Source organism: Marmota monax, unplaced genomic scaffold, assembly GCF_021218885.2.
Source record: "Marmota monax isolate L192 unplaced genomic scaffold, Marmota_monax_Labrador192_F-V1.1 WCK01_AAM20220418_F8-fsc00029, whole genome shotgun sequence".
Taxonomy (NCBI): domain Eukaryota; kingdom Metazoa; phylum Chordata; class Mammalia; order Rodentia; family Sciuridae; genus Marmota; species Marmota monax.
In genome coordinates this window covers 5,502,654-5,574,742 of record NW_026693024.1, presented here as the reverse complement: position 1 = coordinate 5,574,742, position 72,089 = coordinate 5,502,654, and the positions used below count along the sequence as shown (strand labels likewise).

At 43.7% G+C, this 72,089-nt stretch overlaps 1 long non-coding RNA gene across 3 annotated transcripts; it reads left to right on the top strand.

Moving 5' to 3' along the window:
- Positions 1 to 34,583: 34,583 nt before the first annotated feature.
- Positions 34,584 to 61,003, top strand: LOC124098498 (uncharacterized). Of its 3 annotated transcripts, none has more exons than XR_006853582.2 (5): positions 34,584 to 35,066; positions 38,854 to 39,021; positions 47,083 to 47,174; positions 47,581 to 47,693; positions 59,295 to 61,003. It is a non-coding gene; the product is annotated as an uncharacterized LOC124098498 (long non-coding RNA). The 3 variants fall into 3 exon arrangements; XR_006853581.2 differs by lacking the exon at positions 59,295 to 61,003 and adding an exon at positions 54,901 to 55,341; XR_009227634.1 differs by lacking the exon at positions 59,295 to 61,003 and adding an exon at positions 54,901 to 55,341 and having other exon boundaries at positions 47,520 to 47,693.
- The last annotated feature ends 11,086 nt before the right edge of the window (positions 61,004 to 72,089 follow it).

The window sequence follows — 72,089 nt, the reverse complement described above, 5'->3', positions numbered from 1 at the left end:
CTCCTCCTCAGAGTTTTGTTGACCGATGTTAACTCCCTTCCCCTTCTTACAGTAGGCCTGCGTGCCCTGTGTCTCCTTTTTCTTCTTTTTCATTTTTATCTTATGTAGTTGTTGTAACAATATATCAAGGTCCTCAGAACTCTCTGAGTCGCTTGTGTTCTCAGGCGTTTTTAATTCGGTCAAGTCTGGGTAGAGCCTTCTCCTATTTTTATCTTCAGGCTCTTTTGCCTTCTCACTACTGTTACTTTTAATACTCTCTGCCACTTCACTACATGATCCTTCAGATTTTTCCTCATGCAGTTGCTCAAGAATAGCTTGACCCTCACTCACAGCTTCCTGGCATTTACCATCTGTTATACATCCTCTAACTAACTTCCAAAGTGGTATAACGCCACCCTCTAAGGTGCCTTGCTCACGAGCGAAATCTAGATCTTTCCCTAATTTGTCCCAGCTGGGAATCGTAAGATTCCCTGAAAAAGCAAACCAAGGAGCCGCTATATCAGCTTCTCTTAAAAACATCTGCAAAGTACTCTGCTTTATCTTAAGTCCTTTTGAATGTAACAACCCATCTAGGGCCAACAAAACTGGGCTTGAAGAGGTAGCGCCCATAATGTTTTTAGAGCTATAAAGAAAGTGAAAGTACAAAAGTCCCCGCTCTCTTCCTTTTACAGGGGAGCGTTCCTTTTTCCCGCTCTCTCTCTATTTACAGAGAGAGCGCCCCGCTATTTGCTTGCGGATTCCCACTTTACCTGGGAACTTACTGGTGCACCACCCTGACTGCTGAAAGTTCTGGATCCTGGGTTCGAGGAATATAATTCCCCGTCCGGGCCACCAATTGTCGCGACCCCTCGCCGGCAAGGGAAAACACGACACAGGATTCTTCTTTCAGCAGTTTATTCAGGCCTTGATTCAAGTACCATCTTCTAGTGACCCCCCGCCGAGCGCCCAAGCACAGCCTAATAAAGCCTCCCGCATAGCAATCCCAAGCTGCCACATGGATCTCTCTCATAGGGTGGTAAGGGATTGCGTGCCAATTCTCCATATTAGGAGTTGTTTATCACAGGCCACAGTGGAAGCCGGCGCCATCTTCTAACGGCGGCCACGGTCTATAAGAATGGCTTACCACACATCCCCAGCCCTATTTTGTATTTTATTAAGAGACAGGGTCTCACTGAGTTGCTTAGCACCTCGATTTTGCTGAGTCTGGCTCTGAACTCGTGATCCTCCTGCCTCAGCCTCCTGAGCTGCTGGGATCACAGACGTGTGCCACGGTGCCCAGCCATTTTCTTGTATTATCAGAAGACGGCCTGTCTCTTTCGTCCTTTATCCTCATGGACACCACTTATCAAGTGCCTACAAGGCTGTGAGAAGCAGGCCTGGGCTGTCCCTAGGCTTTTGTATGATCCTCTTTCCTTTCTGGGCATGGCTGTGCTTCTACCATTTCTGTCCTTAACAGCGTGCCCTCCGCAGGCAGCTCCCTAGGGCAGGGCCCTTACCTTGGGTGTGCAGAAGAACCACCTGGGAAAGCTTTGTCTGTCTCCATGTAGGGACTGCAACTGATGGTGACATCAGACTTTGGATATGCAGCTCAGGTTAAAAACATCATTTGGCTGTTGCCTGGAGATAATCAGAAAAATGACTCTTCATTTGTCAGCCAGTGATGTTGTTGTCCTATCCAGAGAGCCCTTTGCTTCAATCCAGGCCCTTCTTCACCATCTCCAACAAGTGTCCCTTGAAAGCCCTGGTGCACCTCCGTCCAGGCTACCCTACCTGCTTCCCCCCTGACAACATTCCTCCCGGGTGATGCTATCCTCATCCTCAGGTGAGAAAGCCGAGGCTCCGTGAGTTCTGCACTGAGTTTAAACTCTAGGTTTAAATGGAAGCCACACACACTTCCTTCCCCAGAGCATGGCAGTGCCTTGGTGACAGATACCTCCACCTCTGCTTTCTGCAGCATAGGAAGGGGGTTGCCTGAGTTGGGCCAGGAGGTGTGACTCCTTCCGCTCCCTGAACATCTTCACATCACTGTAGCCTACTTGGCTTTGCACACTCACAGGAGGAACCTGGCCTGTGCTGACGTGGGTGACACACAGCCCTGCACTCTCCAGTAGCATGCATATCCCCTTGTGGTTTCCTCCGCCTGGGCTCTTCACCTGGGTCGTCCTAGGGGGACTGGAATACCCCCTGCTCAGGGCCCCAGAGGGTACTGTCCTGGGGTTAGACTCTGACTTTCGGAGTCTTAGACAATCAGTACTTTGGTGGGATTGGAGAGGTCTTATAGAAAGGACTCTCCTATTGGGCTTCACCAGTCTTCCCGAATCCATGGAGCTCCCAGCCTTGGAAGGCCATCCTCTTGAATTCTGAAGGATTCTTTCATTTGTCTATTGTCTGAGGTTACTCCCTTAGAGCCAGTGGCTAGAGCCTGATTCTGAGGTCTACAGTCTTAGTTGTAGGCCTTGAGTAAGCTGCTGGCTGTCTTGAGTATCAATGTTCTCATCAATGAAGTGAAGATTGTCATCTTTTGCTCACATATTTCTACAGGACTGTGCTTGGGATCATTGAAGATAATGGACAAGAACTTTCTTTTTGTACAGAAAAGCCCATTTAATAATATGTACGATAATCTTATTACTGTTACTAGGGAAATAACGTATTGGTCTGCTTTCCAGTATGGCGGCTCACTAAGAGCGAGGGATGGAGGGCGTGTGTCAGTTCTGAAGGAGTTTTGAGAAAAAAGATGCTGCCCGTGGATGTCATACTGAGCTTGGATGCTGTGGAGGGAAGCTCTTGGTGTCTTCAGAGTCTGGAAAAGATAGCTGAAGTAGGAAGGAGAGAAAATTACATGGGAAATGAAAGACATCATTTTTTTGCATTTTGTTAGAGGCCAGTTCTGCTCACCTCTGGGACAGGTGATGAAGAAACAGCAAACCTCCTATAATCTACAGGAGGATGGGCCCCTGATGGAGAGTGGTACAGACCAGCAGGTAGGGCAGGTGTCACAGGAGACGCTCCGAAGGAATAAAAGCAGCTGGGATTGGCCTCCTTGAAACTACTGACTGGCTGGCACCAGGCAAGCTAGGGTGGGCCTGGAGTCTGCTAGACAACAAGGTCATTGAGGGCATCCCTCAGGCTGGGTTCTCAGGCCTTGTGCAAGGGGCAAGGCCTCTGCTTTGCAAGCAGGCTGCGTGAGGCAAGCTCTGCCCAAAGCGCTTCCTTCCTTGGGGATCACATGTTCCTTGTGATTGCAGGAATTGGACACCTGCTTCCCCAGATGTATCGTCTATGGGTGGGGGATGTGGTCCGCTGGCCATGGCCCAGGCTGTGTTCCGATTCTGATCCCGACAGACCGTGTGGCCAGAGTAAGGCCACATCGTTTTCTTGGCCCACCACATTCTCTTTGATAAGATGATGAGTTTGACCCAGATTCCCTTCCAGCTTGGTCTCAGACTGATGTATGACCCAAGACCAGCTTCTAAGACAATACTGAGAGACAATAAGGCATCCTGGAGTCTGGGGAGTGGGTTTTATAAACATCCTGAAGCTCTAGTGTCTTCCCATGGAAACAAATCCTGGAGTGTGGCATTCCTTAAAAAAAGCAAAAACAGAATTACTACGTAATCCAGCAATTCCACTTTTGGGTATATACACCAAAAAATTGAAAGCCAGGACTCCAACGGATCCTTGTACACCCATGTTCTTAGTCACGTTACTCCCAGTGGTCATAAGGTGGAAGCGACCCAGGTTTCCATGGATACACAAAATGCAGTATATGTGTCCAACAGGAGAGTACGTGGCCTTCAGAAGGAAGGCGATTCTGACGCCCGTAACATCATGCATCATGGATGAACCTTGAGGACATTATGCTAAGTGAAATGAGCCAGATGGAAGAATCATCAAAAATGATCAAAACATCTAGATGTACACATCCTCAGTCTTTGAGTCTTTTTCTTTCTGCCTCTGTTGGCTGAGTTCAGCATGGTTTCAATGCATAGTGGAAAAGCAGGTGAGACGATATTGGTACATCACTTGATGATACCTGCCTGGGCGCTCACCTGTGGGGGAAAGGGTGAGTTTTCAGTTGGGAGGGGTTTGAGAGGGGCCTCTGGGTACCAGCGATGATCCCTCATGGGAGGGTACAGAATTCACCATCTGATTATTCCTTGAACTCTTTGTTCATGTAAACGTGTGTCAATTCCAATGCACTAATTCCCATTCCAGATGCACAAGGAAGCATGCAGGTGTGCCAATGAGTAGCCTCTCTGCTGGCCGGGTCCACGGGCATCATGGTTTGTGTTCCAGAAGAAATGGTAAGAACGGGTTAATCTGGCAGCACAGTCAGGTGGGGCTGGGTGGACGCGCTGGGTGGGGGTGTCTGAGAAAACATGATAAAAATGAAATATCGATATATTAAGGTTAAGAATGGAGGATCTGAGGAGTTATAATAACAATTCTCTTTTTCCATTTTCCATTGTTGATTTCCTAAACCACAATGTGACAAATCTAATGCATTTTCTTCTTCAGGGTGACAGTTCAGCCAAGTTATTTCTCTGGTCTAGTCTTCGTATTTGGGAGGAAAGAGCATTTTCTGTTTATTTATTTATTTATTTATTTATTTATTTATTTTTAGATCTAATTTGAATAAAGGCAGAGAAAGGAATTGGGTTTGGAAATAATCTTATCACAATATATAAAGCATAATAAAGAAAAGTAATCTCGCAGACTACCCAAGTAGCCTGCCTCTGTTTCCAAAACGGTCTCCTTGAACATGGGCAAGCTCCCACCAGAAACCCGAACTTCTAGCCATGGTGCCTAAAAACACCTGCTCTAAGACCAAAGCCACCAGCACTGGGGTGTGAGAGGGAGAAGGGACACTGATCTCTTTGTAGGGAAGCCAGGTGGCCATTTGGCTGGGTGGTGGGGCGGGCTGGTGGCTTCTTCACACCGTCTAGCCTCGGCAGCCCAAATGCAGAATGTTGGAGACAGAGAGATCCGAGTTAGCTCAACGGCAGACCTGAGAGATGGCTGGAAGGGAGCAGGAGGGTCTTGCTAGCACCCTGCGCTGTAGCAGGGCTGTTGGCCAGCGTATTCAATAACAAGATGAAGACATGGACGTGCCCCCTGGGCCCCTCCCATCTGTCAGCCTAAGGATTTGTGGAGGACTCTGGGTGCCATTTCCAGGTGAAGTCAGTGTGACTGAAGGAAAGGAGCCAGCCCTGGAACAGTAGAATGGGGGCCCTAAGGCTGCGACCTGGGGTGGGGGGCTGGGCATCTGCATCTCCCATGAGCCCCCAGGTGTCACTGGTGTTACAGGTTTGGGGACCACACTGAGAAGCCAGGAACTGGCTGGCTTCCCTTAGTCTCAGGGAGAGGCATCAACAGCCCTGATGCTGTTGGGGCGATTCATGTAGAATCCATGCTCCCTCTGTCTTCCATCCCAGGGCTTCTCAGCATGGAGGAGATGGAGGGGACTAACCCCACTTCTTAGACTGAGTCCCAGGGATCCTTAGTAAAGCTCCCCAGGAACAGAGGTGGATGGTTTCCTCTTCAGAACCCACTTATCCATTTGTTTATCCAATCACCCACTTGCTCATTTAACGAGTGGATACAGAGCCAGGGTCAACACAGAGCCTGGGGGCCAGATCTGGTCCTGTTTTCATAAATAAAGTGTCATTGGCACCCGGACTTGCCTGCTCATTTACATATTGTCTGTCACTGCTTTTAAACCGCAGTGGCAGAGTTGAGTAGTTGTGACAGAGGCTATGGTGTGAAAACCTAAGATATTTGTCTTTGGGCCCTTTACAGAGAAAGTTTCCTGACTTCTGGTCAGGAGCACCAGGTATTATGTTAGTTCCACATAGAGACATATTAATGTATTTATAATTGGATATCTGCTGTCAATCAACAATCTAGCCAGGCAAAACTCATGCATTTGAAAATTTCAACTTGAGGCTGCCGGCTTCCCCACTCCACGTGGCACGATCAGCGTCATCGCTCACAAATAATGAGCATCTTCATCATCGATACCTTAGAAGAGCCGGCATCTTGAATCCTCTATCTGGGCCAGGCACTATTCTAAGAGCTTCACATGTTCTAACTCATTTAGTCTTCATGGAAACCCTACTTTGGAGGAACTATTATCTCTTTTTCCAGATGACGAAATTGGGACACAGAGGTGAAGTGTCCTGTGCACCTAGGATCAGGTGGCTGAGGAATATGTGTGAATCAGGTGCTGAGCTAAGCATTTGATATGCGTGTTTCACGTAATCCTCACAACAGGCTAAGAAAGGTGAAGTGACTGTCCCGTGTTCTTGAAGACAGCAGATGGCAGGATTTCTGCTCTGAATTGCTGACCCCATCAGGAGTCCATTCCTTGCCTCTGCCTTACCCTGGTGACAGATTCTCATCACTCCAGCCTGGCTTGGCTGCATCTCAGAGCTGTTGCCTCACGGGGCTGACGGAGAGGAGAGCAACCATTTCCTTCCCCCAGCATCCAGGGACAGCTACTTCATTTCATGTGTGTCACTATAAGTTGAATTAAATTCTTGAAACTCAATGGAACCCAAAGAGCTTTGGGGATTCAGAGGAGTGTCACTTTCTAAGGGATTTGCTTTAGTTTGATCTGGAATGACCCCAAAGGTCCAAGTGATTGTGGAGCTATTGGGAAGTAGTGGAAACTTTAGAAAATGGGGTCTGATAAAAGGAAGTTGGGTCATTGGGAGCATATCCATGAAGGAGACGTTGGAAACCTGTCCCCTTTTCTTCCTCTTTTTCCCCCCTGGTTGCTGTGAGATGAAGAGGTCTCCTCCACCTTCGGCTTTTGGCATGATGTACTGTGCTGCCACAGGCCCAGAACAATGGGGCTGACCCTGGACTGAAACTTTTGAAACTATGAGCCAAAATAAACCTTTCCACCTTTTAAGTTGATTTATATCAGGCCATCTGTTACAGTGATGGAAAGCTGACTAACAGGATTCTTTCAGACAGAGAAATGATGATTTAGGACAGGGGAAGACTTCCTGACAGGGAAAGAATCTGAATAGACTTGAAGAATAAACAGGTGAGGCTGAATTTAAGAGAGGGGATTGTAAGGGCATGAAGCAACAGAGATGAAGCATGTTTGGAGAATGGGGTAATGCTGTTTTGGCTATGGAAGATAAGAGGCAGAGAGTTAAGATGAGGTGGAATTGAGGAGGTTCCCCCCCCCCACCTGATGTGGGACTTTTGCTTCTTAGGCAATGAGGAAGATGAACGATGTTGAAATAGAGGTGTGCATGGGTCAAACAAAGGTCAGTCTTATGGCAGATGTGGGCTGGATGGGATAAGGATTGGCTGGAGATGGAGGAAGGAGTTAGGGGCTGGTGCAGGAGGTCTAGGCAGAGGTGAGCAGGGTGAGGCGCACACAGCTGGTAAGAAAAGCATGAGAAAAACGATGCTCAAAAAGGAAAAAAACACAACAGGGATTGGCTCCCGAGCAGATGAGGGTTGCAGATGGAGACAGAGATAACCTAGGTTTTCAAGCCAAGGAGAAGGAGGTTGTGCTTGGTGTGTGCCGGTGGGTGATGAGCTGTATCCCACTTGCTGGGTCTGAGGTGCGGGTGGACATCCAGGTGGAGACATCCTGCTGCTCGCTGGGAACTTGGGACTGGAAGCCAGGAGAGAGGTTGGCACTGGAACAATGATTTGGGGAGACAAGGGTCTGGAAGGGAGCCCTGGATCTAGCTTGGCCCCAGAGGGAGAGTGTGGAGCAAGGGACAGAGAAGACAAGCGTTGGCAAAGGTGTGTGTTTAGGAGGAAGGTGAAGAAGACATCTGTCATGACCAGACTCAAAGGATCACATAAAATGTCGTCACTTCGTAGGTGAAGAAATCACTTGGCTTTGGGCCCTGTCCACTCAGCCCTGTGGTTCCCACAGCCAGAGCCTTCTTTGCCTCTCCTTCAGGACTCCTGTATTTTGTAGGGACCCATCATTTCTGGTTTCAAGTGACTTCAGGAGGTTAACTTGCTTGTTCAGAAGGCTCTGTCACACCTTTTGTCTTTGTTGCAGGTTGTAGCTAAAACCCACAGCAGGTGGTGGTCAGGGGCATTGTGGACACCCATCCCTAGAATGCTTCATGAGAAACAATCATTGACAAGCGACACACAGCTCTTGGTATGCCCCCTCGCTCTGCTGAGTATTTCGCAGGCGTTATTGCATTTGATCTTCCATCCACTTGACCAAATACTATTGTTTCCACATTTAACAGAGAGGAAACTGATACCTGGGGTGAGCAGAGCCTCAAAGTTGCTGGGTATCGAAGGTTGGAGTCCAGGCAGGTCAACTCCAAAGCCATAGCTTTTAACTGTTGCATTAACCGCTCAGAGGGACAGAAAAGACGTGGGAGTGAGAGATGAAATCAGAAAGACCAGAGCGAGAGAACGTTCAAGAAGACTAGTTGGAAATGTTAATTTACCAAAGATGACTTGAACTAACAGTGTCAGAGGCCCCCCGTCCATAAAGCCAAGAGAAGGTCTTTGCCTCCTGGGGGTGAAAGAGTTTAGGGTCTCTTAGGCTGATGCGTTCGCCAAGTTCCCCACCTAAAGATACACAGCAGTCTCTTCCAAGAAGAAGAAGTACAAGGTACTTGAGAGTTGGCCATCCAAAATAAATCCTGAATCCACAGGTAGCGGGTGGGGTGGGGTGGGGTGGGGACAGGCTGAGAGCTGGCGGTGGCACATGCTCCACCTCCGTGAGTAAGTTGGCCTCCAAGCCTGGGCTAGTGGCTTTTGATGGATGAGTGGGAAAGGTCCATTCCAAAATCACCAGGAAGTGTCAGCCCTTAGGAATGGGAGGGCAGGGGGAGACTCAGCCTTACCAATAGCAGGCAGCTCCCTCTCAGTGCTGTTTTTATAAATGGATTAATGTTGTGGAAGAAACTCTTATTAATATGGAAGGAGAACCTGTAATTATTTCTTCACCTCCTTATTCTAGTTCTAAGAGAGAAGAAGAGTGTGTGCTTGTGCGTGTGCCTGTGTGTGTGCACACTTGCGTGCATGCACATGGGCATGTGTGTATGCACACATGTGGGTGTGCATATGTGTTTGTGTGCACATGTACATGTGTATACGTGTGTAGAGGGCAGACACAGGGTGAAATCAGTACCCCCAGCATAGAAGACAGCAATGACGGCCATCCTTTGTGTGTACATTTTCACGAAGAAGAAAGAGACAGAACTTTTAGGTTGTGGCTGGAAATCCCTTCTCACCTGGACAGGTCTTCACCTTCAGAGCTGAGCCATGTCTTCACCATTTATGTGGAGTGGTTGGGCACCTGACAGCCCAGCCCAAGGGCTCTGCAGAGAGGGGGAGAAATGCCTGCACCCAGCTCACAGTGGAATGGTGTGTCCCAGGACGAGAGGCTCCTTGATCACATGCTGAGTCCAGCCACCGCAGGGTTCAAGAAGACAGAGTGTGTGAACGGTTTAGCTCAGCGTCCAACATGTCAGCCACAGCCAAGGACAGCTCTGAATGCTGGGCTGAGACAGGGCTGGAACCAGTCACAGCCCTTCCCCACCAGGCACCTCTACTGTGCCTCGGCTGTCATCTCGGGTGCCCTGCATCCTCTGAGCCAGCTTTTACCACAGGTCAGTCACCTGTGCACCATGGAGGGAAGACAAATAACAAGCATGACCACAGGCTGTGACCAATGGGCTTGCTAGCCCAAGTCGGGTCCCCAGGCTTCGTGGGCTCAGGCTTAGCAACGCTGCTTGTTACTACAGCCCAGGTGGGGAGAGTTGGCTCCAAGGGTTGCTCCTCTAGAAGTCAGCAGGCTGCGGAGGGGACCGGGACAGGAAGCAGCTCCTGAGGCCGGCTTTGAACTCCCCATCCTCCTGCCTCAGCCTCTGGAGCCACTGAGATTACAGGCGTGCACCACCATGTCCAGCTAAGGAATGAAGAATATTTGCCCGAAGCAAGGAGGCATGGTATCCGGCAGTGCCTGCCGCACCGAGAGCTGGACAAGGGGCACGTAGGGACGGGGTTATCTTGCCACCTCCACCGTGCGCTGTGAGCACTGGCGCACACATTCCTCTCATGACACAGTGGAACACAGGATGCAGAGTTTGGGAGACATTCTGCATGGAATCCTGCTTTGTGTTCGTTAAGGGCGTTTGTAGGTATGTGGGAATGAGGGTTCCCTCTAGGTTTCACAGATCTAAAAAAAAAAAAATCAAAAGAGAAGATAGGACTTGACCTGGGCTTGGGAGGACAGGTATATTGGGAGAGGAGGGGAAGGAATCATCCGAGAGAGGTATGTTGAGAAAATGCTCAGAGGAAGGAACGTATGGCATTTCAATGGTCAGTAGGGAAACTAGCCATGTGGGTCAGAGGGTTTGCCCCACCAATGAGGGAGAGGATGCCAGCACCCTGTCTTTCCTTCTTGTCACTCCTCTTCAACTTTGCCCAGGTGATCTGCCGACATCTCCATTTTCCTAGACTGTAAGCCCTTTCCTAGCTCAGCCCTCACCTGTATCTACAGGGCCCAGCACAGCATTGGTACTTGATGCACCTGTCAATCAGAATCTACTGGTGATTGGTTCCAGGACACCAAAATCCATGGAATGCTCAAATCACTTGTATAAATGGGTATATTATTTGCATAGAACCAACATACACTCTGCATACTCTAAGTCATTTCTAGGTTACTTCTAATGCCTAACATAGTATAGATACTATGCAAACAGTTGCAATACTATTTTGTAGTGATTGTAGTCACCTAGGGAATAAAGATAAGAAAAAACCGTGTATGTGCTCAGTACAGATGTAGTTCTTTGTGTGTGTGTGTGTGAGTGTTGTGGATTGAATCCAAGGCTCTGTGCATACAAAAAAGCAATTTAATATTGAATTACAGGGCTGCATCCCCAGCCCTACAATTATTTTTTTAAGAATATTTTTTGATTCGTGGTTGGTTGAATCTGTGGAGTGGAACCCGAGGAGAGAAAGGGCCAACTGTATATATGTATTGTATGAATGAGGAATTGAGAAGTAAAGCAGGTTTACTGGGGGAAGGCAGGTTATAGTTAGATTGTAGGTCTTGAGTAGGAACTGGGGACCCATTGAATCATTTACATTGGAATATGTCTCTGTAGGGGGGGCTTTAGGGAAGAGCGACTCGAGGGCCATAGGCAGGCTGGGTTGCAGTGTAGAGGACCTGCAGAGAGAGCAGGCAGGGCGGATGTCCACAGGAGGACCCTGGGGTCATCTAAGAGATGGAGGAAAAGAAGGCACAGTTGGGAGATGAACTAAACCAGCCCTCCAGAAAAAATTCACCCTGCGCCTCTTCTGATAGCTTCTGCAATTCTTCAGATTTAATGTGCTTTTACCCTTTCTGTAAAATACTATAGTAAATGTCCCACGTTTCTGCCCACCACCTGGCTTGGTCGGGGAAAGGTGCTGGAAGGTTGGCTCAAGGAGGAGTGGGGTCAGGGGACGAGGTGGGCCTTGGGTCTGGGAGGAAGGAAGACCTGGTCGGTGGGCATTATTAATGGTCTGGGCACAGTGACCACATCTTCTCTTTTTCAGAAAAGGTGGATTTCCTGGCTTTGCTGCTATAATGGGAGGAATAAAGGAGGAGGAAGGATTAATAATTTTTATTTTCTGCCCAGTTAAAAATCTCGACTGCTCAGGCTCTTTGAAATGGTTAAACACAGTGTTCTAAAGATTTGATAAATGCCTCTCCAGGGACAAGTCTCCAGGGAGAATTTGTCCTGAGGGATATTCTTGCAAGAATAAGGTCAGAGGGGGCAGTTGAAAGGCTCCTCAGAAAAGCACGGAATCCTCTGCAAATAAAAGGCTGTGGCCATGGCTTCTGTTTTGCCCTGTTGGAACTGGAGGCGTTCAAACACCAGTGGTGGATAAGGATCTGCCTCCAAAGATGGACAGAGACCAACCAAAGCCTGAAATTTCCAGTTGTCCTCATAGCAAGCTGGCTCAGAAAGGATGGGGAGAACACAGCATGCATGTCTAACCCCAGAACCTCCAGGTCGGTATTTTTGTTATATTTTATTTGTTTCTGGCCATGATTAGTAGAAAAACCTTGTAGAAAAAATTGGCCTGTCTACCCACCTGTCTTCAGTGTGACAGATGAGGAGGCTGAGCCCTCTCTTCAACTAGACTTGGAAGGACCAAGAGGTCGGACAGCCACAGGGGGAAAGGAAATTTGGGACCATTTTCCTTTTCCTGGTTAATTTTATGTATCAACTTGTCTGGACCATGGTGCTAAGGTATGTGGTCAAATATTATCATGGATGTTTCTGTGAATATCTTCTGGATGAGATTAACATTTAAACACCAGAGGTGCCTGGTGGGTAGGGGCTGTGACTGGTTCCTAGTGGACTTTGAGTAAAGCAGATTGCTCTCCATAATGTAGATGGGCCTTATCCAGTCAGTTGAAGGCCTGAATAGAACAAAAAAATGACCTCCCCCAAGAAATAAGGAATTCTGCCAGCAAACAGACTTTGAACTTGAACTGCACCATCAGCTCCTCCCTGGGCCCCTAGCTTGATAACCTTCAGACTTGAGCTATAGCATGAACTCTCTTGGGTCTCCAGTCTGCAAGCCCTGCAGATTTTGGAGTTGGCAAGCTTCATAACTGAGCCAATTCCTTGTACTTCTCTGCATATACATGTCCTATTGATTCTGTTTCTCTGGAGAACTCTGACTAATTCAAAGGCTTAGTTATGGCAGCTCCACTGATTTCTAGCACCTTCATCCTTGGGGATGCATCCAGGCAGGAGAAACTGACTGCAGCAGGTAGACCCTTCGGTGTTTGTAACCCTTGGTGGAGTTACCCCATCTCTCTTGTTTGTCTTTGGTTATCTATGTTGTTAGCAAAATTTGGGTGGACTTAAGCCACAGACGATTCCAAGCATGCTGAAAATTCAGGGAAAAGGCATTTGCTACATTTGTTAAGGGACGTCGGAATGTTATTTAAAGAAAGTGGAGCATGAAAATTATTTGCTAAAAAGGATTCCCTGGACTCCACATTAGTGAATAGACAGAGGGCACCGTATTAGAACAACATTTTTCTTCGATAATGAATTTTACTCTGAAGTGCAAAGCCAGCCCCGCCAATACTCTAGTTTATCATAGTATTCCAGTCCAACAACTTTTCAGCCAATTGACATTCCTGATTTGGTGCAATGCAATGCAGAGATTTATGGTTTGGACCATGCATGTTGAATAGAGTGCTTTTCCTGAGAGTCCAGGTTGGGCAGGGATCCTGGCGAGACAAATCAAGCAGGGAAGAGATGGTTAAAGGATAAGGATTCAGTGGGGGAAATTAGGTACACGTGATAAGAATCATTTGTGAGAAGCAGAGGGATGTGACCTGACAGTCCAAGAATCATTTCCAAATAGGTGACTGTGAACTTTACAGTGGTGGCAGTTATGATGGCACCTGTGGCCCCCAAGAGGCCAAGAGGTGAGCTGAACCTCAGCAAACAGAAGAGGACATAAAGGACCAGTCTTGGCCACCCTCTTGTAGTGTTGGAAGAAAATGTTGGACTAATTGGTTAGTTTTATATCTCCTGACATTATCTCATGAGAGTGGGGGAAGAGAGAAATTTCTAGCCAAAACATAGAAGATGCTTTCAGACATTTTCATTGTCATTAAAATATAACTCCTCTGGGGACACCGACAGTGTCCTCTCTGAGGCATCACTTCTTCTAGGAGCCTTTCTGGCTTTTTCTGTCCACAGTCCTCAGCTCTTCTCATATGTCAAAATACAGGCAGTCCCTGACTCACGATGGTCTGACTTACGATTTTTCTTATTCGACTTTACAATGGTGTGAAAGCAATACACACTCAGTAGAAATCACACTTTGAGTTTTGAATTTGTATCTTTTCCCAGGTTAGTGCTATGCCATGCAACCTTCTCTCAGGGTGCTGGGCGGGAGCAGTGAGCCACAGTTCCCAGCCATGAGATCAGGGGAAACTTGACATTCTATAGTGTGTGGTGTTGCTGGGCTAGAGGTGTGTTCTGTAGGCTGTTCTGTAGGTGAGGGTGTCCTGGAGGGTAAGTGCTCCAAATATATTTTGACAAATGGAATTTTTGACTTCCTAAGGGTCTATCGGGATGAAACCCACGGTAAGAAGAGGAACATCTCTCTGTCCATGCCTCCTAGACTGCACGATCCTGACTGTGGCAGGCATGTGACTATACCTGGTTCCATGTCTAGTGCCTGGAATGGGGGAAGTTGTTCCCTTTTCTTCTCTGTAAAGGTTTGACCTTGCTCCAAACCCCCATGAATCTGATTCAATCCCAAAGCAGGGGCACTACTGGGTTTAAGTATTCTTATCCAGCTTATTCCATTATTGAACCTGCTTTGATGTAGAGGCCCACTGACTGCATTTATTCCTTATTATATATTCTACGCTCCTTCTTCCACAGAAAGGATTTCCTTTCTTTAATCTCATGTTCCCTTGTCTATATCAAATACCTGCAATGAAGTCTCTCCAGTTCTGATGGAAATGGAGCGTGGTTGCCTCTTCAGAACTTCATCCATCACTGGTTTGTAGCAGTTGGCTTAAATATGACCCTAGATCCTAGGCTTTGGCTGTGCGTCACAAAATGGGAATTTTTCCCCTTTTGGGCCTCTTTTTTTTTTTGCCTATTTTAAGTGCATATCCTTTAATCACTGATGCTTGGTCTTGCTATATGTTTTAATACTGGGCCCTCCTCTGGCCCTGAGGGACCTCCTGGACTCCATACTTGGGCTTTCTGTATCTGTTTGTGCTTCTTGAAAGTTTCCAGATGCTGGGGATTGGATGTGGGTAGAGTTTCATAAGTCTAGGGATGAATAGTAACATTTCTCAGAAACATGCTCAGAGGCCTACATTTTCTATATTTGGGGACTTAAGATTTTTTTCTGCAAGTTGCAAATCAAAGACCAGCTGTAATATCCAAGAAAAATCCCGATTATATTCATACCAGGTGGAGGTCATACTCCTGTGATGTCAATGTGAAGTCTTGACACAGGAACAATATGGTTCCCCAGAGATAGCCGTGCCTAAGACCTGGAGCCTGTAATTTTTCACAGCAAAAGGGAGTTTTCCGATGTAAGTAGGCTGCTGACTTTCAGACCGGAAGACCATCCACATCCAATGCAATCATCTGAACCCTTAGGAGCAAAGGACTTTTTTTTTTTTTTGACTATATTTTGGGGGAACTCAGAGAGATACAGCAGAAGGTAAGCTAGGGAGATTCCAGTTGGGAGAGGGATTGGATGTGCCCTTGTGGTTCTGAGATGAAGGGGCCGTGTGCAAGCACTCAGGAGGACCTCAGGAGCTAAGGATGGCCAGCTGACAGCCAGCTATGTAACAGGGACTTCAGAGCTACACCTATAAGGAGCTGAATTTGTCCAACACTCTGAGTGAGCTTGGAAGCAGATCCTCCTCTAGAGTCTCCAGTAAGGAACACGGCCTTGTTGATTTCTCCATTTCATCCTAAAAAAGAGGACACAGGAGAGCCATGCTGTGCTCCAGAGCTGAGAGATAACACATGAGTGTTGTTTTAAGTCACTGGATTTGTGAGGATGTGTTCTGGCAGCAATGCAAAATGAATATGAGCCCTCATGGAGGTCACCTGGGTCTTCAGTGGGAAGATCTACCATTCCCTCGACTTCTGTCTCTGTCTCCCAACAGCTTTCTTGCTGGGTAGGAGCTTCCTTTTAGAACTACATATTTGGAGTGCCACAGCTTTCCTTGGGAGCCAGAAAATGGTCATTTTATCACATGTCAGGGAGCGTGGCCAGCCCAGCCAGACTCCAAGGGAGGCATCATCAAAATGCAAACATTTATTTCCTACTTCTACCACCTCCAGTTGCAAAGTGGAGAGGGGCTTATTCAATGGCAATTGCAAAGCACTGACTCAAGCAGTGCTGAGAAAGACCCAGCCATGGGGCTGGGGATCTAGCTCAGTTGGTAGAGTGCTTGCCTTGCATGCACAAGGTCCTGGGTTCAATCCCCAGCACTGCCACCCTCCCAACCCTCCAAAAGAGAAGACCTGGCAAGCAGGAGAGCAGGCAAGAGAGGCCCCTCTCTGAAGTTTGCCTCCTGTTCAAGCAAAGGGAAATCCACAGCAACTGGGCTGGAACAAAGGATTCTGGTGTTTTCCTGGATTCCTTATGAATGATTAGCTTTCTTGGGTAGAATCCAGTGCTAAAGAGGCTGCGGCCAGGGATTGTCTCCATAGGCAGATCCATTAACTCCAGCCTGTGTCACGGAGATAGACTTTCTCTAATTAAAAGTCCTTTTATTGAGCAACTTATATTTTTTAAGGATTTGTGCCAGGAGATAGAGGGACAGAGGGAAAGAAGGAGGCAGATCCCTCTCTCAAAAGCTCACATATGGAGAGGCGATGGACCTGCAGAAAGCTATCATCAAAACAAAGAGGGATACACTGATGGTACATGAAGGTGTGAAGAAAGAGGTCAATGTTAATTCTGCCTGCGTATGTCCCAAGAGTGTCTTGTCACAAGAGAGATGACTGTTGAGCCAGACCCTGATGGAGAGACAGGATGCATGAGAGCTGACAACATACATGCACTTTGGAATCTCACCTCAGTGGAATTTTGGTGGGCAGAGCATGACAAAGGTGTCTCAGTACAGGAAACCGTAGAGTGAGATATAAGAGGCCTGATGATGGGAGAGTTCATGGTATTTTCTGCAGCCGGGTATTCTCACTGATAGTCCCTCTCAGTGGACAGGGAAAATATCCTGGTGTATACAGTTGGTCCTCCCTATCTGTGGGCTTCACATTGGCAGATTCAGCCAACCATGGAATCTACAAATATTCAGGAAAAAAGTTGCATTTGGAAAGAACGTGTACAGAGCCTTTTCTTCTCATTATACCCTAAACAATACAGTATAACAACGGTTTATGCAGCATTCACACTGTGAGGCATTAGAAGTAATCTAGATATGACAAAGCACAAGGGGAGACCTCTAGGTTTTTGTATGAGGGACTGAGCATCGGAGGACTTTGAAATTGGGCTGGGGATGGGAGGTCCTGGAATCAATCCCCTGCAGACACTGAGGGATACCTGTATCTGCACTTACATCTGCACTGGTTTCTATACCACATCTCTATCTCTTTATCTATCAAACCTATGATTTCCTATCAATATCTTTCGTTCCAGACAATCCCTCAGGGTTCAATCTGGTTTTTACTCTTCCCATACTTGTAGCTCCCCTCTCTAGCAGGGGCATGTAGCCCCACGTGACCAGTATTCCTAGAGAATTAGATATATGGAGAGAGGGGAGACAGATGTGCACGGTGGTTTGACATCTGCTCTGGAGGGCATCACGTGTCACGGAAAGATAAAAGACTATTTTTTTAGGCGTTGGTGAATTATTCAAGGTTTTTGTGGAAAGAGTAATAAAAGTCACCCAGAAGAGTAAAGTTAATGGATATTTAAATAACCCTAAATAAGGTTTTTAAGTAGAAAGGGAAGTACTGGGGACATTTTTGCAGACTTGAAAAATTTCTCTTGGATTACGTTCAACTTGCAAGATGGCTTCACTGAGCCTTGGCTTCCATCCTGCTGAGACACCCCACTGTGATGAGCTCAGCGTGTCCCCTCACTCTCTGGTCTGTCTTCTACTTGGAATCTGAAAGTCGGTGAATATGCTCTACATGGTAGGCTGTGTCCCTGTCTGTAGCCAAGGATCCATTTTATTTACCCAGGAGCAAGATTTCTACTTAAGCATTTCTAAGTAGATAACAAGAGAACCCTGGAATCCTATTTCAATAATTATGCATAAGTCAGGATGCTTTTTTTTGGGCACATAATTGAAAACCCAACACGGTTAGCTTGAACAAGGGATTTTAAAGACGAGTGCAAATAGAGGTCTGGAGGAAATCTAGCTAGAAGTGGCTTGATCCAGTGGTTCAGGATCTGTCCTCCTGTGATCGACTCAGCTCAGCTTTAGTCAGGTTTACAATGAGAGGATCATACAGTTCTGGATCTCATCTCAATGCCTAGCCTTATGTAGAGGAGAAAGAAAAGTCACTTACAGGATCTCTTCAGGAGGAAGAAGAAAAACTTTTCTAGAAGTTTCCAGGAATTGTCTCCTTGTATTTTAAGAAAAAAAAATTTCTTTCTAGGGGCTGGGGATATGGCTCAAGTAGTAGCTTGCTTGCCTAGCATGTGTGAGGCACTAGGTTCTATCCTCAGCACCACATAAAGATAAAATAAAGATATTGTGTCCACCTAAAAGCTAAAAAATAAATATTAAAAAAATTCTTTCTATTTTTAAAAACAATTTTGGACAGGTGCAACGGCGCATGCCTATAATCCCAACAGCTTGGGAGACTGAGGCAGGAGGATTGCAAGTTTGAGACCAACCTTAGCAACGCAGCAAGACCCTGTCTCAAAAATAAAAAGGGCTGGGGATGTAACTCAGTGGTAAAGTTCCCCTAGGCTCAATCCTCAGTATCAAAACAAACTATAAAACAACAACAACAACAATTTTAGAGAAAAGCTTTAAGAACTGTACAAAAAATTATATGGATTACTTGAGAGTGATTTGTCAACATGAAATCCCACCCATGAGAATAATTTAGTGTATATTTCGTATGAACAAAGACATTCTCCCACAAAGCCAAAATTCGAATCCAGAGATTCCGCTTAAGTTTCCTTGCTTACCCAATAATGTCCCTTACAGGATCCCTGACTTTCATGTCCTTGACATTTTAAAAGATTATAGCCTAGTTGTTTTGTCAAATGTCCCACAGTCTGGCTTTACCTGGTGTTTCCTCATCATCGGATTCAGGTTTTGTATCATTAAGCCAGAATATCACAAAGTGATACTGTGTATGTGTCATCATCTGGCACAAGATTTCACTTTCTTTCATCACTGGAGATGTTGATTTTGATTACTTGACTGAAGTGGTATCTGCCAGATGTCTCCACTATAAAGTTACTTCACTTCTTCTTTTGTAATTAATGAGTACAGAGGTTCCTCCGAATCCATGGGGGATTGGTTCCAGGGCCCCACACAGATACCAAATTCTGCAGATGCTCAAGTCCCTTCTATGAGGTGGGGAAGTATTTGCATCGATCCTACGCACATCCTCCTCCACACTTTAAGTTATCTTTGATGACTTACCATCCCTAATACAATGGAAGCGCAATGTAAACAGTTGTCATAGTCTATTGTTTAGGGAATAATGATGAAAAGAAAACTGTACATGTCAGGTACAGACACAATTCTTTTTATGAATTTTTTTTTTGAGACAGGGATCTTGCTATGTTGTCCAGGCTGACCTCAAACTCCAGGCCCAAGTGATCCTCCTCCTCAGGCTCCTGAGTAGCCTGGACTACAGGCCTGTGCCCCCCTGCCTGGTTTTGACTATTGCCGATTCAACTTTGGTTGACTCTGGGGATGCTGACTGGGTTGGGTAGGGAGGTACTCTGAGATGCTGTAAGTATATACTTCCTCATTAAACTTTTAATATATTTATTCATCTCTCTGTTGATATCAGCAGGGAAATGTGAACTCCTGTTGCATTCAATGAGTTATTATCTGTCATTTATTTTGATGCTCAAATTATTCCTGATTCTGCTAATGGGAACTCCTTCAAGTCAGTTTCTGTGTCCTTTTGAAATGTCCCCTAATTATTTGGGCACGACCTTGCTGAAGATTTTTCCACATTCATTTAGTCCTTTGTCTACTCAGATTACGGGACCAGCCATTCCTCTAAGAAGTCCTAGCTCCACTTAGAAAATCCCCTTCCCTCTTCCCTTCTCTATATAATTATTTGGGTATTTAGGAGCCAAAACTTTAGATTCTAAGTATTCTCAGGGTTACTGGGGTGTCCTTGCTGCTAGATTGTCTCAGGGGACAGGTCTTGGGAATACATCCTGCCATACAGACCTGCATTTACATTTATTTCCATATTCATCTATTTGTGTATTGAAATCTCTGAGTTCACACCAATATCCTCAATAGGACACCTTAGGGTTTAAATGAGTTCCTCCTTCCCACTTTTGTAATCTCTTCTTCCAGGAGTGAGAAACTTGGCTCCCATTGCTCCCATCTGATCTCCCCTATGTAATCAGTTTCCCACTGCTGAGCCCCCATGAACACCTTCCTCATTTCAGCTGGGCTCCAACCCCCTGTACCTTCTCGGACACCTTCCTCTTCCAGCTCATCCATTTACACAATCGCGTCGGAACCAGTTACCAGAAAGGTGAATGCAAGAACCTTCATTAATAGCGACCCATCCAGGCAGCCTCCGTAGCCGGGTGGGGTCGTCTGTCACTGGGTCCCGTGGCCTGTGTATAGGAGAGGTGCACACCTAAAAAAAATAAGTTAAGGTTCTCTTCGGAAGGACAGGAGCCTAAACTCCAAGTCAGCAACGACAGGGCTGGACCAACACATTCCTGTAAGTGGAAAAAACCATCAAGAGCTCTGCCCCAAAGACCACATGAAAGGTGGCTCTTTGCATCATCTTTCTAATGATGGGAAGCACAACTCCTTGGCACCGAAGCCAAGGGACGATGTTGTCTGACTGCCGAGAAAACAGCCGAGAATGTAAACAGCCACTCTGAACAGCAAGCCATTCAGACGAGGATTTTGGAGTGCAGCCCAGGGCTTAAGTCATGGCAGAATAAATATATTCTGAAATCACAACCTCGCTCTTCCCTCACCAAATCCCCCTCCCTCTTCCCTTCTCTATACAATTATTTTTGTTAAAGGGCAACATGTGAGTGCAACATGTTAAAGATACTGAAATAATCTCTCTATGGAAATGTTGCACAAATGCTCACGCTCACTCAAGTGTTAATGAGTGCAATTCCTCCACACCTGAGCCACCTGGTGTGGAAAATACCCAACACTTAGGAATTTTTTTTTGCCATTCTGAAAATGGAGTTGTTGTTGTTGGGATTTGCATTTCTTTATTCATGACTAAAATCAAACATTTTTTCATGATGGTTAAGGGCATTTTCATTTTTTCTGTGCAAGCCTATTTATATCTTCTGTTGACTTTTTCTCACGGGATTGATGGTCTTTTTCTTACTTATTTGTAAGAGCTCTTTATATATTGAGAAAATCAGAATAGGATTTTTTGACATGAATTGCAAATATTTTCCCACTTTTTTTTGTGTGTGTATAGTTGTTTTTTTTTATCCAAATAATATACTTTGTTTCTATGTTATAAAATGTATTCATTTTTTTCCTTTTGGATGCTTTGATTTTGTATCTTCTTGTTTAGGGCTTCATGATCTGAAGGATAAAATCTGGTATAAAAAATCATTTAGGCTAGGTACGATGGTGCACACTGTAACCCCAGCAGCTCAGGAGGCTGAGGCAGGAAAATTGGGAGTTCAAAGCCAGCCTCAGCAACTTAGTGAGGCCCTGAGCAACTCAGCAAGAACATGTCTCTAAATAAAATATTTTAAAAAGGGTTGAGGATGTGGCTCAGTGGTTAAGCTTCTCTGGGTTCAATCCTTAGTACCAAAATAAAAACCATTTCTGGTGACCCTTGTCCCTCCCCTTTCATAACCTGCCTGAGCAGCCTGGTGTCTACCCCCAGATCTTGACACTTCCTCTGTCAGGGTTGACATTCAGTTGAGGACTTAAGAGTTTCCTTTGTCATAAACTGAGAGTTCATCATGTGCCAGGTACTGTCCTAGGCACTGGGGACACAAAGATTCAGAGGTGAATAAGAGCTAACCCACCAGCAGCACAGAGTGCGGTTGTGTGAACGAATGAGTTAAATAATATAAGACGGAAGTCTCTTCAGGGCAGAGTGGGGCCGACCCCCTTCCCAAATAACCAGTCTAGTAGGTTCTATAATGGTGATCACCTTTGATTGGAGTCTTGAAGGTACAGCAGGTTCTCACCAGGTAAATCAACAGTGGGGTGGAGAAGGATGTTCTAGGCGGAGGTACTGTGGCTGCCCACAAGGTATGACTGTGAGGTAAGGGGGTTTCAGATCATAGGATGCTGAGTTTGGGCTTTGCCCTGTAGGGCTACCAAAGGGCTTTAGCATGGGAGAGGTAATTACCGTAGTAATGCTCTTTCCCTTGATAGCGGGGTGAGAAGTGGCAGTCAGATACCTGGAGACCAGATAGGAAGCCGCAGTTCATGGTTGGAAAGGGCTGGAACCGAGGTGGAAAGTAGTGGAGGAGATCGAGAGTGGAGGGTGGGCATGGTGAGGGAAGACGAGCCAAGGTTGGGTCTTGTCAGAAGGAGGTGGTGTGGGTGGTAGGGGACAGGGAAGCTGGGGAGTGGGGTCTGACCTGGAGGGCAGATCTACGGGGACTCTGAGTCTCCTTTGGTGTGGATGATGCTGTTGACCCCTGGGGAGGCACTGCAGGGAGAGCATCTCTGTGCGGCTGGGTCCTTATGTTTTGAACTTACTGTGGTTGAGGCATGGGTGGGAGGTCCAAGTGGAGATGGGCCACAGGCAGGTGGGAATAAACAGCCGGGTTTCTGGGGAGATTCTGTACAGGGGACATCAGTTACTGGTCATGGTCAAAGCCCCTTCAGTGAAGGATGCTTTAATTTGGATCTTGAATGCCCCCCCAAAGGCCCATGTGTTTAAAGGCTGAGAAACCAGGGTGGCACCATGGGAGGCGATGGAAATCTTAGGGAGAAGGGCCTAGTGGGAGGTCTTGGGTCACCGGCAGTGTGTTCCTGAAGGGGATTGTGGGACCCTGGCTCCTTCTTCCCTGGATATGGGATAAGTGATTTTGCTCTGCCATGTGCTTCCGCTGTAATGGGCTGCCATACCACAGGCACAGAGCAACAGGACCGATTGATCACGGACTAGGACTTCTGAAACCATGAGCCAAAATAAACCTTCTGTTTTTACAAGCTGATTGTCAGGCATTTTGTCATAGTGAAGAAAGTCTGACAATACAGAGGGCATGACCAAGTAATAATACAAAGTCTTACACTTTATGTATCTGTATTTTATTGTGACAAATTCGTATGTAGCACTTTCTATGGACCAAGAACTTTACGGATATTTGTTCATTTAATACAAATACGACTCAGAGGTAGGTACAATTATTCCAATTTTTTAGATGATAGAATTGAGGCTTGGTTCAACATCCTGTGCTAGGTCTCAAGGGTCACTGTGGCAGAGACAGGGCTTGAGCCCAGCCTGGCTGGCTGTCATTCACAACACTGTTCCTTTATACAGGGCCCTGGTGGCCAGGAAGTTTAGAAGAGGGAGAATAACTGACACTTATTTTGTCCTGGGAGCCCAGGGATGTTTCTATGAAGACTTTACAATCTGCCCTTACAGGTAAAGCTGCGGTGTCTGTGTATTAAGGAAGAATCTCTGGATTTAAGGGCAAAGGCACCATGTTACCTGTGCCTCTTACTTCTGTATGGATGTGGAACACTGAATGACAATAGGTGACCTGTGGGGAGAGCCACTGGGCTCCCTTGCACTGTTTTTCCATTTCAGTTAATTTCTGTACCTTTTCTGTCCCTCCCAGTTGACTTTTAGTTTTGTGTTTTGCTGAAGTCTACATAGTACTGTAGTACTAAACATTCTCACAATAATTCAAAAACAACACATAGGCACATTTGAAAATAAGATATTTCTGTGGACCGTAAGTGTCACTGAAACACAGCTCAGAGGGACACGGTCACATCACGGGTCTTCTGGGTTTAGGTCCTGAAGCAGGTACAGTGGACGGGACTTTGTATCCTGCCAAGTTATGGGTCCTGAACACATTCCACATGGGGTGAGAGACCTGGTCAGACTGATTGCATGAAACTAGGTATTTCCTCTGCAGAGAGAGAGGCTGGGAAAGTTGCTCCAGGATGTTTATGTTTGAGAGCTCCTGGCTTGTACAGATATCCAAGGAGGCTAAAGAAAAAAGACCCAGCCTCATAACAGGAGTAGGACCAAGCCATTGATGCTTCAGGGACTGAATCTGATGGGACTCATTCACTTTAACACGGACATCTTTATACACAATGTAAGATGCACTCTAAGATTGGGAGGTCTGAGAGAGGGGCAGGCAGAGGTGACCACCAAAATGCTAGGGAAGGAGAGGGTAAATGGAGGACGAGGAGAGAAGAGAGAGGGAGAGGAGGAGGAGGGGAGAGGAGGAGGAGGAGGAGGAGGAGGAGGAGAAAGAGGAGTGCGATGAGGGAGGAAGAAGCGGAGAGGAGAGGAGAGTCTAGATGTGCTGATTAGTCCTGATGAGGAGTCTATCTTCGACTGATTGATATTAGTTATTCTTCATCTGTCCTTCTTTCTGACTATAGTCTATTTTTATACTCCTTCGATGCTTCTTAGGACTTTCAGTATCTTCGTCTTCTTCTTCTTCTTCTCGGTCTTTTCTTGCTTACTTCCTCGTATTCGTTCTTCCTCTTCTTCTACCTTCTTCTTCTTCTTCTTCCTCTGCTTACTTTTCGTATTCTTTCTTCTTCCCTCTTCTCTCCTCTTCTTCTTCTCCTCTGTCTTCTTCTTCTCTTCTTCTCCTCTTCTTTCTTCTTCTTCTTCCTCTTCTATCTTCTTAGTCCTTTCTCTTATTCTATTCTTCTTCCTCTTCTCTTCTTCTTCTTCTTCTTCTTCATCCTTCTTCTTCCTTCTTCTTCTCCTTCTTCCTCTTCTTCTCTTCTGTCTTCGTCCTTCTTCTCTCCCTCTTCTGTCTTCTCCTTCTTCTTCATTCTGCCTCTCTTCTCCTTCTTCTTCTCTCTTCTTTCTTCTCCTTCTTCTTCTTCTTCCTTCTTCTCTCTTCTCTTCTCTTCCTCTTCTCTCGCCTTCTCTTCTTCCCCTTCTGTGCTTCTCCTTCTGCCTTCTTCCTCTCTTCTTCTCCCTTGCTTCTCCTTCTTCTTCGCTCTGTCCTTCTCTTCTCTCTTCTTCCTTGCTTCTGCCCTCCTGGCTTCTCTTTCTGCTTCCCTCTTCTTCTTCGTCGGCGCTCTGAGGAGGATGAGGATGGAGGAGGAAGGGAGATCCACTAAAAATGAGTACTTGCTAAAATTCCAGAACATATTGAAAAGGAACACTAAAGAAATCTACCTTAATGACTATTGAGAGATTATTTCTAGGCTAAATGATAATAAAAACACTAATTAACTAGTTACAAATTATACTCGTCTTATTGTTGGGTTGATCATATGGTTGAATCCTAGCCAACAAAATGTGAGTAAAAACTATGTGGGCCATTTGCATGCTTGGCCCCCAAACCTCTCTAACACGCACTTCCCCACGCCCTTTCTCCATTTATAAGCCGACATCCATGTAACCCTGGAAGCACACGAGGAAGAGGCAGAGCCGCCATTAATCTAGGCCCTTCCTGATGCTTGGGAGGAGAGGTGTTCACTTGCTCAGGACCAAGAGTAGCTGCTATTGTCTTGAGTCATGTAAACTTTGGATCATCAAAGACATCAAGAAAATAAAACATTTTAAGTAGAAATAAAAAATAATAAAAAGGTAAAAATAAAAAACGAATAGGTGAATGAATATAGGAAAGGACCAACTAGAAATCCTAGAGATCCAAACAATAATAAATGAAACTTAAAAACCTCAATAGGTGGAATAAACTTTAGACCAGAAAAAGAAATGAATAAGCTGGAAATATCACCAGAACGTATTACAGAGAGGAAAAAGAAACAAAAAGCATAAAAGAAAAATTAATAGGCACAGACAGGTGTTCAAGGGACTCCAGTGATCATATTAGAGAAGTTCCGGTGGACACTCATATATGAAGATATATTCATTAATGAGGATTTTTCAGACTTGAAGGAAACCAGGGTTTTCAGGTTAAAAGTGTACATCCAATGGATAAAAGTAAATCCACACTTTGATTCATTGTAATAAAACACTATTTAAATATTAAAAGTGACTAGAAAAAATAAATCACATGCTTACAAAAACCAAATAGTTAGAATGGCAAATATTTTTTAAAAAATGTTTCTTTAGTTGTTGATGGATTTTTAAAAATTTATATATGGCGCTGAGAATCAAACCCAGTGCCCCACACATGCTAGACAAGTGCTCTACCACTGAGCCAAACCCCAGCCTCCCGGAATGGCAGACAAAATTTTAACAACAGATATGGAGTAATATCTTCAAAGTGCTGATAAAACAAATGGGCCTAGAATTTTTATGCCCTGCTAAACTATTATTTTTGAATGAAGTCAAAATAAATGCATTTTCAAACAGCAATCAAGTAAGTTTACCACCCACAGATCCTCACAGGAAGAACTGATAGAGACATATTTCAAGGAGAAAGACGTGATCTGAAAGGGAAAGTTTGGGATCCAAGAGCAATGGTACACACAACTACTTGATCATATATCTTTTAAAAAAGTAGTCCATCAGGAAAAAATGTAGTTTCATTTATTCACAAGGAAGAGAATGTTCAGTGAGTAGCAAAGCATGTTTCATCAGTCTTGTTTGAAGGGAGAGTAAAGACACTGATAAGTGTAACTTCCTTATAAATATTTATCATTAGTTATGATTCTTCAAAATTGAAAAATGAAAGTTAAATCAGAGCACAATACATCCTTCCAATGCAAAAGAATTAAGGAATGGAGAAAACGTTATTAAAATTTGGGAAACTAAGAAAGGAGAAAAAAAAGAAGCAATAAGAAAAACATGATAAGCCCAAACCCTAGAATAAGATGTCGGAAATATGTCCAAATAGATCGGTAATTGCAATAGTTTAAACAGCTGAGGTTCTTTAAAAAGACAGGCATCCAGATTTGATTTTTAAAATAAAATTCAGCTTTGTGTTATTTATAAGAGACATACTTAAGAAGAAATGATGTTGAGTAGTCCAAAATTAAACAGGAAAAGCTATATCAGACAAACATTAATAAGAACAAAACTGTTAGAGCAAACTGAATAATAGACAACTTTTAGGGCAAAGATGGTTCTTGAGGATAAAGAGGAGCTTTCATAATAAGGAAAAAACAATTCTATAAGAAGTAACAATCTTCGATTTGTGTGTTCTTAATGTAGTCTTAATATTTATGAAGGAAAACTAATAGAGTCACCAGGAAAATTTATAAGGAAATTGAAAGATTAAGCTGGAAAAAAACATAAGTCTATAAAGGATTTCAACAGCACAATTAAAAGGTTGGTGTAATTAGATAGAAAACCCTGTACCTAGTAGAGAGATTATGCATTCTTTTCAAGCACTCTTTGAACATTTATAAAAATTGGCTCTATTAATAACAACTTCGTATCTTGTGACCATATTGCAATTAAATTAGAAATCCACAATTAAAAATGATTAGATGACAAGAGACAAAGCCATGTATTTGTAAACTATAAAGCCAATTCCTAAAATAGCTTTTAGGTTAAAAAGGAAATCACAATGAAAATTACGAGGGAATGCTTCTGGCTTTCCCACATATACCAATTAGCTTGTTACCTTGTTAAAGTAGTAGCTTGTTACATTACTTTGACTTATATACAAACCATTCCTCTTGTATTCCCTTTCCTCTATCTACCATCTCTCTAATTTTTAAGGTTTTGCTTTTATTTTTCTGGAAAGACAAAGGTATCCTCTTTACTTTTATAGTTTCAAATTTTTACTCTCGTTCTTTATCCTCAATACCTTCTATTTTCACATGCAAGACTTACCTTCTTAGTGGTTTCTGACTTTCAGTGATTGCTTTTGTGTTTTTAAGTTTTTAATCTCATTGACATCAAGGCTTCCCTCTTAAATGTCTATTTTATCTTGTTATTCCAAGCACTGGCTGTTAAAATAATAATTATGCTTTTATAGCTTAATCCTTTCAGGCATTATCTTCTCTATAATCTTTCAAGAATCATCTCTGAACTTCCTAACTTGCATTTATTATTTTACCCACGTATTTTCTTTCTGTTAGCCCTCCTGCCTCTTTTTTTTTTTTTTTTTTTTTGGTACCAGGGATTGAACTCAGAGGTGCTTAACAACTGAGCCACATCCCCAGCCCTTTAAAAATATTTTATTTAGAGACAGGGTCTCTCTGAGTTGCTTAGGGCCTCACTAAGTTCTGAGGCTGGCTTTGGATTTGTAATCCTCCTGCTTCAGCCTCCCAAACCACTGGGATTACAGGCATGTACCATCACGCCCAGCTAACCCCATTAATTTCTTAATGTCTGGAATAAGAGCCAGCCTTGGAAATTTGGCCTAACATGGGACCCTGGAGGGTACTCATACCTACGTCAACGCTGCTGACTCTTTCCTCCCTTTCAACCACTGGGCTGCCCTCCTTGCTCCTGCATGGATCTCGCCCCCTGTGGGAGCTGGGCTTCTACTCTGGCAGACTCCAGAAACTCTTGGGTTAACTACTCTTAGTGCCCGGAGTTTCTTTGTACAGATGAAGTGCAGTCATGCATTGCTTAATGATGGGGATATAGTCTGAGAAATGCATCGTTAGGCAAGTTCATCTTGTGCAAACAGCACGGAGTATACCTCTGCAAACCTAGATGGTCTAGCCTTCTACACACTGAGGCTAAATGGGAGCGTCTTGCTCCTAGGTTACAAATCTGTACGGCAGGTTAATGTACTTAATACTGTAGACAACTGTAACAGAGCAGTACTCGTGGATCCAATCGTATTGAAAGAAAAGGCTCAGTAAAGGTCCTAGGCAATAGGAACTTTTCTGCTCCAGGATAATCTTAGGGTACTGCTGCTGTATCCATGGCTCACGGTTGACTGAAACACTGTAGTGCAGCCCACGACTGTACTCAATTTACTGGTCTGATTTTTCTTCCTCTGCCCTGGGAGGTCTCAGATAGTACATATAACCACTGTGCTTGAGCCATCTACACCATAACATGCCCTGAGGCTGGACCGACTGGAAGGAGGGTAGGAGGTCCTGGCTGCAGACCCTGGCCTGACCCCAGGAAGGAGAGAAGTGGCTTTGTAATCCTGTAAGTGTCACAGTGCTCTTTCCCAGGGCTCTTGGCACCACTGGCCCTTATGCTTCATTTCCAAATTGACCCATCTGTCTTCTCCATGGGAATGTAGAAGTTTTTTCCTTGGTACATGGTTTTTCTCAGCTGCCTCCTGTATCAGGGAGTTCATGAAGAGCTGGGCTAGGGCAAACTTGTTTCTGCATTTGAGGTTGAACATCAGGATCACTACAACCCTACCGGGCAGAAAGGCGTTCTCCATGTGGCAAGACCCAAAAGGGCAGCTGGGCACACCAGGGTGTCATGACCTATGGGACAGGGAGGCCATCTCTCCACTGTGGCCTTGGGAGAATTGTAAAAGCACAGGTAGATTTTTTTTTTCCTCTTGTCTGTATCCTTAAAAGGAAGAGGGTTCTCTCTCTCTCTCTCTCTCTCAACATCTTTATTTTATTTGTTTATTTTTAATTTTTTTTTAATATTTATTTTTTAGGGGTAGATGGACACAACACAATGCCTTTGTTTCTATATGGTGCTGAGGATGGAACCCGGGTCCTGCCCGTGCTAGGGGAGTGCTCTACCTCTGAGCCACAATCCCAGCCCTATTTGTTTATTTTTTATGTGGTGCTGAGGATCGAACCCAGTGCCTCACACATACTAGGCAAGTGCACTACTACCACTAAGCCACAACCCCAGCCCCCGAAGGCACTCTTCTGAAGAGGTCATAGTCTGTTAAAATGTCGCCAACATCTGGAACTGTGTCTATAATGACAACATCTTTATCATTAAGAGCAACCGAATTCATTCCATTTCCTTCCACTATAACTTCCCTTTGTTTTCCTGGAGTCTGCCGCTCAAAGATTAGGATAGAGTTCTCTCTTGGATGCATGGGGTTCTGTGAAAGAAAACGAAGTAATAAAGGTTAAGATTTTTCTACACTGGAGACACTGGAAGATTTTTGTTACACCTTCTCAAGGTTAAACCACAGAAGATCGCAATAAAACTTTGATGATCCATTGAAGGCAATAGCTACCACATCTCTCATCTGTGAGTACCCTAATTAACTGATCAATCGGAATGGGTTTGCAATTTAGGATTTCTTCCCAGTCAATGAATTGTCTCCAAAAACAACAACTGTGGAAATCCCCTATAAAAACAAAAAACAAAAACAAACAACCCCCCAAACAAAAAACAAAAACAAAAACCCTCTTCTGCACTTGCCTTAAGGGACACGGTTTGGCTGCCTTGATTCATTGTATCCAAATTACAATTCTTTGTTTCCCAAATAAATGCTATTTCCTCTAAATTCTGTGTCATTTTTTAAAAATCATCAATTCTAAAAAAAGATCCTGACTTTGGGATTTTATGAAAGATTTTAATAGTCATCATGGAAGGCCTTCACTTTATAACTTGCATTTTCCCATTTTCCAGGAAGTTTTAAATTTTTTATTGCCTCTGATAATCAAGAACAAAGAAAATGTAAATGGGAAAAGTCCATTCCTATCTCTGTCACCTTCAAGCTATCCAGCTGGGCCGGCATTTCCAGTTTTGACTTGGGTCTCTGGCGAGCTTCCTGTTTTACTTAATATATATGTCCTCCTCTCGTGTCCATGAGCACACTCTCAGCTCCTGCATAGGTCCCTGGTGATCTCTTAAGTGTTTATTCATTCCACATAGCCAGAGGCAGAATTAATCATCCCTGGTTATCTGAAAGTTAAGATTGGCTCATTTATTCATTTAACAAGTGTCCATTATGTCTCCACTATGAGCCATATCTGAATGCCATTAGGAAGTGGGTGAATTGCCTCGCGCCAGGAACGATTCTTTCAGAGGCAAATGGACTAGCCTCATGGAAAATTTCTCTCCATACTCATGTAAAGGACAGTAAATTTATTCTGCCCCTTTTGTGGGGCGTCTGGACCCAAACAGATGACTTCATTGCGTTGCTGTCCTCACCAGCAAAAGGCCTTCAGCGATGTTTTCTCGGTTATGCAGAAGCTAGTCCAAAAGAAGGAGGGAGGGGAGAGAGAAAGAGAGAAGGTGGGGGAAGTCCATCAAAACAGAGGAAAAATTGGTCGACTAGAGGAAGGGGCCTGAGGGGGAGGGAGAAGGATGGGGTTAGGGAAGAACAGTGGGGTGAACCTGACCTCACTTCCCTATGTGCATACTGAGCATACCACAGTGAATCTCAGCATCAGGTACATCCACAAGACACTCACTGAAAACAACAGCAACAACAGCAAAACTAAAAGTAAATAGAAAGATCAACAGAGTTCAGGGAAGAGAGCAGAGGGAGGGAGGAGGGCAGTACTGGGGACTGAATTAGAGCAAATTATGTTTCTTGCCTTTATAATTATGTCAAAGTGAATCCTAATGGTATGTATAACTAAAAAGAACTTTCAGTGGGCATTGAGCCCCTATTTGTCAAATAAATGTGTAGCCCTCACTAAAGAGGCTTTTGAAAGATTCTGCTTTCTAACAATCATAACCAGCACTTTCTACAGCTCTCCTCCCTTGGATTATGGATCAGCAACATTTCAGACTGAGACAGTGAGTTGAAGACTTGGGTTTTAAGATGGCCGTCTGGTATGTTACTAAGGAAACAACACCACACACTGTCTCTGGGCTGTGTGTGCAAAGTCTGTGGTCACCTGAATTAGGGAGAGTTTGCCTACTGCCCTCACAATGCCACGAATCTGAGCAGAGGTCCTCCAGGCTGTGGGGAATGCCAGCTTTGGGGTTTTCATCTGCTGTTGCTGCCAGCTCAATTCCACACTGTAAGAACAAGGCATCCAAGAACGTCTCAGAACGTCTCCTCCTTCTTCTGCAGGTTCCTTAATTTTTTCTCTCCTCCAACTTCTCCCGTCTGCACCGTATGTTATAAAGTGGGTCTTGATGAATGATTTAGTCCTACTGTCCATAAACAGTGCTGGTAAATGATTAACAACCAGTCTGAGGTGCAGGGAAAGGTGCTGATTTGTTGTGTTTATCCATTTCCATGGTGTAAATATTTCCAGTCATGGCTGATTTCCAGCTATCGACCCCCACCACGGAACACAGAGTTAAGGGTGAGATGCACACAGTTGATTCTTGTGAGCTGCTGTCAGGTGCACATATGACAGGATACAAAGTCAACATACAGAAATCAATAGCTTTTCTATATACCAACCATCAATCTGCTGAGAAAGGAATCTGGAAAACAATCTCATTCACAGTAGCCTAAAACACCTCCACCCAGGAAGAAATCTAACCGAGGAGGTGAAAATTGCAGAACACTGAATAAAGAAATTGAAGAAGACACTAGAAGATCAAAAGACCTCCCATGTTCATGGAGAGGAATATTGTTAAAATGGCCATGTTACAAAAAGCAATACAGAGTCAATGCAATCCCCATCAACATACCAATGACATTCTTTGCAGCACTAGAAAAAATAGTCCTAAAGTTTATTTGGAAGAATAGAAGACCCTGAATAGCCCAAATGATTGTAAGCCAAAAAAAGCAATGCTGAAGGCATCACAATACCTGACTTCAAATCATACTACAGAGCTATAGTAACCCAAACTGCATGGTACTGGCATAATACACAGACCAGAATAGAAGGCACAGGGACAAACCCAGACAGATACAGTCATCTGATCCAAAACATACCCTGGAGACAAGGCAGCCTTTTAAATGATGGTGCTAGGACTACTGGTTATTCATATGTTGAGGAAAGAAACTAGACCTTCATCTCTCACCCTCCATAAAAATCAACTCAAAATAGATCAAAGACCTCAGAATTCAATAGAAACCGTGCCGCCCCTAGAAGAAAACTTAGAGTCAACCCTCCAGCATATAGGCACAGGCAATGACTTTCTCAACAGGACTCCTACAGCTCAGGAAATAATGCCAAGAGTTAATAAATGGGATGTCATCAAATTAGGAATGTAAAGAGGGAACCCACAGAATGGGAGAAAAGCTTTGCTAGCGACTCTTCTAACAGAGGATTAATATCTAACATATATAAAGAACCCCCCAAAACACCATAAGTAAAAGAGCAAATGAATTAAACAGAAACTTCTCAAAAGAAGAAACACAAATGGAAACAAATAAATGAAATAAAGTTCAACATCTTTAGCAATTAGGGACCTGCAAGCCCAAACTACACTAAGATTGTATCTCACCCCAGTCAGAATGGCCAGCAGTCAACAATACCCACAATAGTAGATGCTGGAGGGGATGTGGGGAGAAGGAACACTGTTAACACCGTTGGTGGAGTTGTAAATTAGTGAGGCCATTATGGAAATCAGTGTGGAGGGTCCTCAAAAGACGAGGCATGGAACCACCCTGTGACCCAGCTCTCTTGCTGTTTGGTACTTATCCTCAGGGATTAAAGTCATCGTCCTACAGTGACACAGCACACCCATGTTTACAACAGCACAATTCACTATAGCCCAATTACAGAACCAGGTGTTCATCAATGGGCAAGGACAAAGAAAATGAGGTCTATCTCCACAATGGGGTTTAGTCAGTCCCAAAGAATGGAATTATATCACTTTCAGGACAACGAGTGGGACTTGAGAGCATATATTAAGTGAAATAAGCCAAACTCAGAAGGTCAAGGGCCTTATGTTTCAATCTCTTATGTGGAAACTAGAGAGGAAAAGAGGGGAAAAGGTGGGAGGGGAATATCTGAAAATAGAAGGGAGATCAGTAGAGGAAAGGGACTAGGGAGAAGGAGGAGGGAAGGGAAAGGGATAATACTGGGGAACAATATTGACGAATCATATTGTTTTATCATGTGAGTGTATGAATACGTAACAACAAATCCCACTATTATGTGTAAATTATAATGCATCAATATGTGGCGCATATACACAATGGAATAGTACTCAGCAATCAAAGAGAATAAAATCATGGCATTTGCAGGTAAATGGATGATGTTGGAGAAGATAATGCTAATGAAGTTAGCCAATCCCCAAAAAACAAATGCCAAATGTTTTCTCTGATATAAGGAGCCTGATTCATAGTGGGATAGGGAGGGGGAGCATGGGAGGAATAGAGGAACTCTAGATAGGGCAGAGGGGTTGGAGGGGAAGGGAGGGGGCAGGGGGTTAGCAATGATGGTGGAATGTGATGGACATCATTATCCAAAGTACAGGTATGAAGACACAAATTGGTGTGATATAACCAAAGATATGAACAATTGTGCTCTATATGTGTAATAAGAATTGTAATGCGTTTTGCTCTCATATATACATAATAAAATAATAAAAATATGGGAAAAAGACTCTTAATTTGAAGAGACTCCAGGAGACACAGCCGTGGAGCTGGGGACTGTGGGTCACAGTGGAGCCTTCAGAGCTCCTGGTTGTGCTCTCCGGGAGCAGGGTCTGTGATGGAGGTTGGGGAGGAAGCAGCATTGGGCAGAGAGAAACCAAACCGGGGCACAATCTTCCAAAAGCTGGAGAATTGTCCTTGTTGGGCTGAGGCATCTGGGCCATCTCAGTATGTGGGCTTCTCTGGGAGCAGTGCCACTGAGGCCACATGCAGGCTGCCCTCAGATCATGCTCCCTGCTGCTGGGCAGAGGCCTTCTGCAAAGGGGGAAGTAGGTAGCTCTACAGTGTTGGCCACATCAGCTACACTGAAGCCGCAGCCTGAAGGTCCTCCCTTCCTGTCTGCCAGCGCCACCTGCAGCTCTGCCCCCTACCTGGACCCTCCCTTCCTGGAGCTCCAACTCCCTGACTCCTCCTGCTCACAGTTGAAGACACCAGCAGGCTCCTTCCTGCACATCTGCTTCATCTCCCAGGCTGGACATTGCTGCCCGCATCCTGGCACCTTTGGGCCAGTGCTTGGGGTCTCTGGTGCTGACAGCTGCAGGGAACCTGCCCTCCTGAGCAGACCCACGGGGTTCTTGGGCAGGGGCTTGCTCCTAGGCCCCAGGTACTCTGGGTTGCAGGAAGCAGGGTCTGCTTTGGGCATAGATGGGGTCAACAAGGGCACCCAGGGCAGCCCCCCAGCCACTCTGGGGAAACTGAGAGCATCTGCCCACTGCATGGCAGAGGGAAGCCACCACCTCTGGGCTCCTGGGGTTCCTTTCCTTCATTTGCTTATGAGGCTCCTGGGGCTACAACTGACTGGCCCCAGTCCTGCAGCTGGTCAGGGATAGAGCTGGGAACAGAAGCTCTCCCAGAAGGCTCTTTAGACTTCCTTCCTCCTGGTGAGTCGCAGCCCTCCCCTTGCGACAGTGTGTGTGTGTGTGTGTGTGTGTGTGTGTTTAGAAAGGGCCTCATTAGCAGATTTATATTCTCCTCGGTTAGCTGCTCCGAGCCCCAGCCCCACTCTGGCAGGTGGCCTGTCTGTTTGTGGAGGAATTATCCTGCCTGCCAACTGGGTGTGGGGTTTACACGCTGGCTGGGCCGCAGGGAAATCATCTGGAAGCGCTGAGGTTTCCACTCCGAGCTCAGCCGCCAGCGCAGGCGCAGTGAGGAGGTGGCTTCCTGAGCAAAGGGGAAACCACCTCTGGGCGTCACCGTGTGCCCCAGCGGACGCAGAGGCAGTCCCTCAAGGCCTCGCTGTGGAGCTGAGGTTCTTCTGGCCCCAAGTTCTTCTTTTTTTGTAGTTGTAGATGGACAGTGTGCCTTTATTTTATTTGTTAATTTTTATGCCGTGCTGAGGATCGAACCCAGTGCCTCATGCATGCTAGGCAAGCGCTTTGCTCCTGAGCTACAGCCTCCCCGGGCCCCATGGGCTCTTATTTACTACTTTATCTTCTTTTCCTGGGCTCTTTTATTAACAAACATCATGTCTGTAAGAATGCAGTGACTGTTCAACCCCTTTTATGTGATCATTTTGCATATAATATTTAGTGATGCATTTTAAATTTCCCAGCTCCTACCACCTGTCTTTGTTGATTTTATCTTTTTTCCCCCACCATTTCATGGTGCATTTGTTAACTTTAAAATATATTCTTAATTTTTTTTTTTTTTGGTACTAGAATTGGACCCAGGGACACTTACCTACTGAGCCACACATCCTCAGCCCCCTTTTAATTTTTATTTTGAGACAGGTCTTGCTAAATTGTTTATAGCCTCGCTAAGTTGCTGAGGCTGACCTCAAACTTTAGATCCTCCTGCCTCAGCCTCTGGAGTTGCTGGGGTTACAGGTGTGAGCCACTATGCTGGGCTTTCAATATCCCTTCTGCTATTTTTAATCTATTTATTTAGTTGATCTCCTCTCTTAAAGACAAGCCAGAGGTCTAAATGTATATGGTAGAAGGGGCTGGAGCAGGGGTGATGTTCTAGCTGTGGAGTCACGTTCTGTCCTCAGGAGATGGTGAGGCTCTGGGCTCCGCTCAGCTCTGTGCTGCTGGACCTTTTTTTTAATGAAGCTCTCCTTCTCTCCTTGGGCAGATATTTGAATTAAAAAATGGCTAACAAAGAAGAGCTGGCAGAGCTCCAGCACTTAGTGGGTATAAAATAGTTACATTGGGACAAAGAAGGGGGTGGTGTATCAAATAAAAAGCATCATCAAGCCAGGTGCTGCGGTGCATGCCTGTAATCCCAGCCTCTCTGGAGGCTGAGATGGGCGGATCCAGAGTTCAAAGCCAACCTCAGCAAAAGCCAGGTGCTAAGCAACTCAGTGAGACCCTGTCTCTAAATAAAATACAAAATAGGGCTGGGGATGGGGCTCACCCGAGTTCAAGCCTCCCCCCTCTCCCGGCCAAATAAGAAGTATCCTCAAGCCAACAATGACTGAGGAACAGGAGGATTGTTTGGTGGCAGGGGATAGCATCCAAACGGGAAGCTTCTTTCTTCACCCAAAATGCCAGGGCTGGGTATTTCCTTTCCTGCTGCAAAAATCACAAGACAGATCAGAGCTCTATGCTCAGAGCAACAAAGCTGAAAAGTACAAGTCGGGGAGAAGCCCTTTCCAGCTAACGAGCAGCTGCCCCTGGAACACTAGGAGCAAACAACGGCTTGAGAGAGGGAAGATCATTGTGCATTTCAGCACCGCATAGGTCTGGCTTCAACCAGAGTCAGCAGCTGAGGGGAGCTCTGGGCTTCAAGATGGAGCTTTGAAGCAGGGCAGACAATGAGATGAGGGATTCTGAGTGAGTGGTTTTAACAACCCCAGTGCAAGAAGGGATGAGACAGAAGGGAAGAATGGAGCCAAACTAAGAGACATTTTCCCAAGTCGGGTCTGTTTTTCTAGTGATGAGGAATTAAAAAAAAAAAAAAATCACACAACTCTGCTGGGCGTGAATTGTAGCTTGATATGTGAAGAATTATGCTTAAGTTAACTCTTGAGTCAACTGCATTCTGAATGTCTATGTTCAATAATTCTCAGGGATTTTTTTTTTTTTGTCAATACACATGCATGAGTTTGCTACAGTTGCTATAACAAAGTGTCACAGTCTGGGCATATCAAGCATCAGAAATTTATTTTCTCAAGTTTCTAGCAGCTGAAAGTCGGAGATGAATCTCAGTGGGGCTGGTTTTCCCCAAGGTCATTCTTTTTGGCTTATAGATGTTGTCTTCTCCCTGTGTCCTTACGTAGTCTTCCTTCCTGTGTGTCTGTGTCCAAATCTGTCTTCTAAGGTGTCCAGTTCTATTGGGTCAGACCTCTATTGGGTCGTGCCTTCATTTTAACTTTATTACCTCTTTTAAGACCTATCTCCAAAAGCAGTCATATTCTGAGGAATTTGAGTTTGGTACTTAAAATATGGACTTTTTTTTTTTTGCCTGGGGGGGTGCATAATTCAACCTATTATAAGACCTTCTGGATATTGCTAAGGATGGATATCTGGTCAAGTTAAACCCAAGCGACAGTTTCTGCCAGAATTTTGGAGTACAGGCTGTGCAGAGCAGATAGACAATGTTTCCTGCAAAGATGAAAACTTCAAGTTTGATTCCTTTTAGAACTTTTAACTCCAGGAAGCTAGACACCATGGTGGACCCACGGCCTGCTCCCTCCCTGTTGGCTAATGGTCCTGTCCTAGTGAGGGTGCCCTGCCCATGATCTAGTCCCTCAATGAGGATGTGCATGGCCTCAACCCCATTGTCTACATTCTCTGGCCCTGAATCATCCTTGATATGAATATTTGTTGGATTTAACCATGCTGTTCCCCGGATGGATGCTGGGTTCTCCATGCCTGGGGCTGACTCCTGTGAGTTCTCTGCCCCTTGGCAACACAGCACCCAGGTGTAACGGGGTGATGAAACGATCTTGCAAGAAGGATCTCCAACCTCCATTCTCTCCTTCTCACTCACGAACAGAACCCGAGTCGTATTTGGGGTCAACAATAAGTCCAGCTAAAGACGCTCTATATCCCAGGTTCTTACCATCTTAAATAAGAAAAGAACAATTCTGGATAATGAGGTAGAAATGGAGGTAGCTAGCTAGGTGGGCTTCTGGATTTCAGGAAAGCAGTTGCAAGGGATCTGCCTCAATAAGTCTGTTCTTTTTGCTCTTTGACTTTACTGCTTCTTTCTGTTGAGAGTATGGATGTGATGGGTGGAGTGTCAACAGCCATCTTGTAAGTGTGAGCATGAAGATGTTAGAGTAGAAATTTAAACAGAACCTGGGTACCTCATCCCTTGGGGGATTGCCATACCAGCTCTGCCCTTTTCTAACTTCTTAAATCAAGGGAAAAGGAGGAAGCCTCCAGGGCTGCTGGCCCTCACAATGACTCCTGGAACATAATGTGAGTGGCCCTTCCTGATAGGCTACTCAGTAGCCTTGTGAACTCATATTTTGTTGAAGCCTCTATTTGGGGTTTCTATACCTGCCATCAAATGTTACTGTAACTGGTGCAGATGAGTTACAATAACTACCATCTTTCCCCCATTCTCCTTGAATGCCTATAGGGAATCTTCTGAAATAGAAGGGAAACAGGGGTGAACTCTTCCTGAGTTTGGATATATTTCCCTCGTTTTTCAGCTGTGTGACTTCAGGCAAAACACTTTACCTCTCTGAGCTTCACTTTCTTGTGTGCCATCATCCAGGTTTGTTGGTGGGATTCCGTAAGAGAATATATGGAGAGCTCTGGGCTCAGCACGTGGCCCTCCTGTCCAGGGACATCCCTTGGCCCTAAAGAGGAAGACTCCAGTCTCCAGTTCACACGTCCAGGACTGATCTTACATCTCTCTCTAGCTGCCTACAGGACATTTCTGGTGAGTTCTTCTGTTGGCCCTTTCCAGGACCATCCCTTTCTCTGATGGCATCACTGTCTGTCCCTATCTGGTTCTCTGCCTGTTGGCTCAACTTGCTGTGCCTGCCAGGACACACCACTCCATGCTGTGACAGGCTGTGCCATGCCTGTGTCCAAAGCTCTCTGGAATGAGATCTATGAGACATGTGTTAGGTTTCCGTAGCTGTGACAAAATACCTGAGAAAAACAACTTAAAAGAGAAAACCTCCATTAGGGCCCCTGGTGCCAGAGGTTTCAGTTCAAGGTCAGCTGGCTGCGTTGTTCCTGGGGCCTGTGGTGACGCAGAGCCTCACGATGGAAGGACCTGGCAAAGCTGCTCACCTCAGGGTGACTGAGAAGCAGAGAGGGTGGGGGGAAGAGAGGGAGAGGGAGAGGCCAGGGACTAGACACAGTCCCCCAAGGCAAGCCCCAGGGAACCACTCCCTCCAACTGGGTCCCACTCCTGCAGTTTCGGCCACCTCCCAATCACCCTTCAGCTATCAATGCATCCCTGGGCGAATCTACTGGTGAGGTCAGAGCCCTCGGGGTCAGTCCCTTCTCAAGAGCCGCACCTCTCAACCTGACTGCACTGGGGACCAAGCCCTGAGCCCATGAGCCCGTGGGGGCCATGCCCTGTGCAATCCATGGCAGGAGACCAGGCTGATGGGGGCCCCAGGGCTTCGAGCTGCCTTTCTGCTCCCTCCACGGTGGCTCAGGAGAGGGCTTTGACGGGGGCTTTTGCCCAGGGGCAGGAGTGGGAGCCGTTTATTGTAGGACAGGAGGGGTATATATACATTCCAAACAGCTTATCTTAATTAACATAAACTAGATACAGCGGTCAACCAATAAGGAATCTCCACACTTAATGGCTCGCTGGCGTCACTTCACAAACCACTCCCACTGGCAAAATGCCAGGAGCCATCCAGACTTGTTTACAGACTCTAACAAAGGCTCATGTGGTGCCATGGTCCCTGGGATCGGGCCGGGAGGGAGGAACCCAAGGAGAACTTGGAAACCAGTTGCCAGATCTCCCCAAACCATGGGGGGAAGAGAGTTCCCACTGCTGGGTCAGGAGAGCACCGTCCCGAGGGCCTTTGCGCTGAAGGGGACAGCCCCAGCACAGGGCAGGCAGACTGGGCAGGTTGGTGGGCGCTCTGGACCCCAGCGTCCCTGCCTGGATCCCCCCTTGGGTGTCTTCCAGTTGGGCAGGCCAGGGAAGTCACCCTCAATGCAGGTGCACCTGGGAGAGAGGTGCCCGCACTTCAGAGCCTCCCCATGCCCGGTCAGAGAGGCTGAGCTTCTGGAGGAGCCGGGGAAGCCGCGATGGTCCAGTCTGGGACAGAGTGGGCCGCTGGCCGGACCCCCTCATGATGCCCCCGGGTTCTCCTCGAGACTTAACTGTGCATCTCTCCAGCAAGATGGCCAGCCCAGCGCTGCCATCCCTGTGCTCCGTGATCACACTCGCAAAACCGTGTGTGTGAGAACACCTGGGTGTGTGGGTGTGCGTGTGAGAGGGCGTGAGAACCTGGGGGCTCTGTGCTGACCCTCTGGGCCCCTCCTGTGGCTCGCTATGGCGTCATCTGAGGGTTCCTTCACCTCTGCAGACTGAGACCCTCGGTCTCCACCTACAGGTAGATTTGGATGCCTCTGCCAGCCCCTGGGTCCCCAGGTCTTTCCCTTAGCTCTTGGGCTGGCCCTTCTAGTCCAGTCCCCAGCCATCCCTGTTATGCTCGAATTCAGGACCCCCAAAGACCACCAGAGACCCAAGATCGATGCAAGCAGCAAAGAGGTGTATATTGCGAGCTAGCTGGGTCCTCCGCTCGCACACAGCAACTGGTGACGCTGAGAGGCCCCGAGCCCAGGGTTTGCAGCAGTTTTATACACTCTTTGGAGAAGGCAGGGACCCCCACATACATCATAGCAAATCATCACACACCGCAGGAAAATCAAATAACAACTCTAAAACATGATTAGCACATTCACTGGTGGGAACAAGTTGGGTAGGGGTGATTGGTCAGTACAAAAGGGGGATTCGTTTGAACTGATTGGTTTGAGCCAAGAGGGGTGTACGTGCTGAACTACATGGTTTCCCAACTTGTTATCAACCACCATAAACCACTGGCATCCCAGGTATTTCTCTGTCTCATGCTGATTGGTGGCTGCTAGGGGGCTGCTATGGGTCCTCACCTAGCCTGACTGGGTCAGGGACACCTGGCGCAGCAGATCTCTCCTGTTATTTGTAGATAAACAACTTAGCAGGGTGGGAATGTGCTTAGGAGTACTCTGTGGGTTTTTCCAAGGGCTAAAGTCATGTCCCTTCCTTGGACAGGCTTTGCTCTGAGATAGAGGCTGGTTTTTTACCCGCTCCATCCTATCTGATTCTTTTGTCCCGTGGTTCCACTTGTCACAGCTGCCATGCCGACCTCGCCCCAACCAGGCCACACCACCCAGACCACACCGTGTTTCCACAGCGTGCCACACCAAACCAACCAAGCCCCTCGACACCGCACCGTGCCAGCACACACCAGAGCTGGTTGAGGGCTCCAGGAGGATCCCCGCTCACTCCCAAGACCCTGGCTGTTCCCCCTCCCCCTCTGTGACCTTTAGGTGGCTTAATTTGCTTGAATTCCACTCTGGGCTTCCCCCTTCAGCCTCAGGGAAGACACCCTGCCTCTCCCCCTGGATTGCAAAACCTGGGGTAGCATTCCATAGGACAGAGGGGTGACCGCTGTCCTCTTCTCCAGAACCCCCACCTCCCAAGCTGGGAGAACCACTACTTTTTTGTAGGAAACAAAGACTTTCCTTAATGTTCATATAAAACTATTTGCTAATATAAAACCACAATATTTAAATTTAATTTGTTAGAGTTCCATGTTTGCTTTTAAGAACCTAAAGAGTTATTTTGAGATTTATATTGAGGACGTATCCATATGTGTGTCTGTGTGTTTATATAGGGGTATACAGACATATATATGTACAGACATAATATACGCACACACAAACACACCTATATGTGTTTATACATGCACATACACACATAAACAGAATCATACTTATTATATATGCCCATATGTATAAAGCACTTAATGACTTTGTATAGATTTTAGTTTATCAAAAGATAAGTATGACCCACAAGAGAAATCAACCCTGGCCAGACTTATGATTTGTGCAAATAATTTTCATCTTCCTTTTAGTGTTTGCAGTGTCCTGATACCTGACAGTGTCTATAACTGAGCATGATTTTTATGGGAATCTTAGAAGTTCATGGTACCCCATGACTCCTTCCTGACCAATTCAGACCACGGAGGAGTTGGGGAATTAATATGTGTGTCAGTCTACTTTGTGTTGCTACAATAGAATACTGAGGCTGAGTAATCCATAAAGAAGAGGTTTATTTAGCTCAAGGTTCAGGAGGTTCAATAGCATGACACTAGATTCTGCTTGGTTCTAGTGATGGCTTCATGCAGATGACATCGAAATGCCAGGAGTGTATGTGGAAGTTATGGATGATAAGACAGGAAGCCAGAAAGATTCAGGGGAGGTGCCCACTCTCCTGAACCAACTCATTCTGCAACCCCCTGACACTGAGGACCAAGATTCCAACATGCAAAGCTTCAGTGGACCCACTCAACCCCTATCCAAACCACAGCCCCATGATAAGGAAGCAGTTTATCTACTGCACCTGCTATTCCTTGTCCCCTAGTGTTTCCCTAATGTTGTCAACTGAGACACAGGGTAGTGTCACAATAGACCAAGACAATAAAGTTATTTTATCTTAGATATTATTTTTTATATTAGTTTATTTGTAGATAGAGGTGAAGCATGCGTATAAGTGTATATTTTATTATTTGATTTGAACCTAACAATGAACGTGGGCTTTACCATGGTGGAAACTAGCCTTGGCCAAGAAGATCAGGGCTTTGGCACGCCGTTCTGCTCTTTCCCAGAAGAGGTTCTGATAGGAAGCTAACCTAGAAAGCGCCTGGTTGGCTTCCATTTTCCAAGTTACCTTTCCTTGAAACCATTCATTTTGACAGACAGTAGGAGTCGGAAGCCATGGAGGATGTCGATGATCCCTCCTGGGGAAAGGTCTGCAGAGGGAATGACATTGGAGCTGATTCCGGAAGGATGGATGGAGTCTGGCGAATGGGTGGGGGAGGGGTGGTGGAAGTCATCCCCCATTTGTGATGCAAATAGTACTGAAAGATACCCTGCACCTTCTTCCCCCCTTGGAATCACTTCTTGGATTTATCCCATTTCTTCCTTATTCCTGGCTGTCCTGGCTCAGGCAGGAGGGTTTGACCTTAACCTTGTGCTCTAACCTCCACACCTGTCTCTCTGCCCCACGGTGCATCCTGCACACTCTTACCATCTAGGCCGGCCTCTTGTGCCTCCCAGGGATTACTGAATTATGTATAGACTGAATCAGTCGTCATGAAGTCTGGTCCCCTGTTTCCTTCTGGTTCTCCTTTGTCTGCAGTGTACGGGATGAGCCTGTGCTGTATCTCTGACATTCAGTGTTTCTACATTCTGACCCCACCTGTCCTTCCCGCTTGCTTTCTCATTATTTTTCTGAACCAACTTTCCTTTCCTGACAAACAGATCTGCTTAAATTCACATAGAAAACTCAGACCTCTCTGTCTTTGTTTATATAATGCTGAAGTTTTCCCTGTAATTATTCTGGTCTCTCTCTCTCTCTCTTTTTCCTTTGCAAGGATTTAAGGTCATTTAAAGAATGTTAACTGGCAGATAAACGATTGTACATACTTATCATGTACAAAATGTTGTTTTGAGATATACGTACATTGTGAAGTGGCTAAATCGAGTCAGTTAGGTATGTATTACCTCATAGGCTTACCATTTTTGAAGTGAGATGTAACTGTCTTGATCTTAAACAGCTTTCAAAATCCCATTCAAGGTCAAGGTCTCTCCCTATCATAAACCTCTCTTCGGCTCTCTTCCTAGATCTAGTTTTCTCTCTTTCTTTCCTAATTGTCTGGTTTCCCCAAGTTGTTTTCTCAAACTCCTAATTTGTGTTATTGACTAATTCACTTTGAAATGAACAGTTTCTGCCTTAGAACTAGATTTTGTGATTTCCTGTCTTACAGTGACTGTGTTTCCAAGCTTGCAAGCTCCCTGAGAACAAGAATCAACCATTTATTTGTGTGCCCTTCGTGGAGAGTATAAAAATAAGCTGCTGTCCCGACCAATGTCCATCAGTGAACTGGTGCAGATCTAGAACCAGTGAACACAGCAATTCAGAGTTTGGAGACTTTCTTATTTAGCAGTGTGATATTGCAACAGCAGCGAAGCATTCACCTTGGGCTTGTTTCGTTGAAAAGGGAATAAATCAGATTGGGTGCTGTTGAGTTCTTGTGTTGAATTCCATGTGGCACCAGCTGCATACAAGCCACACACAGTAGGGCCACACATCAGCCTGTAGGATCTTCACATTGGACAGTTTGTGAAGTACCATACCAGAGAACCTATGATGGAAACCAGCATGCTACAAGTATTTTCCGGCACTTGTAGATTGAGACACACCACAGGTTTGAATACTTTAATAGCCATGTTTTTCTTTCCTATCCCTGTATAAAAAAAAAAAACAAAACGGAAGCATGAACATAAATGTGCACTCAATTCATATGACATATGTAACCCGGATGTTACCTGGTATGTTAGCTTTCTGTGCTATAACAAAATACCTGAGAAAATCAATTTAAAAAGAGCAAAGACTTATTTGGACTGATAGTTTTGGAGGTTTCCATTGGTGGTGAGTTGGCCCCCTTGCTTGTGGGGCTGTGACAAGGCAGGGCATCAAGGCAGGAGCACATGGCAGAGGAAGCTGCTTTCGTTTTGGCCAGAAAGCAAACATAAAGAGACAGAAAGGTGCTAAGGTCCTAGCACTGCCTTCAAGGGCACGTCCCAGTGACCTAAGGACCTCCAAGCAGCCCTGCCCCATGAATGTTCTACCACCTCCCAATAGCAGCACGGGCTGGGGACCACGTCTTTTAACATATAGGCTTTTGGGGGTCACATCCAAATTATAACACCCCAACTATTAAGAACAAGGTGAGATTGGTTTATTGTTCCACAAATTATGGAAAGTCAGTGGCCTTCCTCAAGATGTAGGGAGGGTGTTGGAGACTTATCTGCCCTCATGGCCTCCGGCTCCTAAGACTTCCGCCCCTCAGGATCTCATGCTCATGAGAATTCACCCATTTTCTTTATTTCCACAGCTCCCTCTGCTCTTGGGTAGGAAAACCTTCAGGGAGGCTTCTGTGTGAATAGCAGACTCCACTGAGGGCCCCGGGAGACAGAGCACGGTGTGTTCCACAGGCCTGGTACTGAAAAATTCATCACTCAGACGTCTCACCATTTGTGATGCTTCTGGAAGTTTCTCAAGGCTCTAACTTTCTGGACCTCCCCTTCTGTCCTCACCCTGGTCTCCTGTGGATGAGAGACTCAGGTTTTCTACTCTTTCCTGAGTCAGAGTGTTTCCTGAGACCCTCAGGGACAGCTTTATTCTCCTCCTTGGGCTCCTCGTCTCATTGCCTGGGTTATGAAATCCGTGGCTTTATTAATCACTCTGAGACTCTTAAAATCATCAGTTCTTTCTCAGTTTCATCAAATGTACCCTGACTGTGTACACTGGGACTGAGGTTGACTCAGAAACTGGGTACCCACACCTCATGTCCCCCCTCCTGCTCACTCGGGGACTTATGTTTGCCCAGCAATTCACGGAGGTCAAATGCAAGCATGATTGGCCTAATTTATCCCCCCTCCCCAGACCCTCCCTCATCCCACTACTTTCTCATATACGAGAATGGGGCAGAGTGATTCCCCCATTATTATATATAAAAACCACCTGTCCTAATTGGTGACCAGTCTCAACCGCTACTTCCTGTGGTCAGGAACCTCTCTGTCACCCACCACTCAGTGGGTTGGTGGCCCAAGAGAGAAGACCGACGGTGGCTTTGTTTGTAGAATGGAACTTTCTGGTTGTGAGGGTCACTGTCCCTTGCTGCCTCCTGTGCTTTGAGCAGTGGAAGTGGATCAAGCCTTCCCCTTTTCGACCGGGGCTGCCTTTCCTACCGTCCTGTTGAGTTCTTGTTGCACGTCGGGCTCTGTTTTGTTTTTCAGTAGTCAGAGCCAATGCTGCTGCCCAACCGTGGCACTGAGAGAGAAGGAGAGCGCTCTGCTGTCATCTAACAATAGGAGACTCCCCCCACCCCACCCCCACACACTTGGTGATGTCATCCAGAGACAGATGAAGGCGAGGCTTGTGTCTGGGGCAGGCTCCGAACTGAAAGGGAAAGAAACCCTGAGCTCACAGCATCTGGAGAGGAGTGATCACCCTCAGGGTGCCACAAGTCACAGACTCCTGCCAATTCTGAGAGAGCAAGAGCAGGAGGAGGAACGGGAGAGCGAGTAGCTGTGGTGGCAGTTTCCTGGGAGTTTCCCAGGATCAGGGAGGTGCAGGGAACCTTGGGAGTCGCAGCAGAAATACGGCACCTTAGTGTGAGCCTAAGTGGAGAGGAAAGGAGGGAGGGGGCTGGGGAGATGGCTCCTGACCCAGCACTGCGGTTCACTGAGGGCTGGGGTCAGGGTGAGTCCAAGCCCTGTCTCCTCTGTGCAATTGCAGTTCAAGAATCCTTTGCAACTTCTTGGGAGTGGGTGGCAGGCACTTTGTCCCCAAAGCCTGACAAAAGAGGAATGTGATAGGCATTTTTGGAGGTTAACATCTTGGGTGTAGCTGGGTGAGTTAACTGACCCTGTCTCCCTCCAGCCCAAGTGCAAGTAAGAGCGTCCCTGGGTGGGACTTCTGCAGAAGGAGGCAGGGATCTGAGGGGCGGGGGAAACGGAGCCAGTGCAGCATCTTTTGGATGTCTTCTGATGTAGGAGGGTCAAACTGACCTTTTGGGGACTGTGAAGGTGACTGGCCAGCCACCACCTGCACAGTTTTTGCAGGCTTGCAGTATTTGGTAGGGCATTGCTTGGAGGGTATCCCTGGCCACACTGTCTTGTCCCTTGATTTCTGCAGGAACACACACGTGCGGTTCCCCAAATCCAATACCAGCAGCGCACAGTTGCTTGCCTCGTGGACACGCACATCCTTTGGTTCCTGCAATTGAGGTGAGTCATGTCACCCCAGTCATGTCACGGCATGTCCTAAAGCCCTTTCACTCCTCCTCCTACTTCCCATTGACTCACGCTTCCCCCTGGCTGTCCCTAGAAGGTGAGGTGATCCTTATCTGTGTCAGCAGAGTAGGAAGCAGGAGGAGAGGAAGTGGGAGAGAAGGGAGGTGGGGACCTCTCTGCACCAGCCCTGGGTGCACCCTGCCTTCCCTGGGGTGGGGCCTGTCCACAAAGCCCCATGCCCTGGCTTGCTTCTCCCTCAGCAGCGGGTGTGTTTTGGCGGGAGTAGCAGTAATTTTTTAACCCTTTCGGTTTTAGTCAACTTTTTCATTGCTGTTACAGGCACTATTTTAGAGGAGGAAGTTTATTTGGGGCTTATGGTTTCAGAAGTCTCAATCCACAGATGGCCGACTCTACTGCTCTGGACCCAAGGGGAGGCAGAACATCATGGTGAAAAGGTGTGGAGGAGGAAAGCAGCTCTGGACATGGCAGAATCACCTTTACAGTCCCCAAAAGGTCAGGAAGCAGAGAGATAACTCCCTGTACCATGGAGAAAATATAAACCTCAAAGGCACGTGCCCCCCTCCCCCCATGATCCATTTCCTCCAGCCACACCCTACCTGCCTAGAGTTACCACCCAATTAATCCCTATCAGCAGATTATTGCACTGATTAGGTCAAGACTCTCACAACCCAATCATTTCCCCTCTAAATGGTCTTGCATTGTCTCACACAGGAGCTTTTGGAGGACACCGCATACCCAAGCCGTAACACTCCCCCCAAGCATCACTCTGTGGATATGCATGCAGAGCCATGCCACTCTGGCTTGCCAGGGAAATTCTAGCAACAGGTCCTTTTCAGCATCACTAGTGTCATTCATTCACAAGACAATTTGGGGGCCCCTTCAAGGGCAGAGGTCCTGCAAACTCTCGGGGATCCACATGGTGAAGAGTTTCTGAGAGTCTCACAGTTTGGAAGAGGGTGAAGCCGTGAGCTCACTGACTTCTCCCAAAGACCTCTGTGGAGTAGGATTCAGGACCCGTGTTTGACAGAGGAGGACTATGACGGCTTGGTAGGTTAATATGCCTGAGAGCACCCAGGGTGGGAAGGACCCACACTTCACACTCTGAGCTTTTTGATTTGTAGGCTCAAAGGTAAAGCCTGGGGCAAGGGCTGCTTGGTGCAGCCAAACCTGGAGGAGACTGAGGCATTTGGAGGAGATGATTTTTTTTTACATTGATTTTATTTTTTTAAATACACGACAGAGGAATGTATTACGATTCTTATTACACATATACAGCCCAATTTTTCATATCTTTGTATAAAGTATGTTCATTCCAATTCCTGTCTTTATACATATACTTGTTTTTTTTTTGCATTACAATTCTTATTGCACATATGTACCACAATTTTTCATATCTCTGTATATAAAGTAGGTTGACACCCAATTCGAGACACCCAGTTTGAGTCTTCATACATGTACTTTGGATAATGATGTCCATCACATTCCACCATCCTTGCTAATCCCCTGCCCCCTCCCTTTCCCTCCCACCCCTCTTCCCTATCTAGAGTTCATCTATTCCTCCCCGTCCCTACCCCACTATGAATCAGCCTCCTTATATCAGAGAAAACATTCTGCATTTTTTTTTGGGGGGGGGATTGGCTAACTTCATTTAGCATTATCTTCTCCAACGCCATCCATTTACCTGCAAATGCCATGATTTTATTCTCTTTTATTGCTGAGGAGGAGATGATTTTTGAGTTGGTCCTCAAGCTTTAATAGAAGTTGATCAGGTAGATTCAGGAGAGACTGATGCCTCCACTCCATGGTCTGCATGAGGTGTCACTCATGCAGAGATGAGAAGACTGTGTCAGGGCCCCCCCAGGTCTGCCAAAGTCTGGCACAGTGGGTGCATGGGGAGCCAGTTCAAACGTCTGAGTGGGGTCAGGGAGTGGTCTCCTTCTAAGGAGAACAGGTACTATCCTGAAGGTGTTAGGGAGGTAAATACTTTGATGCAGAGGGTGGTTAAAATTGTGTACTTTTAAAAAGCTTTATTTTATTGGTTCTTCTTAGTTATATATAACAGTAGAATCCATTTTGATAAAATTGTACAAGCACAGGATATATCTTATTCTAAGTAGGACCCCATTCTTGTGGTTGGACACGATGGTGGGATGCACTTAAATATTTTCAGATTTGTTCATAGGAAAATCAAGTTATATTTATTCTACTGTCTTTCCTAACCCTATCCCTCTTCCCTTCTTCCATTTCCCTTTGTCTAATCTACTAAACTTCTCTTCTTCCCCTCCTCCTTGCTTCTACATATCAGCGAAAACATTTGACTTTTGGTTTTTTGGGGATTAGCTTATTTCAACTAGCATGATAACTCTAAATCCATCCTTTTACCAGCAAATGTCATAAAGTTATTCTTCTTTATGGCTCAGTAGTATCCCATTGTGTATATATATCACAATTTCTTTATCCATTCATCTGTTGTAGGGCACCTAGTTTGGTTCCATAGCTTAGCCATTGTGAATTGTGCTGCTATAAACATTTATGTGGCTGTGTCACTGTAGTATGCTGGTTTTAATTTTTGGATATATGCTGAGGAGTGGGATAGCTAGGTCAAGGTCAAATGGTGGTTTCATTCCTAGTTTTTTGAGAAATTGCCATACTGCTTTCTAGAGTGGTTGCACCAATTTGCAGTCAGTCCCACCAGCAATGTATCAGTAAATCTTTTCCCCACATCCTCACCAATATTTTGTTATTACTTGTGTTCTTGATAATTGCCATTCTGACTAGAGTGAGATGGAATCTCAGTGTAGTTTTAATTTGTATTTCTCTAATTGTTAGAGATGTTGAACACTTTTTCATATATTTGTTTGTTTCATATATTTGTTTCTTCTTTTGAGAATGGTCTGTTCAGTTCCTTTGCCCATTTATTGGTTGGGATTTTTTTTTTGTGTGTGTGTGTGTGTGTGTTAAGATTTTTGAGTTCTTTGTGTATCCTGGAAATTAATGCTCTATCTGAGGTGCAGGTAACAAAGATTTTCTCCTATTCCATAGGCTCTCTCTTCATGCTTTTGATTGTTTCTTTTGCTGTGAAAAGGCTTTTTAGTTTGATGCTATCCCATTATTGATTTTTGATTTTATTTCTTGTGCTTTAGGAGTCTTGTTCAGGAAGTTCATTCCTGTGCCAATATGTGGAAGTGTTGGGCTTAGCGTCTCATAGGTGCAGGGTGTCTGTTCTAATTCCTAGGTCTTTGATCCAATTAGAGTTGATTTTTTTTTGCAGGGTAAGAAATAGAGAGTAACTTTCATTTTGTTACCTATGGAGTTCCATTACCATTTATTGAAGAGGCTATCTTTTTTTTCTAGTGTGTGTTTTGGCACCTTTGTCTAGGATGGGGTAACTGTATTTATGTGGGTTTGTCTCTGTGTCTTCTATTCTGCTCCATTGGTCTTCTTGCCTATTTTGGTGCCAATGCCATTCAGTTTTTGTTACCATAGCTACACAGTGTAGTTTAAAGTCTGGTATTGGGATGCCTCCTGCTTTGTATTTCTTGTTAAGGATTGCTTTAGCTATTCTAGAACTCTTATTTTTCCAAATGAATTTCATGTCGTTTTTTCTGTTTCTATAAAGAATGTCACTGGAATTTTGGTGGGAATTGCATTGAGTCTGTGTAGCACTTTTGGTGGTATGTCCATTTTGACAATATTGATTCTGCCTATCCAAGAACATGGAACTCTTTCATCTTCTAACGTCTTCCTCAATTGCCGCAGTCCGGCTGCAGCAAAATAACGGGGGGGGGGGGGGGGGGGGGGCGGTGACAAAGAACTTGTGTAGATTGATACAGCAGGAGTGGGAGCCGTTTATTGCAGGACATTCCACACAGCTTATCTAATTAGCATAAACTAGATACATTAGTCAACCAATAAGAAATCTCCACACTTAATGGTTCGCTGGCTCCACCTCACAAACCACTCCCTCTGGCATTTTGCCAGGCGCCATCCAGACTTGTTTACAGACCCTAACATTTTCCAGGCGCCATCCTGACTTGTTTACAGACTCTAACACTCAATTTCTTTCTAATGTTCTGTGTAGAGCTACTTCACCTCTTTTGTTAGCTTGATTCCTAAGAATTTTATTTTGGGGGGAGGCTTCTGTGAATGGAACGGATTTCCTAATTTCTCTTTCAGCTGATTCATCACTGGAGTATAGGAACACCATTCATTTACGGGGGTTGATTTTATATCCTGATACTTGGATGAACTTGTTGATAAGTTCTAGAAGTTTTCTGGCAAAGTTTTTTTTTCCTTGGTGGGGGGGGGGAGATATTCTTAATATAGAATCATGTCATTGGCAAATAGAGATAGTCTGAGTTCTTCTTTTCCTATCCATATCTCTTCAATTTCTTTCTTTTGCCTAAATCACTCTGGCTAGAGTTTCAAGGACTATGTTGAATAGAAGTGGTGAAGGTGGGCATCCCAGTTCCTATTTTAGAGGGAATACTTTCAGTTTTTCTCCATTTAGAATGATGTGGCCTTGGGTTTGTCATTTGTAACTTTTACAAGGTGGAGGTATGTGCCTTCTATCCCTAGTTTTTCCAATGTTCTAAAAATGAACGGATGCTCTATTTTGTTAAATATTTTTTTTCTGCATCCATTGACATAACTATGTGTTTCTTGTCTTTAAGTCTATTTATGTGATGTATTACATTCACTGATTTCTGTATGTTGAACCAAACTTACTTCCCCAGGATGAACCCCACTTGATCACAGTGCACTATCTTTTTGATGTGTTTTTGTACGTGATTTGTCAGTATTTAATTCAGAATTTTTGTACCTATGTTCATCAGGTATATTGGTCTGAAGTTTTCTTTCCTTGATGTGTCTTTTTCTGGTTTTGGTATCAAGATGATACCAGCTTCATAGAATTAGTTTGGAAGAGAGATCTCCTTTTTTATTTTGTGAAATAATTCGAGGAGGATTGGTGTTAATTCTTCTTTAAAGGCCTAACAGAACTCGGCTGAGAGTCCATCAGGTCCTGGACTTTTATTTGCTGGTAGGCTTTTGATGGCTTCTTCAATTTCATATCAGAACTTGACCTGTTTAAATATTCCATGTCCTCTGGTTCAATTTGGGTAGGTCACATGTCTATAGGAATTTGTCAATATCTAGATTTTTCTAGCTCATTGGAATAAGAATCTTCAAAGTACCTTCCAATAATCCTCTGGATTTCATTAGTGTCTATGGCAATATTTCCATTTTCACCACAGTTTTAACAATTTGAGTTTTTTCTCTTTCTTTTAGTTAGCTTGGCTAAGGGTTTATTGACTTTATTCTTTCAAAGAAGCAACTTTTTGTTTGGTTGATTGTGTGAATTATTATTTCACTGAGTTCAGCTCTGATTTTGATTACTTTCTGTCTTCTATTGATTTTTGGTGTTGATTTGTTCTTTTTCTGGGGCTTTGGGATTTAATGTTAGATTATTTATTGGTGTATTTCTATTCTTTTAATGAATGAGCTCAGTGCTGTTAATTTTCCTCTTAGAAGTGCCTTCAAAATGTCCCAGAGGTTTTGAAATGTTGTATCACTATTCTAATTTACTTCTAAGTATTTTTTATTTCTTCCCTGATTTCTTCTGCTATCCATTCATCATTCAACAGTGAATTATTTAGTCTCTAGGTGGTTAGAGTAGTTTCTACATTTTGTCTTATATTGATATCTAACTTCATCCCATTAATATCTGATCGTACGCAGGGTTTTATCCTATTTTTTTTTTTGTATTTGCTGAGAGTTGCTTTTGGGCCTGAAATATGGTCTATTTTTTAAAAAAATGTTACATGTGCTGCTGAGAAGGTGTATTTAGTCATTGATGGATCAAATATTCTTTATATGTCTGTTAAGTCTAGATAATTGATTGTATTTTTTAGTTGTATAGCTTCTTTATTTTTGTTTGGATAATCTTTAAAATGTGTCTTTTAAAGATCCCCTGCAGACAGCACTTTGAATGAGGCACAGAGATCCTGGGATCTTGAGAGACAGTGCTGCCCCAGCAGATGGAGCCCCAGGTGGGTGGAGGTCTGCGCAGTTGGAACCTCTGTTTAGTGGAGCTTACCCAACTCACCAGGGCTCTCTCCTCTGTGCTTTTTGAGGATGAGAGAACCAAGCCGAATGTCTTTTACGAAAAGCCCCAATCAGCCGGGCGCTGTGGCACACACCTGAAATCCCAGTGGCTCTGGAGGCTGAGGCAGGAGGATTGTGAGTTCAAAGCCAGCCTCAGCAACATAGCAAGGTCTAAGTTACTTAGTGAGACTCTTGTCTCTAAATAAAATATAAAAATGGGTGGGGATATGACTCAGTGGTTAAGTATCCCTGGGTTTAATCCCGGTACCAAAAAAGAAAAAAAAAAGGAAAAGAAAAGCCTCAGCCAACTTAAGTGTCCTTCAAACAGACGGATGGATAAAGAAAGCCTTGTGTGTGTGCACAATGGTGTACTACTGAACCATAAAGAAGAATGAATTTATGACATGAGCCAGCAAATGGCTGGATCTGGTGACGATCATGCTAAGTGAACCAAGTCAATCCCCATAAACCAAAGGTCAAAAGTTTCCTCTGCTATGTGGAAGCTAACCCACAGCAAAGCACCAGGGGATTAAGAAAGAAGTTCAAGGGTGTAGACAAAGGGGAATGAAGGGAAGGCAACAAAAGGGATCGGACCTAACTTGCCTATGTACATACATGAATACACACAGTGAATCCCACCATCAGGTACACCCATAGGAAATCAATCAAAGAAATAGGTATGGGTAAATGACAGAAAGTTCAGCAGAGGGAAGGGAGTAGTGGTGGGGGGAGGTTAGGAGAAGTACTGGCGACTGAATTAGAACAAGATACCAAGCTTTTACAATGATGTCAAAATGGATTCTACTGTTATATATAACTAAAAAGAAGAAAGAGAGAGAGAGAGAGAGAGAGAGAGAGAGAGAGAGAAGAAGAAGGAGGAGGAGGAGGAGGAGGAGGAGGAGGAGGAGGAGGAGGAGGAAGGGAGGAGGGGAAGGGAGAGGGAAAGAGGGAGGGGGAGGGGAGGAGGGAGGGGGTGTAGAAGCTACAGGGACAGTTCCTAGGCTTGGTCAAGGCAGCTCATCTCCTTGGCTTTTCCTGGGTGCGGGTCTCTCATCCCTTCCCCCCCTAACTGAATGGTTTACACATTTCTGGCTTTGTATACAGTCGCACGTGCTTCTCCCTGTTTCTTTTTGAAGCTCCTGTGGCTAAGATTTGGGATGGCTCTTGTGCATCTCTGCCCCAGTCCGGCTGCAGCAAAATAAGGGGTGTGTGTGTGTGTGGGGGGGGTGACGAGCACCTTGTGTAGATCAATACAGCAGGAGTAGGAGCCCTTTATTGTAGGACAACAGAGGTATTTATACATTCCACACAGCTTGTCTAATTAACATAAACTAGATACAGCAGTCAACCAATAAGGAATCTCCTCACTTAATGGCTCGCTGGCGTTACTTCACAAACCACTCCCTCTGGCATTTTGCCAGGCGCCATCGAGACTTGTTTACAGACTCTAACCATCTCAATAATCTGGAGCTGGGTGGAGGGACCCGTGACCTCAGAGGACCGCCTGGATCTGCCTGGACCCCAGGGCAGAGCTTTCTCCTGCAGTGTCCTCGAGTCTCATTTTCTCTGGCCTCCCTGAATTCCCTGCACCCAGGTCAGCTCATCGGCCCACTTCGGAATCAGTGAGGAGTGCCCTGCAGAGCAGCCCACGTCCAGCACCTGCCTGAGCCCGAGGCCCACCCTGGGGAATCGCCCCAGCAGCCCAGCCCCCTCCGCTCTCTGCATGCTCGGTCCCTCCCGGTCGCACAGTAGGAGCTTTCCAGTTACCACCCGGCCAGGTTTCCCAGTCCAATCCACACGCAGCGAAGGCCCCAACGAGGAGCTAAGGCAGACGTCCCTTTGGAGCATTTTAGAGCAAAATCCACAGCATGAACATACTTAGACGATGGGACCCAGCGGAACCTCGGAGCCCCAGGACTGACCCTAACTCAAATGCAGACCAGGCCCAAGCTCCTGGTGCCCCAGGCGACCTTTCTCCTGACTCTCGACCCACGCACACCCTGAAGTAGTGGTTGGTGGGAAGTTTGAGTGACTGGGGGCGGGGGGATGTTTTTTTTGGGGGGGGTTGTTTAAGAAGCACCCCACCTCCGCCCCCTTCTGGAGATGAAACCCAGAGCCATGCGCATGCCCAGCAAGCCCTCCGCCCCTGAGCTGGTCCTCAGCCCAGGACGACTAGTTTTAAGGAAAAGGAGTGGGAATGAATGCAAATTAGTGTTCCCAGGACTTACATGCAAATAGGTGCTGGTGAGGTGATGGCAGCGCATATTCTCTGAAACATTTAAAACCCTCCTGACAGTCATATGATTTTTGTCTTAAAGCTTCGCTTAGGACAGCAAACACTTTTTGCACCCACTTTTTATATTTGTGAGGGAAAAAAATCAACTTGGTCAATGACTCGTATTCTCCAATTGGGAATTGAGGAGACTAATTTAATTTAAAAATAATTTCTCCTTCTTTCTCTCCTCCTCATTATTTACCAGGGATTGAACTCTGGGCATATAACCACATCACACCTCCAGCTCTTTTTCTTTTTTATTTTAAGACAGAGTCTTGCTCAGTTGCTTAGGGCCTTGCGGAGTCGCTGAGGCTGGCTTTGAACTCATGATCTTTCCGTCTTAGACTATTTTTATTTTTTGACCACATAAATAACTTAAGGATGATCTTAAAAATTTGAAAAAAGAAAAGATACATGAAGATGAAATCCGTTGTATTATGACTTGCTCTCTCTTTACATACATATGTAAATTTTTAGTAAAAAAATACATATTGAACTTGATTCTGTGTAATGTGCTTTTTAAACATTTAGGAATATATTGAGAACATGTTCCAAGACCATTGTTCTTTGACAATATAGTTCTTATTAATTTTACAGTGATAGTATGTCACCATGCCCGGCTTTTGTACATATAATTTTTTTCTGATTACTTGATGCCATAAGCAGACGTTCATCCTTACAGATACATCTGTGGACATCTGTGATTGTTTCTTAGGGCGAGATGCCTGCAAGTGGTATTACTGTATCAGAGGACCTGCTCAGTTACAAGGCTCTCCACCCACAGCTCCCTCCAGGATGGTCACACCAGGGGACATGCCTACCAGGCTTGCATCCATCACACTGTGGCTGAGGTTTGGAAAACATCTATTTCACATTGAAACTTGGGTCAGAATGGTCAAATTTTCTAAATTGTATCTCAGGCCACAGTGATTTCCCTTTTAAATTCAGAGAGTCACCCCCCCTCCCCCAATTTAAAAAAAGTAATAAAATAAATAAAACAGAAAATTTGCCATTTTAAGTGTGCACAGTGAACTGTATGATTCAGAGGCATTAATTATATTCACCTTGTTGTGCAACCATTACCTCATCTATCTTCAGAATTTTTCCTTTTGCAAAATTGAAACTTTATGTCCATTCAAGGACTCCCCCTGCCTCCCCCTGCTCCCAGCCCCTGGAGACCCATTTTACTTTCCATCTCTGTGAAATTGATTACTCTAGATACCTTTTGCAGGGGGATCACATGGTATTGGTTATTTAGGTTAAAGCCCTTGTGGTTCATCCACATTGCAGCTTGTGGCAAAATTTCTTTTCTTTTTTAGACTGAGAAACATTCTCTGGCATGGAAAAAATACATTTGTCTGTTGATGAACTCATGGTTGTTTCTTCCATTTGGCTGTTGTGAATAATGCAGTTATGAACAGGGGTGTACAAATGTCTCTTTGAGATCCTTCTTTCGATACTTTTAAAAATATACCCAGAAGGGAAGTTGGTAAACCTTATGGGAATTCTGTTTTTAAATTTTGGGTTACCTGCCCTACCATTTTCCGCAGTGACTGCACCATCTTACATGGCCACAAACAGAGCAAAGGTTTTTAACTTTTCATTCTTGCCAACGCTTACTATTATGTTTTTTTTTTTTTTTTTTTTTTAATAGTAACCACCTGGATGGGTGTGAGGTGTTATGTCACTAGGTGTTTGTTTTGCATTTCCCTAATGATTAGTGATGCTGAGCATCTTTTCACGTATTTGTTGGCATTTGTAGACCATTTTTGGAAAGATGTATGTTCAAGTCCATGTTTCAATCCAGATGTTGAATCAGAGAGTCATTTCAAGGGCTCCAGGAAGTCCCATTCTTTGCTCTTTCACTCAAATCTCTTCCTAGGGTCTGGCTGGGTGGCCACTCCTTTCCCATGGGGCATCTGCCCAAGCAGACACGCAGCAACAGGACTCTCGCAAAAAGTCACTTTCCTCACACACATATTGGGTTCCACGCTAAGTATAGCTGAGCTCCTTCAAACATACCAAGACAGGAACTTGCATAACATAAGTTAGGGAGTGAATTCTTAGATTGCAGAATGGTTCTGACCCTGCTATATAATTACATGCAGAAAGAACAGCTAAAAGTCAAGTGTTTTATAAACCAAAATCTTTTTCCGCAGTCGATTTGCCTTTACCTCGTCTGGTTTGGCACACTCATTAGCCAGTCACCAAAGGTTTACATTTTGTAGCCTTTTAATCTACCCCTCCCCCAGTCTCATCTCTGCAAGCCAGACTTTCTGTAGGTGCTCTATTAAAATTCTTTGGTGTGGGAAGTGATTGTGCCTTAAAGTTTTTTCCAAGTTAAAATGACAGTGTCCATCCTGAAGGCCTGGAATATCCATAGTCCAATGCTTAGACATACAACTCCCGCCCCCCTGCCTGCCCCCTTAGCTCAGGGCAGCATAGGGTTTCTGGTACAAACTTTGAATATCATGGGGGAATTCAGTGGTGTCTGGATCCCCCTTCAAGGCAAGCAGGAAGCTGTTGCCAGCTCAGATAGTGGCTTGGGGAAGAGAGATCTGTTCTGGGAAAGGGGAGCCTTACTGTGAGACTTAGAACAAATGGGGTTCTGAGACAGCGTCATGGACAGGGATTTGGAAACCAAAAGAATGAGCTGAGAGGAAAAACCCAATCTGGGCCAAAGGGCCTGCCACAGTGCCTAGGCAGGTCTGAGCAAGCCAGTTTGGGAGGGGGTCTGGGGAAGCCCACGGGGACCCACACCAGAGAGCAGGATGCTTTTACAGGATGCTCCAGGCACAGCTGTGACCGAGAGTGGTGTCTATGTGTGAATACAGGGCCATCATGTACTATTGGGCAGGTTGTGTACTGCACAATTTCACCTGGTTAAGGGGATGAGTGGGGACAAAATCCAGGCCACAGTTCAGTTGCCGAGTCCTCTCATCCTGGTGCAGGGGCTGCGCTTGTGTGCAGGAAGGGACATTCTTCCCGATTCACACAAAGACATTTGTGAATTAGCAATGGCCCCGAGTGAATGCAGTTATTTCCTGGCTCTATTTCTAGAATCATAACCCGTTGCTCAAAGGATCTCAACCAACTCAGATGACCGTCAATCAAAAAGCACTTACCAGGAATACAACACCACATACTACGGTCACGCAGGTCACCGGTCTCAATCGTACCTTCATTTATTTCAACAGATAGTTACCGGGTCCGTGTGCTGAGCACTGTTCTGGGTGTTTTGGGAAAATTCAATGGAAGAATTTGGCCAAAGTTTCTTCCCTGTGGGGAAGACAAGTTAAGGCAATGAACAGCACACATCATGAATAAGTCACCTAGTACGTCAGCGTGTGGTATCAGGGAACAGAGACTTTAAGGCTATAAATGATGGATTTCTCATGGATCAAGTTGCAGTTAATAGATGCCTTAGGGCTGGTCCTTGGAGCCTGTGCATACGCCTTCTCTCCACTATTCTTAGCGTCCATGGGTAGATCACCTACGACAATCTGCACTGTGGTGTTCTAGAGGAATTGGGTCATCATTCTCTCATCCCTTCTCCATGTATCAGAAATTCGTCTATAAGGAAAAAATCTGCCTCCCTTTGTTTATTCAGCTACTTCGTCACATCAATGTGACCTCCTGGAGGTTGATATCAGTCTGTAGGTCATGATCCAACAGCCTCATGACTAACTGGATTCCTCTCATTTCTCCTTCAGGTCGGTTCCTGTCCTGGGGTCACCACGTGTCTCAGAAGCTTCTTTTTCTTCTTTTTTAACTGAAGATTGGTGTTCATAAACCAAGACCAGGCAGGGGGTGTGCCCACTGACCTCTGGGTGCCGTTACTTTTATGTCCTCTTGGGGACACAGGTCTTGGCGATGGAGGTGTGGGTGCTCACCCTGCAAACACACACGTTTACACTGACTTCAGTGTTCTCAGTTTGTTCTGGTACCTCTGACTTCAGTTCACCCCCCAGGATTCATTCTCATTTCCCTTTTCTTATGTGTAGCATCTTTATCCAACAGTGTCAATCCTGGGTGTCCTTGATTAAAAGACATTTACTTATTTGTTCAACCTGGGTATTTATGTAAAGCAGAGCCAGAATTGCTGACCCATGCTCTTTTTAAAACAGAAATTTGGGGGGTTTTTCTTTGTTATATATGACAGTGGAATCCACTTTGATAAAATTATACAAGCATGGAATATAGCTAAATACTTAGGAAAATTATGTGAGATTTATTCTACTGTCTTTCCTATTTCTAGCCTTCCTCCATTCCCTTTGTCTCCCCCTTTTATTGTGGGTCAGCTTCCACATATCAGGGAAAACATTTGACCTTTGGTTTTGGGGGGTTGGCTTATTTCGCTTAGCACGAAAGTCTCCAGATACACCCATTTACTGGCAAATGTCATAAAATCATTCTTCTTTATGGCTGGGTAATATTCCATTGTGCTCTTGTGAGAAACTAAATTATTAGTTAAAATGTAGCATTTGTACATTGTTTTGTCTTTAGTCTTACAACATTCACTTAAAATGCCATTTCCCCAAAGTAACTCAGTTTGGTTCTTTTCCTCCCCACTCCCTTTAGTGTGATTATTTTATCCATTTGTAAACTAAGTAAGTTCATTTATTACAATTTGTATTCTATTTTAGGTTTTTCACGTATTATGATTGACGTCTTTAAAATTTACACACAATAAGATTCACCATGGCATAGTTTCATGGTTTGGTTAGCAGACTTATGTATTATGAGTCATCATGACTTAGAATGGTTCTGCCACTCACAGATTCCCTTCTGTTAGCCCTTCTTTAGTTCACCTGCCCCATCTCCATGCCCAGCCTATGAAACCCTGGATGTGTTTTCTATCCATATAGTTTAGTCTTTTCTGGATGGTCACATTAATGGAGTGCATGTGTCAGTTTTGTGTTACTACAATGAAATACCTGACACAAGCTACCTATGAAGTAAAGAAAGGTTTATTTTGGCTTATAGTTCTGGGGATTCAAGTTCAAGATCAGGTTGCCCCCTTGGCTTGGGTCCCTGGTGAGGGCAGCCCATCACTGTGGATGGCATGTAGAAGTGAATGCTATCAGGAGTCAGGAAGCAGAGAGAGGCCAGTGACCAAGACCTCCCACCAGGCCCCGCCTTTTAAAGGTTCCATCACCTCCCAATAGCACTACCTTGGGGACCAAGCTTCTGACCATGGATCTTAGGGGAACACTATCCACATGGAAACCACATCATGGGATAACATAACACATTACCTCTTCTCTTGGCAAAATGAATTCACTATTTATCCATCATTTTGTGGGTATCAGTGTTTTCTTCCTCTTTAATTTTGGGTAATGTTCCATTCAATGGATTTATTACAGCTTTTAAATCCATTCTTTGGTGCCAAGACATGTGAATTGTTTCCAGTTAAAAATAAAGCCGCTATAAAAATGCACACTGATTTTTGTGAACCTGTGTTTTCACTTCTCCAGAGTAAATGTCTAGTCGTGAGGTTGCGAGAACATGTGATACATGCATATTTATCTTGATGCACACTGTCAAACTATTTTCCAGAGTGGCTTACCATTTTGCTTTTCCATCAACAGTATGGGAGAGATCTACTTGTTTTATATTCCCACAGCACTGGGTATTGCCAGTATTTTTTTTTATTTCAGTCATTCTGATAGCTGTATAATGATATCACATTGAGGTTTTAAATTGCATTTCCCTGGTGACTGGTGATGTTGAACATGACTTCAGATGCTTATTTGCCATCTTCTTTGATGAATTTCTGTTCAGATCTGCATTTAAAAATATTTTCTTTTCTTTTATTTCTTTTGAGTTTCAGTACTGGCAATTGAATTCAGGTACTCTGTCCCACTAAGCCACATCTCCAACTCCTTAAATTTTTTATCTTGAGACAGGGTCTTGCTAAGTTGCACAGGTTGGTCTTGAACTTACCATCCTTCTGCCTTGGCTTTCCAAGTCTCTGGGATTGCAGGTATGTGCCACCGCACCTGGCTTTATCTTCTTATTTTCAAGTTAAATGAGTCAGTTATTTAATCTAGATTGAACAGGTTTTCTCTCTCCTCTATTTCCTTATGGAATTTACGTACGATTGTTCTTATTTGTGATTTTTAAGTCATTGTTATTTTTACAATTATATTTATAATTATTTTTTAATTTATAATTTAATATTTTATAAGATTCACCATTTGCTGCTGGGTTTCTGCTTGCAGGAAGATTATAAATTGAATTATAAATTGAATTACACATTAGATTTCTTTGCCTTTTATATAACTCTATTTAGATTTTCCATCTCTTGAATCAGTTTTAGTAATGTGATTTTTTTTTAGGAGTTTGTCCTTTTGTTTAAATTGCTTAACACATAATATTTTCTTATAAGCATTTAAATTTCCTTAGGGTTAGTAATGATGTTTCCTTTTTCATTCCTATTATCTGCAATTTATTTCTTCTTTCTTCATTAGTCTAGCAGATGTTTTTTAGAGTACCATTTTAATTTACTGCTGATTTTTTAATTTTTAAAAATTGAGATGCAATTCATAAACCATGCAATTCATTCTTTTAAAACACAGAATTCAATACTTTATAGTATCTCCACAACGTTATGTGACAACTAGTACTCTCTAATTCCAGAACGTTTTCATCATCACACACACAGACCACCCTGTCTTCATCAGTTCTCACTTATTTCTTCCCCTAGACGCTGGCAATCACTTACTTATTTTCTGACTCTATAGATTTGCTTATTCTTGACATTTCTATTAATGGAATCATACAATATGTCATTTTGGGGGTCTGACTTATTTCATTTGACATAATGCATTCAAGGTTCATCCACTTTGTAAAATGGATTAGAATGTTATTCTTTCTGTGGTTGAATAATATTCTATCATATGACTCTACCATTTTCGAATGAATTCATTTTTAATGAACATTTGGCTGTTTGTACCTTTCAGTTATCATGAAACAGTTACCATGAAGCCAGAAACATTCATGCACATGTTTTTGTGTGGGCGTGTTTTCATTTCATTTCATTTGGGTAAATGCCTAAGAGTGGAATTGCTGGGCTATATGGTAACTTTATGTTTCACTTTTTGAAGAATTACCAAACTCTTTTTTTGGGGTGGGGGGTACTGGGGATGGAAGTCAGGATCACTCAATCACTGGGTTACATCCCCAGCCCTACTTTGTATTTTATTTAGAGACAGGGTCTCACTGAGTTGCTTAGCACCTCACTTTTGATGAGGCTGGCTTTGAATTTGTGATCCTCCTGCCTCAGCCTCCCGAGCCATTGGGATTACAGGCGTGTGCAATTGTACCAGGTTACCAAACAGTTTTCCAAAACGGCTGCGCCATATTGCATTCCCATCAGCAATATCTGAGGATTCTGATTTCTCCATATCCTTTCCAACACTTGCTGTTGTCCATCATGGCCATCCTAGGGAGGATCATAGTTGCCTGAGTGAGTGTGAAGAAGTGTCTCATTGTGATCTTGACTTGGGTTTCCCTAATGACTCATGATGTTGAGCATCTTCTCAGGTGTTTCTTGGCCACTTGCGTATTTTCTTTAGAGAACTGCTGACCCCAATCCCTTGTTCCTTTTTAAAACTGGCTTTCTTTTCTTTTTTATTGTTGTGTTCTAAGTCATGATGTGCATTTACATATTTTGGACATAATCTTATCACATATAGGATCTGCAAATAGTTTCTCTTGTTACGTTGTTTGCATTTTCATTTTCTTAATAGTGTCGCCTGCCACACAAACTTTCTCATTTTGATGAAGTCTAATTTATCTATGTTTCTTCAGTTGCTTATGCTTTGGGTGTTCTAAGAAACTGTCACCTCATTTAAGACCACAAAGATTCATTCTATGTATTCTTTTAAATGTTTTATAGGTTTAGCCCTTATGTTTGGACCTTTGATCCTTTCTGAGTCATTTCTTTATGTATAGTGTGAGAAAAGGGTCTGTCTTCTTCTTCTTCTTCTTCTTCTTCTTCTTCTTCTTCTTCTTCTTCCTTCTCCTTCTCCTTCTTCTTCTTTTTTTTTTTTTTTTTGCAGGTGGCTATCCATATGTCTAGGCACCATTTGTTGAAAACACGGTTCTGATTTTTTTCCTATTGCATATTTTGGACACCTTTTTCAAAATCTATTTTGAGCCTTTCAGTTCAAGTTCATTGACCTAGATGTCCACCCTTATGCCAGAACCAGGGTCTTTATTACTGTAGCTTTGTAGGAAGTTTTGGAATCTGGAAGTGTGAATTATCATCCTTTGTTTTTGCTTTCAGGATCGTTGTGGCTTTTCTAAATCTCTTGCATTTCTATTTGAATTTTGAGATCTTCTTGTTAATTTCTACAAAATTAGATTTCTTGAAATTTGTGGATCAATTTTTGGACTGTGCATATGTGTGTGTGTGTGTGTGTGTGTGTGTGCCCGCGTGCGTGTGCATGTGTATGTGAGTTTGTATGTTTTTTGTGCTGGTTGTCAAACCCAGGGTTTTGTGCATGCTAGGCAGGTGACCTACTACTGAGCTACCTTCCCGGCCCCATATTAGCAATATTCAACCTTCCGATACGTGAGCATGGGACGTTGCCGTGATTTACGCATTCTCAAATTTCTCTAACGGTATTTCAGTGATAGTTTGCAGTGTAAAGTCTTGTACTTCCTTTGTCAGATTTATTATTCATCATTTTCTTATTTTACACCTTTTAACTGAAATCATTTTATTTTTTATTTCATATTGATCACTGTATACAGAAGTACATTTGAATTTGGTACGTTCATCCTTTATTCTGCGATATGTCATCTTCAATTAGAGGTAGTTTCACTTATTTATTCCCAATGTTAATGTCTTTTATTTTGCTCTCTCTCCAATTTCCCTTGGACAGTATCTCCAGTAAATGTTGAAGGGAAGTGGCAAGAGCAGACATCTTTTCCTATTTCTTATCTTAGGATGAAAACTTTTTGTCTTTCATCATTAAGGGGGGTGGGCAACCTTGGGGATTTTGTTAATACTATGGATAGAGAAATATACCTTCTATTCTTAATTTGTTGCATACTTATTTATTTTTAATGAGGAAAAGGTCTTTAAATTTCAACATTTTTTTTTGTCTCTTAAAAAGATCCTGTGGATTTTGCCCCTTATTCTTTTAATGTGGTTTACTTATGGGTTGATTTTATATTAAATTAAACTTGTATTCCTAGGATAAATCCACTTGGTTATGGAGTATAATCCTTTCCTGTCATAAAGTTCAATTTGCAGATGTTTTGTTAAGGAGCTTTGTATCCATGTTAATAAGAGCTATTTATAAGCACTTTTTTTCCTCATGTGATATCTCTGTCTAGTTTTCATATCAAGGTAATATTAGCCTGATAGAATGAGTTGGAGAGTATTACTGTTTTAGTTTTTGGAAGGGTTTGTGATGGATTTGTGTTAATTATTCCTGAAAAATTTCATAGAATTTAGCAGTGTAATCTGGTCCTGGACATTTGCTGTGGGATTTTTTTTCCATTAACGATTCAATCTCTTTACTAGTTTTGAATTTATACAGATTTTCTATTTCTTCTTGTGTCAGTTTTAGAAGTTTGTCTTCACTGAAATTTCCATATTTTACCTATATTACCTAATTTACTGACATATAACTGTTCGTATTATTCCTCTTAAATTGTTTTTTATTTCTGTAAACTCAGTAGTAATGTCCCCTCTTTTGAATTACTAAAATCACTTCTGAGCAAATTAGTAACACCATTATTCCCAAATTTAGTAACTGTGCTTTCTCTATTTCTGTCTCAGTCTAACTAAAGATTTGTTGATGATGTTTCCTTTGGAATCACATTTAGCATCTTAATTTACAATAATGTAGTTTAGATTAATATGAACTTAAGTTCAATAGTGTAAAAAAACTTTGTATATAGCTCCATTTCCTTCATTTGTGTTGTTATTATCCTACAGTTATTTCTTTACACATTGTTTACTCAACACAAATGTATAATTTCTATAGTATGCTATTGTGTTTTGAATGAGATGAAAGACTTACAAACAAAAAAATTCAATTATACTGTCCTTTATTTATTTATTTATTTGTGTGTGTGTGTGTGTGTTTTTTACCTTTACTGCATGTTTAAGTTAGATATGTGGGGTCTCCCAAAAGCTGATGTGTGAGGCAATGCAAGAGAGTTTAGAGGTGAAGTAATTGGATTACGAGAGCCTTAACCCAATAAGTGAAGTAATCCCCTGATAGGGATTAACTGAGTGGTGACTGAAAGCAGGTAGGGTGGCCAGAGGAAGTGGTTCATTGGGTGCCTCTGGGGTTTCTATTCTGTCATGGTGAGAACAGTCTCTCTGCTTCCTGAAGTCATGTTTTGGGATACTTTCCTCCACCGTACTCTTCTGCCATAATGTTCTGCCTCCCCTTGAGCCCAGAGGAATAGATCTGGCCATGTATGGACTAAGACCTCTGAAACCATGAGCCTCCAAATAAACCTTTCCTCCTCTATTTGCTCTTACTAGGTATTTTGGTCACAGCAGTAAACAACAGTGATCAATACCCCAATGCTCTGTATTTCTACATGTATATTCAAGTTACTATCTAGTGTCCTTTCCTTTCAGTTTGAAGGACAAATTTCTTGTGGGCAGGTCAACTGGTAATGAATCCTCTCAGTGTTTGTCTGACAGTGTCTTAATTTCTCCTTCATTTTGAAGGATAGTTTAACTAGATATAGAATTTTTATTTGGTCATCATTTTTTTCCCTCATCACTTTGAATTTATCATCTCACTGACTTCAAACCTTCAAGGTTTCTGTTAAGAAATCAGTTGTTTATCTTTTAGAGGATCCTTTGAACAGGATAAGTCCACTTCTGGCTGTTTTCAAGAGTCTGTCCTTTAAGAAATTTGATTATTATATGTCTAGATGTGGACATTTAGAATTTAGAATTTGTAATTAATATAAATTTTAATTTAATTTAAAATTTAATATAATTTATATAAATATAAATTTATAATGTTATAGTAATATAAATTTTGAATTTATATTAATTTTTATATGCTGAGCTGTTTTGATTGTGTTGATTAATGTTGTCCATCAAAATTGTGAACTTTTTGGTTATTCTTTTGCCAAATATTGTTTCTAACACATTCTCTCTTACCTCACTGAGACTCCCATTGAACATCTGGTGGTGTGCTTGATGGTATCCCACAGGGTAACTGTGATTCTATTCATTAATCTTCTCTTTTTGATTTTTGTTTCTCAGAGTAAATAATCTCAATTGACCTAGCTTCAAGTTCTCTTATCCTTTTTCTGTCTTCTCACATTTGCTATTGAACCTCTATAGAGAATTCTTTTATTCATTATACTTTTCAATTACAGAATTATTTGGCTCCTTTTAATAATTTCTATTTAGTTTTTAATTTCCTCTATTTGGTGAGGTGTGATTCTCATACATTCCTTTTGTTCTTTAGACATGATTTCCTTTAGTTCTTTGAACATATTTAAAATAGTGGATTTTGGTTATATTTATTTATTTATTTATTTGGGTGGTAGAGATTGAACCTAGGGGTCCTTTACCACTGAGCCACATCCTCAGCCCTTTTGATATTTTATTTAGAGTCAGGGTCTCACTAAGTTGCTTTAGGCCTCACTAAATCATTGAGGCTGGGTTTGAACTTGAAACCCTCCTGTCTCAGCCACCCAAGTCACTGGGATTACAGTTGTGTGCAACCGGGCCTGGCTAAGATAATGGATTTAAAGTCTTTATCTACTCCGTCCAATATCTGTGCTTGCTCAAAGGCAGTTTTTATTGTCTTCTTTTTTCCCTATGAATGAACCATACTTGTTTTTTTGCATGTCATTCATGTATGTGTATGTGTGTGTGTGTGTATATATATATATATATATATATATATATATATATATATATATATTAACCTTTATTTCTTGTTTTGTAAAGATTCAAGATCAACCAGAGTTGACATCTTTTCAGGTCTTTCTTGAGCACACCCACAATCCTGAGCATGAATATAATGGCCCCCTTTCAGCCTTTGACCTTCCAGATTACTAGGAGATTTTCAAATCCCCTGGTAGATAATTCAATTCATTATTTAATTTTCTTTTATTTACTTTTAGTTATTCTTTTGTCTCAAGTCTTATCACTGCCTCAGGTAACTGCAGTGTTAAACGATTGCACTTTTTTTTTTTTCAACAAATGTCCCTGAAGAAAACCCTACTTCCTTTGGTCCAGATCTGAGTCAAGTTGAATAGAAACAAGCCTTAATTGTGGTATCTTCCAGGAAACCACCAGACAAGCCCAGTGATGACCATTTTTCCAGGAATGGGGTTTGGAAAGCGCTCCAATACTTCCAGTGAGTTTGGGCTGCTTATCTCATTGCAACAGGGCTGTTGATTTTCAAGGCTACCACTGAGGAGAGGAGAATGGCCACAGAGCAACGTCAGAACGTCAGAAATTCAGAGAGTGCATTACTCTTTACTGAAATGTGCTGTTTTTCTTGAATAAGGGATCCCAGATTGTTTCAAGTCTTTGGTTGAATAACTATCATAGTTTGATTTTGACATTTTGTGCCAGTGTTCTCATGGTTTTTGTGAAGGAGAAGATTTTTGGAGGCCTTTTCTCCTTCATTTTCATTTATGTCACCTCTGTTGAGGTTACAACTCTAGTTTATGAATTATTAGTGTTGAGTGATTGCAATCACATTTTAACTTTTTAGTACCCACCTCAAATTAACTGCCTTAATTCCAATATAATAAGAAACTTCAATATAAACTCATTTTCCTCTCCTTTTCTCTCTTTGTTCATACACATATGGTTGTGTGTGTGTGTGTACCTGGGTGTGAGTGTGTGTGTGTGTGTGTGTGTGTAGCCTTAAATGAACACTCAAAGGCTCATGTGTTGAAGGCTGGTTCTCAGCTGATGGTGTAATTGGGAGGTGGTGGAACCTTTAACAGGTGGGGCCTAGAGAGAGGAAGTTAGGTCATTGGGGGGGTGCCCTTGAAGGGGATATTGGGAACCCCAAACCACTCCTCTCTTTTTCCTTCCCATCCTCCATGAGCTTAGCACGTTTTCTTCCCTAGTTGCTCCCTGCCATGATGTTTTTCCTTGTCCTGGGTCCAAAACAATGACCATGGACTGCAACCTCTGAAACTGAACCAGGGTATTTGTCGAAGTGGAAGAGATCTGACTCACACACACACATAATCTTGCTGGATGTAGACTGTACCCATGCTACCTTCCCTCCAGCGAGGGCTTAGCATGCTCCGGCTTCCTTCTTATATGTCCTTTGCTTCTTACTTTCCTGTCACCCAATTTACCATCTACTCCTTGCTTTTTATTAAGGTCAAAATTCCCTGTGTTCTACTTGGCACCCCAAACTGTGCCTGTTGAATCGATTTCTGACTTGGCAGGATCGTTCGTTGGTCTGGCAGTTTTTATCTATCTTCATTCTTAAATGGGGTCCCTAGGATGTCACCTTTCCAGGAGCCTTTTGGTAACCAACAGTTCTCTTGGAAGAACGTGACCGTCTCTTGTTCCTCTGCACTGCTCAGCCATCAAAGGGCTTCTGGGTGGAGATATTCTTCTTGGGAAATGGCCTTGGTGAAAAGTGTAGAGCCAGCTGTTCTGGGTGGCTTGCCCCGGGTTCGGGGGGGGGGGCTCTCCGTCTGCCCTCTGATTCTCAACTTACCTACCTGCGAGGCCTCTCCTGGGAGAGCAGAAGTTTTGCACAAAATCATTTATGGATTTTTACACTTAGCAAATGTGGACGCTGGAAGCCACAGTCAACCCCTAGCTCAGGCCCGAAGCATTGGCTGTACTGGGTCATGAGCTGCCTGGTTACATTATCTTCCTAGCCCCTTGCATAGGCCACTGATAATCCCGTAGAAACAAGGGTCTGGCCCTGGTAAGACAATGTAAGGTGGCATTATAGGCCTCTGAGTGAGCCAGGGCGACTTCTCTGCCAAAGTCAGCTTAAGTAGACTTCACTGAATCTGCCCATTGCCATCCCATGTGTGTCTGTGAAGCTATTCATATGTCTGCCCTTGGCTGATTTTCTCCGACTCATTACTTGCTTGTTGGTTTCCTTGCTTCTGAAGGCTCTCCAAGACGTGTGAACAAGTCTTTAGGAAGGGAATTGCTAAAAATATCACTTCAAAGGGATGGATGAAGGTGGGGGACAGGGGAGTGGCCAGGCTGGATGGCTCAAGTATGAATGAATGAGACCTTCTTTCTGAAGTATTCGTTTTTGTGATCAAGTGATGTAACAGAGGAATTGTACAAAAGGGAAAAATTGTCTGATATAGATCTCTAGAGAGGTACTTCAGAGACTCCTTGATTTGCACTTTTAAAGTTCCCAAGATTATGGCTTCCCCCATCCTTTCGCTATGTAGCAAACTTTCTTCCACAGCGGTGCCTTATTGTCGTATTCTTTGATCCATCAATAAATTCTTGTGGCTAAAACAGAAACGAACAAACAAAAGTCTCAGTCCATCTGAAGTCAACTTTATGTCTGAAGAAGGAGTGGGTTTCTTTCTTTTTCTATTTGGATATTCTGTTGACATCATATATTTAGAAGACTACTGACTACTTCTGCTTTCAAGCTTACCTTCTGCAAATTTGTCAGTGACTCTCAAAATGGATCATGGTATATTCATGTTTGGCAGAGAGTGTGGCTTTCAATCTATCTTCTCTCAGAATTGATTAAAGACTTTTTATTAATGTACATCTCAGAATTTTATTTTACACAAAGATTTGCAGGTGGTTATAGAAATCCTTTAGAAATGTCCTTTGACTAGTAAATAACTTCTAATAAAGCCAAACAACCTGCAAGAGGTATAAATTAATCAATTACTAAATTGTTCCATTGATGTAACATTGTATTTTTTAAATTTATTCTTCCATTTAAAAAATTATAGTTTAAAGAGGATAAATTTATACTTTAAAGATATTAATACAATATTCTAGAATACATTATGCATTAGCTTAAATTTACATGTGGCAAAAAAATACCTCACAGATCTCACTATTTTTCACCATTTTAAAAATTTAATCACTGATCAAAATTTCCAATTGATCTCGAAGAGTGACAAATTTAAATAATTTAAGTTCTGTTTCTTTGTCTTAACAGTCAGTATATTATCAGTGTTTATTTTGAATCTACTGTTTAAACACAGGGATGAGTAGAACCAGAAAAAATACAAAGAGCAATTTTGAATGCTTACAAATTTACCCTTGAAACCACTCTTATTACTGAGATTGTTTTAAAAGTTAATTTCCATGTAGAATACAATGTTCCTTTTTTCCTTCTTTAAATCAAGGTATCATCTACATACAAAAAATTTACTTTTTATAGTACAGGTCTGTGCATTTGGACGGATGCATCCCTGCTATAACCACCACCATGATTAAGACATAAAAAGTCTCATCAATCTCTCTGTCTCCCACCTCTGCTCTAGCAATCTGTTTTCTGTCCCTATAGCTTTTCTTTTTCCAGAATGTCACATTGATGGGATCATACAGCATGTACTTTCTTTTGAATCTGACTTTCTTAACTTTGAGTGCATTTTGAGACTTACCTGGGCTTTTATGCACGCCAATCATCTTCCTTCTATTTTGCTGAATAATCTTCCTTTCAGTCCACAGACCTCCAGTTTGTTCATTCACTCTCTTGTTGAGACACATTTGAGTTGCTTACAGTTTTTGACAATTATGGATAAATCTACTAAAAAAATTTCACACGTGAGTTTTCATAGGACTATAATTTTTCATTTCACTGTTGGCAATTGTATACAGTGAGAAATTAATTCTTTAGTATTTGATATCTTTGATGAAATAAATGGCATCTTTAATTTTTTTCATAGTCAATCTGTTTGTCATTGGATACAGATATATAATTGCGTTTTGCATATTGACGATCTATTCTAAAAACTGGCTCAATTTGGTGTTTAATCCTAGTCATTTAACAAGAACTCATTTGGGATTTTTTTATGTATACAAATATTTGCTGCAAAAAATAAAAATGGTCTGGGGCTGGGGTTGTGGCTCAGTGGTAGAGCACTTGCCTAGCACATGTGAGGCACTGGGTTCCATCCTCAGCACCACATAAAAATAAACACATAAAATAAAGGTATTGTGTCCATCTACAATTAAAAAAAATGGTTGCTGCAAAATTCCATTTTTCAAATGAAGAAAGTTCCCTTTCATTTTTGATTTGGAAAATTTTTTTTAAAAATTTATATGAATAATATTGAAACCACCCTCCCTCCCTGCCACCCACCGCCCTGCCTGGCCACCCTGTACTGGTGTGAAACCTCAGTGTCCACATGGAGAAGGGGAACAGTTGGATCACTTCAGACTGGAGCCTCTGGGTAGCTGTTGCTGGAGTAGAGCAGGGCAAGGGTGGCAGGAGTGGCTGAGGGGATGAAGCATGGAATTGAAACTGGACAGAGAAAGGAAGAGGAGAGGAGTCGGTGGAAATGAGCAAGGGAGAGGGCAG